The following is a 72089-nucleotide window of genomic DNA, read 5'->3' on the forward strand; positions in this document are numbered from 1 at the left end:
GGCTCTGGAGGGGGCGAGCTGTCTAGTGGGAACTAACTTTTTACAACATTCCCAACAGTTTAAGATGACTGGAAGGTCTTGGAGAATTTCCAATTGGTGTTAAGACAGGCTGGCAATAGGTGGCAGGCAAGATGGCATCAAGATATGGCATTAAATGTCACAGAGATGGGGGTTTCCTACTGTCCAGACGATGCTATTGAATCCTGGCTGCCGTGTACTCTGAGCAGTGACCCATAGTGGCACAGAGACAGTTTCTAAAGCCCCCAGTCAAGCATAGGGAGATGCTTCTGTGTGAACGCACAAGAGTTCAGATGCCAACTGGTGTGGGGGAGCAGGGAGGTGAAAACCTGCTGAAAATCATGCCAAGTGCCAAAAAGGCCTTTAGGCAGAGCTTACTGTGCATTAAAGTAGCAATCAGTGGGGCGGGGCAACCCTACCTTGAGGGTCAAACTGCCTAAGGGGGGCGTTGCCTTGTGTCTTTGTTTCAGGTCTGCCAATGGTGTTTATTAGCAAGCCAAACCCCCATCAGCAGTCAGTGACCGGGAGATGGGCTGCCTAAGTGCACAGCCTTCTTCCATTATGCTGAATTATTTAATTAAATCACTATTGTTTGGGGCTGGGGAGAATTAAGAACTGGGATTTACTGTGCTAAAGTACTGTTGGCCCAGGGCATGACTATTAGATAAGGAAGACTGGGAATGAAGAAGGGACTGGCTGTGGAAATTTCACCTAGCTCCCTCGCTCCCTGCTTTCGGGAAGCTGTTGGGGAGGCTGTGTAACCCCAGCAGACCTGGGGGATGGTCTTGCCCCAGAAGCACATAGACCAAAGAGAACAGATGGGGTGGCCAGACCCCCTAACCACTGCAGGCTGCAGGCCACAGGACCCTGGACCAGCAAGGACCAGCTTCAAAAGCAGAGGTGAGGTGCTGTCTGGGGTCACCTGTGGCATCTGGGTCTTGCTTCCCGGGGTTTGTTTCTAGGAAGTTTCTCCCACTGCCCTTCCAGGGATTGGTTGGAAGGGGGCATATGTCTGATCCGGGAGTCTGGTGGCCATGTTTGGCTTTTAACATGGAAACTGCAGTTCTGTAAGTACAGTGAAATTCAAAGGTCGGCTAAATAGAGGGGCAGGAAAAGAAAGTAGGCCTTTGTTGCTGGAGAGCCTTGCACAGAGGTGGCTTACTGCCACCTTCCACCCAGGTCACCTAAAAGGAAGAGGAGAGAAAAAGCCTGGAAGAGACTTCCCACCTTCTTGCATTTTCTGTATTTGGATATCAAACTTAAAGCAGACTTCATTCCTGCTTTTGGTTCTGGGAATACCTAATAGTGTTGGCCAGCCAAGTTCAGTCAATAGACAGTGGCAGAAGACGGATTGGGCTACATGTCCATTCTGAAACTGAAGAAGCATATCTGATTTCTTGGCCCAGCCCACTCTGGATCTGGTGGTAGCATCTGCCTTCTTTATTTTGAGAATTCAGTGGCTTTTTTTTTTTATTATTATCAGAGACGACTTTCTCTTCATCAACAGGGCACCATCCCCATTCTGTGCTTTAGAGGAGATTATCAGTGTTGAGCTATGCCTCCCTCTTTCCTTGGGAGTTTTTTGGTATACAACTTCCTGAGTTTTTTGGTATGCACCAGTTATTCTGATGATGGAACTCTGACAAAGTTCTGCCAGTAATCCAGAAAGTCAGTGAGATTGTTTGAGAAGTAACCTATGTTGGGGCCTGGGGTGGGGGAGAGGATTTCAATTAAACAGTGACTAAAACTTGACTGAACCTACTATAAATGATACAAACAGGGATGGAAATGGGGATAACCAAGGCATCAAGACAAAATGTGGTGTTTTATTCAAATTTAAGTGTGACTTTCATAACCAGGTCAGGGATTCTTTCAGTGGGGAGAGCAGCTCCTGCATCCTGGGTATGAGAGCCCAGGAAGTGGAAATAGCTGGCCAAGGCAAGCAGCATGTTATTGTTACATGTCTCTGGTGGTGCTGTTCTAACAGAGATGATGGAAAAAATCAACCTTTTCATCAGTCACCAAACACAAGACCAGGTTTCAAAGCTGATACTAAGTAATCCTTACTATCTGGAGTCCTAGGACATTTTTTGAATTTTCTTCTGAATTTTTTGAACATCATTTTTTTTGTCATTTACTTATCTAAGTCCAGTTGTCCAGAAAACTTTCTAATAATCTGATCTTTTCATATTTCTCTCCGATGGCCTGGTCAGGGGCAGTCAGGCTAAATCTAAGGGTGCTGAGGCTGCAGGAAAGGGGTGTTGAGTGACCAACCAAGCAGTGAATACTCAGAACCTCAGACCCACAGGCCTTCACAGTGTCTTTCAGATGAATCCTGAAGTTCAGTTTTCATCCTCAACATACAATATGTCCATCTTTTCAAAGCCTAGTATTGTCCCTGACAAATCTAGTTCGTTACCTAACCCCGAACATCTAGGATATTTGCCCAAAGGGCCTCGGGAATCCCAGGTTATCGGAGGTCTGTTTACCCAGGGGCATGAAGTGAGGAGAGAGGTCTCCAAGTAATTCACTGTGTTCATTGTTACTGGGAATCTTGGGTCAGAAGACCTGAAGGTCCCACAGAGCTGCTGTGTGTCAGAGCAAGGTGGGGCTTGAGATTAGAAATCAAGAATTCCCTAGCCTTACTGTGGCCCAGAAACAATGAGGAGCTGGGTGTGTGGGCCACTGTTTGCTGTCAAATTAAAAATTCTCTTTGTCTGTGAGTTCTGGTATCTTTCCTATTACCTCCTTCTTTTCCTTTCTCTAAAAGGGGAGGGGGGGAACTGGTTTTACTGAGAGGTGTCAAGTAATTATGCTAGGAAGTTGTGATGGGATTAAATATTGTCTGCATTTCAAATTGCAACATCAAATCCAGATATTATTTCAAATAGACATATTGAAATATTTTTGAAGATCTCAACTCTAGCTATATAATATACATATATAATATATATGTCTACATGAAGTGTAAATGTTGCTTTTGGAATATTTTATGATAAACTTGTAAGAGCATTAAATTGGACAAAACTGAAAACATTAGAATAAGCTGTCAGGAGACTTCAGTAACTCCTTCATTGAAGTTTGTTAAAGTAATATGCAAGTCTTTTGTAGAGGGATATGCTTGCCTAAAATTAGTTTATGTTTTGAGGTTAGCTCCAGCAATCAACAGTAAAATTAATCAATCACCTATAGCACCACCAGCCAAAAATAAGGTATTAAAATGGAAAAGAATTTAAAAAGACCTAGCTGTCCCTCTAGTGGACAGTTTTCAGTGTGGCATCCAGAAATTCACTGGTATTTTTGCTGGTGCTCAAATAACTTAGGTAGATCCAGATATTCCAACAGCAGACATAGTGTTTTCTTAAATCCAAGTAGGATTTTTTTTGCTATAGGTTCCAATCTACTTAATGTACTACATTAATTATCAAGGAAAATACCATAAATATGAATAGACATTATTTTTAAAAGGAAAGAGAAGTGAATATTATAGACTACCTAAATGTAAGATATTTACACAAGGTCATCACATATTTGCTGCTCTTAGGAACTTTAATATATACAGTGTTATCATTTGTTTCCAGTTTCTCTCATGTTGGAAAAATAAAAATCTCCAGAGCTCCACTGTCTTTTGAAATAGTCACCAAATTAAACCCAAGTTAATTACCATTCCTTCAGTTTCTTTTAAAGATTTATTTATTTATGCATACAAGAGCTGGGGTGTAGGCCAGAGGAGCAGATGGGTGAGAAGATTCACCAGAGACAGAATAAGAAGCAGAACAGGTGGATCCACCAATATACACTGCAAAAGGGACCCTTAGGTGAGACAGGAGAGGTCTGCTGCACCATGTGGGTTAGCTTGCTGGCTTGGGTTCCAAGTAGGGATTCCAATTCATGCTGCAGTTGCTGTAGATTGCTTCATAGTGCTGAGACTTAACTACTTGCACCACCAGAGAGGCCCCCTCCAGTTTTTTAAAGAACAAACTTTCATAACTTTAAGAATGCATATCTTAAATATACCCTTTAATTTACAATAGTCAAGATGCAGAAACATCTTGTGCCCATGGATGGATGAATGAATAAAGAGGTTGTATACAGTCATGTGACACTTAGCGATGGAGATACATTCTGAGAGGTATGCTAAACAATTTTGTCTTTGAGCAATCTTCATAGGATGTAATTACACAAACCTAGATGGATAGCCTAATACTAAGTTAGGTTATATAATTTAGACTATTGATCTAGTCTGTTGGGACTACCCTCTTACATGTCACCGATCACTGATACTTGATAGAACCCTACTTACATATAAAAGTAGATAAATTATTGCCATTTATGATGTATGGATGGAACTAGAGAGTATTATGTTAAGTGAAGTAAGTCAGATGGTGAAAGACAAATACAGCATGATTTCACTCATGTGTGGAAGATAAAAAAAAAGTAAACAAAATAAAAAAAAACTATAAAGAAACAAAATGGTGGCTACCAGAGAGGAAGGGGATCAATTGTATGGTGCAGGATGGAAACTAGACTTTTGGTGGTGATCTTGATATACCTAAAATATACAGTGATTGAATAATAACACTATACACTTGAAACTTAAAGTTATAAATCAATTTACTTTAAAAAACAGATAAAAGTTTATATCTTAAAATATTGCTTGGTAAAATAATATTCAAGATGCAGTAAATAGAAAAGTAGAAATACAGAAAAATATGTGCTAAAAATAAAAGTGCTTTAAGGTATGTATGTATAAAACATCTCTAGAAGGACACACACAAACAAAATAGTGAAGTTGGTTGCCTTCCCATCCCCTCCCCAGCTTTATTGATATATAAATTCATATATGACATTAAGTTTAATATGTACAATTGGAAGATTTGATAAATATTACAAAATGATTACTACAGTAAATTGATACCTCTATTGCTTCTTGTGTGTGTGTGTGTATGTTGCAAACATTTAAGAATTACTCTCTTACCAATTTTCAATACTGTTAACTATAGTGACTAGATTTTCTAGGCCTGAGTGGAAGTCCATACCCTTAGACAAACATCTTCTATGGCCCCTTATTCTGCCCCTCCCACCCCTTGGAAACTACCATCCTATAGTCTGTTATAGATGTTAGATTCCACTTGTAAGTGATATCATACAGTGATAACACATATCATTTTGTCTTATTCCACTTAGCATAATGCTCTAAAGGTCCATTCACTTTGTCACAAGTGGCAGATCTCTTTTCCCATGACTAATATTCCATAGTGTGTATGTATGTGTGTGTATATGTATGTTCTGTGTGTATTTGTGTATAATATCAGATAAAAAAGATACACATAAATATATGTATGATGTGTATGAGTATATAGATGAATATATGCGATATATATATGTGTATGTGTATATAGATATATCATCTTTATCTAATCATCTCCTGGTGGCACTTAATTTCTTTCTGTATCTTGACTATTGTAAATAATGCTTCAGTGAGTGAACATGGTGGTACAGGTAGCTCATTGACATTTTCTTTTTATTTTCTTTAGCTACTGGCCATAATTGATGCTTCAGCCAGTGACAAAGCAATATAATCCCCAAACCCCTATTGCCCTGAAACATCGTGGCTGTTGCAATATTGTAGATGTTTGCAGTCGCAGCAGCCTCATACCTTTCATTTTACCACATTTCTTGATCGCATCATTTTCCCACATGCTTTTATTAATCTCACCTTGTTTTGTTTACCATGACCCCTAAGAAGATAAAATCCACCTCCACTGTTGCCAGTAAGAAACCACATCAAATTAAGTAGAAAAATCAATGATGGTTATTACAAGGTAGGCATGTGACATTCCACCATAAACTTGGAGAACATTACACCTACCACCTAAGCACCCAGTCTTCCACCATCGCCCTTGGGTCCCCTCCATGCTCTGATCCCCGTATGCTACTGAGACCTCTCATAATGTCAGTTCTGCAGTTAGATTTCAAAGCTTTGTTTTAGTTTAGTCCACTCCTTTGTTTTTCTTCTTTATATTCTATATATGAGTAAAATCATAAGACTTTCTCTTATTTATTATAATCCCCTACAGTTTCAGTCATGTTGCCATAAATGGCAAGAGTTCTGTTTTGTTAATAACTGGCTGGTATTCTTGTATGTATATATACCAAATCTTAATCCACTTATCTACCATTGGTACTTAAACTCTTTCCATAACTTGGCTATTTTAAGTAGTACTGCAACAAACACAGCAGTGCACATAGCCCTTCAAATATATGCTCTTGCATTCTTTGGATAGATACTGACGTGTTTTGTTGGATCATATTTTTAATCTTTTGTGAAATCTCCATACTGTTTTCCATAAAAAAGAGGTTTATTTTTCTTCACACCATTATCAATATTTGTTGTTTCTAGTCTTTTTGATATATGCTATTTCTCATAAGTATAAAGTGGTGTCAGTTGTGACTTTGATTTTCATCTCCCTGATAAGGAATAAGCATACTTTTATGTTCCTCCTGAACATATGTACCTCTTCTTGTTGAAGTGTCTATTTAGTACTTTTGCCAATTTTATGATTGTTTTCTTGTTGAGTTGTATGTGTTCTTTGTAGATCATAGATATTAACCACTTGTTGGATATGTGATGTGTAAATATTTTCTCACACTCAGTAGGATGTAATCCTCGTAAAATTTATCACCACCATGTCACCTGTAAATCATCACCATTAATTCTTTGTGTTATTCATTCCTGTTTTGATCCCTCTCCCTCCCCTGCTCTATGTCTCAGATTTACAGTTTGCATAATAGTTTTTGTCTTTTTTTCCTGATCCTTTGTTCAGTTTCTCTATATGACTTGTATAAGTTGGAAACTGGTACAAACCTGGACTCCCACAAAGGCTCTCTTGTCCAAGGGTGATTATGTGTTTTCCAAGGTTCGATGGACTGAGGCTGAGAGGGGATCGAGTCAGTCATGGGCTACTGCAAAGTCCAAGCTGTTACCTAGTTCTGTATGGCTATTCCATGATGCCTGGGTGGGCCAGACTCTCCCTGGGTCCCTTCACATGAGATGCTAGATCCCAAAGTTTCACAAAAACACTTTTGTCTATCAATGTCAGTCAAATCGTGATGGAAAGAGTTGAATGAGGGGTACTTAATTTGGTCATGTTGCTAGCATCTTTCTGATGTTGGTTGTCTTTAATTAGGATAACTGGGTGGCTGGAAAGAAACAAATGCTAAGTAATCCCTTCCCTGTGTTCAAATTTCTACTCTTTCTCTGCTTTGTCCTCCTTTTCCCAGGTCTAATTTCTTATAGTTTTTAAGGCCAGAAATCCAAGATCTAGGTGTTGGCAGGCGTGATTTCTCCTGAGGGACAGAAGTAGAGGATCTATTCCAGGCCTCTCCCTGGCTTGCAAATGGCCACCCTTGTTTCCTCTTCACAGGCTCTCCCTCTGTATTCGTGAAATTATACATAGTCCTAATGTTGTTCCATCACTGGATGACAAACATTAGTTTTCCACATCCTGGCATTAATTTCTTTAGCTATTGGAATCAGAGTGAACAAAAAAGAATGAAATCCTAACTTGTTGACATGGCTTTCACAGTTCAGCAAAACTCTGAATTCAAAGACCAAGACCTTTACAAAGTGGTGACTTATTTGAACATCTATCTGCTCCCTCCAGGCTTCTGACAATCTAAGCAGCTGCATTCATGGACTACTCCTGTTCCTGACTAAAGCTGCTCAGTTTTCAGATAAGCCTCACAAAGAATGGTAATAAAATATTGTGAAGCTCACCACATTGCATCTGATCTCCCTCCCTCTACTCAACTATATGGGCCTATTTGAATGAGTTTACTTGGTAGCACTCTCTAGGTATGGGACCTGACCTGGTTCTGTGACACTCTTTCCCACAAGATTGTGACTTCAGTTCTTGTCTTCCTCATCAGAGGACTGCTGGTGTTCAGCATAGATCCTCCTCTTCAATGGATCCAGATTAAGTATGTGCTGAATGACCAAAATGATATTTTAAAAGAAAATCATCTCTCTCTATTCTGTTCATCCTATTTATGATAGTATAAGCTGAACTTCTTAGAGGAAAGGTGGAGTGTGGAAAATGTAGGTATTTCTCTATATTTATGTATACTAGAGGAAGAATGTAACTAATGGTCCTTTCAATAATTACCACACAATAAAAAGCAGCACCACAATAAAAATATAATTAGTTTTTCAAAGAATAGAATTTTGCATGCATTCATATCTACATATTTCATTTGAGAACTTCAGTACTATTTACTTCTGTTATAGCTAGACACAAAATGCCCCAATATATACAAAACAGTACAAATTTTAAATACTTTTACAAAGGCGAAAATATAAAGAAATAGACTATGGATTTATGTTTACAAATGTTAATTTTAACTCCTCTCACATGTGAAAACCTAACAGAATTTTTATTAACAATCATGTTAAAATTACAAAACTTATGAAATTCTAATCCATCCTCAATATCCTATATAGCATGTAATTATAACAATGAAAATTAATATGATCTCCAACTATTCTCTCTCCTAAGTACTGTTATTATAATTTTCTACTTATTAGAACTTTTAGAGAACAAAATTGACTTTAATGCTATTGCAAGAGACCTAATAATAAACATTGCTGATCTTCAATACCAACTTTTAAAGATTAGAGCTCTAAGTATTTATGCTAATCTGAAATAATTTTTGGTTCATTGCTAACTTTTAAAGTAGCTTAAGAAAATCAATGTGATTTAAGTTCATTTTTTGTCTAGGTAGTGCTTGTTTTTGTCTTTATATCAAAGAAATAAGGCAAGAATTATTTTCCTTTCCCAAATCAGATAGATTATCTATCCATGTTTAAATTCAGGGACTAGAACCACTGCAAATAACCCTTCTAGTAGGAAATTAAGGCTGTTGCGATTTTCCTTTATATTTAAACTATAATGTAAAGATGAATGGTGTTATTGACTACAATGTAATTTACAATTATTTGCACTTAAATTACAAGACATAAAGTTTGCTATCTGTCTATATTTTAGTTCTAGTTACTAGGACACTATTTTCATAATCACCTCTGATAAGTTTAAAGATGAAGTCAGAAAACACTACACAAAGCTGAAACTGCATGACTCTGCCACAAAGAAATAATGTTTGAGGAGTGAAGGTGTTTTTCCCATGTCTTGTTAACACCGGCACAGAGGGCCCCCAGCCCTGCAGAAAGCTTGCAGGCCAAACTCCAACTGGTCACACACATTATGTGGGCACCTTCAATGCTGCAAAAGGTCTGACTTGCTATAGCCAAAGATGAGACAGAACTAGTTCTAGAAGCAAGAGCTACCAAGCTTCTAATTGTATATCCTGTTTATTGCAACATTCTTAAGGCAAGCCCTTCTAGATATTTGAAAGAGAAGAATTACATAACTTGCAAAAGATTTTTCAAATAACTTTCTAGTATGAATGTGGACCAGGCTTTGTAGTATACATCTAACAGTGTTAGCACCATATTTAAGTCTGAATTGAGGTAAACAAAGTTTCAGATAGCTTTAGATAGAAATCACAGTAGCATTTTAAATGGGTATTTACTACACCCACATTTTTTCTGATCATTCAAATTAGTTGTCTGAGGAACCATTTGATCCCAAGTATGTATGTATGTATGTATGTATGTATGTATGTTTGTGTGTGTGTAAATATATGTGTGTAAATATATATATAATCTCCAAGGATATATCATAATTGATACATTACAGAGCTAGATATATTACTTTTAGCAAGAGAAATATAATTTCAAATAATATCATTATTAGGTTGATGAAATTTTGATAACTACTAAGGCAGCATCATAAAACCAATTTATCAAATTGCAACACTCAGAAATTCCATTTTTCAGACCATGTTCAAATTTACCATAGATACTGCCCAGTCAACATCTAGCTTCTAGATGATCAATCTATTTTTCTCTTACTAGTTGCTTTACTTAATAAAAAGGGAGTGCCTTCTCTCTTACTCAGCTATTTTTATTTCTGTAGACAAACCTCTCTGAAACTTGAATTTAATATTTATATAAAAGAATGGAGTGGGTAAGACTCTAAGAAAATTTGGTTCAATTTTGAAGATGTATAATAACTTTCAGCATATGAAAACAGATAATTCTCTAATTTTAGCTCTTAGAAGCTGAGTAGGTGAAGTGGCAATATGTAAAATAAAGGACTAATGAAAACTTTTCAAAGTACTTATCCCATCTTTAGCATTACTTAACAGAAAGTAAAAATTTTACTTAGTGCTAGTTGTTTGGGACATAAGAATAATAGCTTTGCAAAGGAGGATAATTGCTACTATCAGATAAAAATATAGCCCTGGAGTGTGAACAATACTGGATTCAATCTCTACTCACACCTGTTCTTGGTGCTGAAGCAGAAGCACTAAGATCAGCACTTACTGCTCAGGTAGAAATTTATTGCTCATTTTGACCACTCACTAATCAGTAGTATTTTCATCTGGCAGTTGAGATTCAGATAAAAATAAGACTAACTTTCCCTTGCATTGTACAGAAACATTTTTAAATTTAAAATCTAAAAATTCAATAATATATTGCAGACCATTTTGAGAAACTCAAGTAAACTAAGTCATTTTTCTTTTATAAATTTGCTGATGCAAACTGCACCTGATTGGTAATACACATAGAAGAATAACTCAGCTATGTTTGAATAACTCAGCTATGTTTGCAAGAATGCTAATTAACATATAAGATCTTTCAGTTCCCTATCTGTTAGTTCATTCACTTCCATAATCTTCTCCAAATGTTCCATGTATCGGTCATGGTCCTGCAAGAAGTGGGGGACCCTCATGTTTTCAATAACTGCCAATCCCTTTAGACGATCCACATCTTCATAAGAAACCTGAAAAAAGGAAGAGGGTTCATCTAATAAAGTATAACTACAAGTCACATTTTTTTTTAAGGTTTATTTATTTATTTATACAGAACCAGGGTACAGACCAGAGATGCGAGGGTGAGAGGATTCACCAGAGACAGAGTGGGGAGCAGAACAGACAGATCGATGAAGTACACTGCTGAGGGGAGCAGCAGGTGGGTCAGGAGAGGTCTGCCTCGCCATGTGGTCACTTCCGGGGCAGAACTCATGCAGAAGTGGCTCCTGTTGTGCCACCAGGGAGGGCCCCACAAATCGCATTTTAAAGAGCCGTTTCTTCCCTGAAATCTTAAGTGAAACTTCATGTAGCTGTTTTTGAATTTTATAACAAAATCAGTGGCTGTATAAAATAAGAATGAACTTACCTACTCCTCCTTATAAAGACCAAAATAAGGTAAAAAGTCAATATTTGACTTAATACTACCTTTGTACTACAAATAATGCAATTCAGTGTCTAGAAATTACACACCTAAGCAATATATTTGTGTGAGAGACTCTAAACCTAAACAAACCTACTGACTAAATCTACATAAAAGAATCAAGAAAACAACCAGGAAATAAATGCCATCCATTATTACACCAGAAAAATCAGCACAACTGTATACTGGATTCCTGTTTATATTTAATGTAGAAAGATAACAATTTGTGTTTTCTATTACATTCTTTTGTTTTTATTTTGAATTTTCATAGAAAAATTTCATATCTCTTTCATTTTTGTTAGAATTTAATCTTTTACTTGTACCCATATTAGTTTCAAGGGCAAACTTTTTTAAGTTCTATAAAATATCTTTGTAATTTTAAATTTCAAAACATGGCTGACTTTAAATGCCATTAACTTTTGATCTGCATTCAAAAGTTGATCCTTGTTTAATAGGAAGACTTTAAATAAATCATGTTCAATGTTCTATTTTCATTTTATTAAAATTTATTTATTACATATTTATGCCACTAAGTACAATAAAAATAGATTTGCTGTTGACATGGGTGAGGTTTAGCAATTTTTAAAGCATTATATGATTATAATAGAACAGAGTGAATAAATATACTGACATTGGGAAACAAGGTATCACTTTAAGAGAAGGAGGTACAAATACAGAATGGGACAGGAGGTCTGAAAGTGTCTTGTGGTGTCTAATTTAAATTATAATTTAAAACAAATATATATGATGTGATCATTCAAAAGGTCTAGAAGCAATAGCACCCAGTAGAAATGAGCACACCTAATATTTAGATCTATTTCTCTAAATACCATTTCCTCTTAAGAGTAGTCAAAATTTTTTGGTTCTCCCTGGTGGTGCAAGGGGTTAAATTTCAGGGCTATCAAGCTATCCCCACCACTGTGAGAAGAGTTCCATTCCCTGCCAGGGAGCTATCCAACCTGGCACACTGCAGACTTCTGTCTTGCCCATTACTCCCCTCAGCAGTGTATTCTGTCGGTCTGCCTGTTTTGTTTCCCACTCTGTCTCTTACGAATCCTCTCACTCATGCACCTCTGGCCTGTACCCCAATTCTTAATAGAGGAATCAAGGTTTTCTTGGAGAAATAGCTGATCTCAGATTTGGGTAGCAAAGTATGAAACCAAAATATTTTACTTTGCCAGAAAACATGAAGATATATTTTAGAAAAGGGATGTGTTATACCTATAGTCTACTTTAAAATACTTTACAAAACAATGCATTTGAAAATAAAGTTATGCACATGCATACTATATATATATATATGTATGTATGTATGTATGTATGTATATTTCCAAAATTCCTATTTTCTTCTTTATTTCTTTTTACCTACAAAGAAATATTGCACATTGGTTTTATGATAGGACCATTTTTCTTCCCTCTTATTGTCACATAAAGGAAACTTACTTCAATAGTAAACACATTTTGAACCTAAGTCTTACTAATCATAAAGTCAAGCTGGGTAAATACTGACTGATGTGCCAGGGGTCTGTGTGTCTATGGTTTCACTTACCTTCCCCAGGGCAGTCAATAGAGGAAAGTCAATACTCTCTCTGTATCGGAGGATTTGCAGGATGCCATCCAAGTATACCTGGTCTTTACTGAAACACCCTGGAGAGACCAGAATAATTTTTACCCCCTGATGCTTTAAAAAAATTACCAAGTAATTAGATACTAACCCATTACCTTTACTACAAGAATCAGTCTTGTATATTAAAAAAAATTTTTGTTGAACTTTGCCTCATTTAGTTTAACTATTTTTATAACATAATATGCAAGGTCTTAGGAAATACCAGGACAGTGTGCAGACTAACTCCTTTAATAATTCCTCCAGAGGCCCTACTCTGTTGTTACGTAGCATTGCACCCTAGTTATAAAGAAATACCAGTAATTTAAAATATATGTTTCATAAATAATATTTTTTCCCCTTCTCCTCACCCTCAACAACAACAAATCAAAACCTTAACTTCCATAGTAAGATGAAGGTATCTGGACAGAGAAGCCTGGGGCAGGATAGCTATAGACCATTTAAGTCTCAAAGGATGCAGTGTGGAAACAATGGATTTTAGAAACTCCTAATTTAAAAAAAAAATGTGACTTGCCCCCTTAAAAATAGCTATACGTGGGCCCTCCCTGGTGGCCCAATCTGTTAAAGTGCAGAACTGTGAAGGTAGCCACAGACACTTCAGCACAAATTCAATCCTGCTAGGGAGGTGTCCCACTTGGCGCAACAGACTTCTGTCTTGCCTGCTGCTCCCCTCAGCATGTACTTCATTGATCTGCCTGTTCTGCTCCCCACTCTTCTGTGGTGAATCCTCTCACTGCTCCTGCCCCTCTGTCCTGTAACCCAGTTTTATATGCATAAATAAATCTAAAAAAAAAAAGCTTACGTGATTTTTATACTATCCCTTCCTATGAAAACAACTAGAGCCAGATTTTCTATATAGGTTCAGAAATAAAAACATGTATGAAGACATGAATAGCAGGAGCAACTCGTGAGATCTGAGGTTAAGTTAAAAAAGAAAACCTGGCCCCTGCCTGGTGGTGCAGCGGGTTAAAGCACAGCACTAAGAAGCTAAAGCCACTTCAGCAAGAGTTCGATCCCTGCCCCGGGAGATGACCACATGGCATGGCAGACCTCTCCTGACCTGCCCGCTGCTCCCCTCAGCAATGTACTTTTCAATCGGCCTGTTCTGCTCCCACTCTGTCTCTGATGAAGCCTCTTACCGCCCTTGCGCTCTGGCCTGTACCCCAGTTCTGTATGCATAAACAAGTAAATCTTCAAAAAAAAAAAAAACCTTTCTCCCACTGTAAAAATTTTTTAAGTATAGCTCTATCAAATAGATGGAAATTCTACATGAAGTAACATATATTAAATTGTTCATTTTGTCAGGTATGCTAAAAGCATGGGGGTTGTAAAAAAAAAATTGTTACCAATTGATGCACATGGTAAAAAGAACATCATGCCTAGAATTGGCTTTAAAATACTATGGACACTTGAGAGACTAGATAAACAATAGTTAGAAAATACTGACAATGACTAAGATTGAGTAAAGCATTGAGATTTTAGCATGTTAACAGCTCTTCTTTCACTTGAAAATTTCAATTTTTTTTTAAGTAAGTGAAAGGAAAAAAGACAATTCTAAAAATGATGTACCCCTATGGGGTGTCAAGGGCAACATGAAAAGTGCGCATTTGGGTAGAGAACTGAAATGTAGGAAAGTGGACCTAAAAGGAGGTGGGAAGTGGTAGACACACTTTCTGAAAATGAGCCTGGAGATAGCTTTTGCATTACATCTAAGGAGAGAAAGATAGATGTCTTCTTTGCTTTCTGTCTTGTCTGGTCCTCGCACTTAAGAACACAATATCAAACAACTACATCACAGGTTGAGGAAATGTAAATGTAGGTGGGGCTGCTGACATGACCATTTCAGGTTTAGGTTATCTCCAAATAATAGTTTAAAATAATTTTAGAAGAAAATGTGTTAGTATATTGAACTAATCTGAAAGTGAAAATGATTTTTAAGTGAACAGTTCCTGTTTTTTTCAAAGTGAAATGAAAATAAATAATGCCAATAATTGTGGTTACTTGGACCAACCTCAAGGAACAAAGACTAATTTTTCATAGATGAGAGAATTCTGATAAACAAATTAAAATATAACAACAAACATTGCCTAGTAAGTCAGGAAAACTACAGTATGGGACACACCTGCCTGGGAAGTGTCAGTCCATCCCCTCTTGGCTCGCACACAATAATCCCATCTTGTATTAGGATCCTTTACAAATTTTCCAATATCTTTGAAGAGTTCGCAAAAAGACATTTGACTGGCTTGATAAACAGTGTAGTAGAGGAGGGCAGCCCTCCACAAAAAGGGGTCTTTTCTAAACAGGACACTGTGAATACTTGCCAGTCCTTCCTCTGTGGGATTGTTTGGCTTTAGGTCATGTTTTTTACGGCCAGTCCAATTGTTCCATGGCTGTTGGAGATTGTTAATACCTCGAAAATAATGTGTGCCTGTGGAAAAGAAAAGAAACATGGAAAATAAGAAATGCTACTCTTATTCTTCTCCAAAAGAAGCTTCTATCAACAGCTCTAAAACCAAACTGTGTGCCTACAAATCACAATAAAGTAGAGAAAATACCTAACCCTAAAACTATTAGACTGCTATCAAAAGGACCACCTCTCATTAAGAAGTATAACTTCTATATACTAATTTATTTTTTAGGGAAGAATCATAGACCTGATTTTCAGTGATATCTGAAAAAAAAAAAATCTCAGTAGGGGAACTGCAATCCAAAGGCATTAAGTGGCTTTCCAAACTTTATACAGCTCTATAATGCCCTAACAAAATCTAATTTGAAATGGGATATTATCTTACCTTTAGTTCAAATGGATGTTAACAATTTAATAACTTTTTGCCAAGTAAAACTAAAAGAAAGACCCATTATAGGAGACCATTTCTTTGAAGCTAGTATCTGGTGTTACAGTTGAGCAAATAGAGATGGTTGCCCCTACCTATTTCATGCCTCAGCATTCCCTCCAGCCAGTGCTCACGTGCAGTGGAAATATTGATGGTCAGCGTTGGGCACCCATTTACTACTGTCATTGAAGCTCGGGAAAGTAGGTCCTCAGTGAGATGTACCACAATCTCAAGAACAATAGGAAGAATACATACAGACTCACATACATATACAGAGAGATATATATGTGTATATATATATATATATATATAACAAAATGTAAACATAAGAAACAGCTTTCCCAGGAAACAACAGGCCCATAAATTAATACATTTTCTGTTGCTTACCACAACCTTGACATTCCCAAAAACTAAGATAAAGAGCAGACCCAATCATTTTTGACCCATCTAATTTTGAACCTTTGCGAAGCGAAGGACCTCTTATGGGATTGAAAGGAATATATATGTACTTTGCTGCGGAAGACACAAAGCATTTATGTTCCTCTACTGTGCTTTCACATAGAGTGCCTTGCTAAAATGATACAAAGGAAGGTGCAAGAGCCAGCATCCTGTTCATTGATAGGCCAAATTTTGTTTTGTAACTGAACCCTAGGTACTAGCTACTAAAGAGGCCATTGGGACAAATCTCTTCATTAATAATTTTCACAAAAAATTCACTTAATCCCATAAACTACATAGTGTGGCAGGCAGTAAGAAAAGAAAACAAACAGGAAGAAATTGAATACAACTCAATATAAATTTAAACGTAATATTATTTTGTGGGCAGTCCAGATGACTAAATTAGTAAAAGGAGGTTAGGAGAAAAAAACCTGCTAAAATGTGGCAGTTGAGAGTTAAAATGTTAGCATTCAAATCCCCATGTTTGTCATGGTTCATACCTCACCCATGCAGCCTTCTTTCATCATGTACTTCCTAACATGACTCCAGATTCGAGTTTTAGATAGCAGACTACCACCAGTAGCCTGTTCAAATTTTTCATAACTTCCATATTTCTGTAAAGTTAGTTCCATAATATTGATGGACTGTAAAGGAAACAGAAATAATTAACCTATTACTTTGAAAAGAGCAATAAACCAAATATGTTCTTATCTATCAGGTCCTGGTTTGTATTTATTGATTTTCAAATTAAACTGCAACTGAGGTACCGTATCTTTCTCAGCCTTCACAGATTTCATTTATTTTCATAAAAATTTATTAAGTGCTGGTATAGTTTACAAATACTCTCTTTCCATGTGTTTGTTTCTCTTTGATATGATGAAGTTATGATAAAGGGGCTCAAGTACTGCAACTATTCTCAACAGTTGACAAGCTGAGAAGCTAAGGCACAGGAGGTCCTTGATTGCGCTAAGATCATTCGACAGTATTTTTTGGAGAAAATTGTCTCCAGAAGAGTCACTACATATAATTTCCACTTAAATAAGGGGGGAAAATGTCCCATTTATAAAGACCACACAAACCAATGAAATTTTTTTCTGTAAAAATTCTCTAAAATTAGGAGCCTCCCTGGTGGCACAGGGATTAAAGTCTCTGTGTTATCTAGCTGTCACCAGCCACTGTGACAAGAGTTCTGTCCCTTCCCAGGGAGCTAACTCACATGGTACAGCAGACCTGTTTCACCCACTGCTCCCCTCAGCAGTGTACTTCAGTAGATTCAACTGTTCTGTTCCCCACTCTGCTCTGGTGAATCTTCTCACCTCCACATCTCTGGCCTACACCCCAATTCTTGTATGCATAAATAAATAACAATGTCTTTTTTTTAAATCCTCTAAAACTGGAAGCACTCCTCACCTGCTCTGGCAGAAAGCAGTTTCAACATTACTAAAACTACTTTTATGTTCAACCCTAGTGAAGCATATTGCTAGGACATAAGTACCCAATACCAAGCTAGATATATGTATCATACACTTATGATAAGAAATGGCTGCAATAGGCTTTTCTGTTCACCAAAATGTTACAAAAAACTTGACTATAAAAGTAGGATCAAAAGGCAGGCAGTACTGGAATAGCATGGGAGTTGGTTTCCAGTGCAAACTTTTACATCCTTCATGCCTACGGAATCAGAACCTTCAGCTCAGCAAGATCCTCTGATGATTACTATGTACAGTAAAAAAATGAGACAGATTCTAAGAGAATGCAAAAATAGCACAAATATACTGGGCTGATTTATTTGTTAAAACTACAATGATTAAAAGAACAAGTGCCTCATTAAAAACCTATTTAAGTAGACTAGCAAAGACATGAACACATCAGTTTAATGATCACTAGTCATTTATTTATATATCAAACAGAATGAGAAGAATGTAAAGAAAATGATCTTAAAAACTCCAGAGGAGATATTTATAGTAGACTGATATTTAGACCTAAAAAAATGTTACTCGTTTTATTGTAGTTATCCTTATAGGTGTTTAGAAGTATGTACTTAATTTTGAATGAAAAAAAATTTCTAAAGCATATACAAATTGAGTAGGCATATGCTGTTATCTGGCTACTACTTACTATAACAGATATGTTAAGAACTTAAAATCAAAAATATAAGAAATTTAGAATTTAGAAAAATTAAGTATAGATGTTTCTTGTTTTCACAAAAAAATGTACTAAGACAAGGTTATTCATATTCATAATAAGTTTCATTCATATTCATAATAGAGAAAAAAGATTTGATTGGAAATTTAGACTGAAAAATTTTCCTAGGAAAGCTAAATAAAATTTGTCTTGGCAGTTTATTTAGGCAACTTTTATATCTATAAGCTAATTATTAGAGCCATCAAAGAATGAATATAAATAGCGGGGGTTTGGGGGAAGCTAGTGTAATTTTCCCATCAAAATTATATATAATAGCATTACATCCTTCATTTCATTTTAACTTATGTGGCACCATTATGGCGGCCACATGACGTGGAAGCATCATCCATGTTTCCAAAGGCTTATCTTATTATGTCATGTCAGCCATTATTCTTTGAATCACTGCTAGTGGGTGCAGGGTTTCTTCCTGAGGTGATGAAATATACCAGAATTTAATAGTGGCTATGGTTGAAAATTTCTAAACATAATGAAAATTACCAAAAAATTTAAAAAATCACTGAACTGTACATTTTAGATGGGTGAATTATATGGCTTGTGAAATATCTTAATAAAACGATTTATTTTAAAAGGCCCAATGTAACATTTTAACCACTAATCCAGAAAATAAAAAATCTTTACATGAACTTTTCTTCATTATCTTGAATTATATCATAAACTTTCTGAAAAATCTCAACACTTTGTCCAATGATCTTTGGTTTACTTGTAGATCCTATTTACTGTTAAATTGGAAATCTGACCATCAACCACGAGTCACTTCAACAGTCATGTGTTGGAAAACTATCTACTTTCTTTTTAAGTTTTATTTATTTATGCATACACAACTGGGGTACAGGCCAGAGGTGCAGTGGTGGTGAGAGGATTCACTACAAACAGAGTGGGGAGCAGGACGGGCAGATCAACGAAGTACACTGCTGAGGGGAGCAGCGTGCGGGTCAGGAGAGGTCCGCTGCACCATGAGGATCTCCTTTGGGGCGGGATTGAACTCATGCTGCAGTGGCCTTAGCTTCTTAGTGCTGTGTTTTAACTAGCTGCACCACCAAGGAGGGCCCTATCTACTTCCTTATTGCAGTTTTCACTTAATGAAAAACTATATACAACAGGGACACCAACATGGTAACAGTCTGGGCGGTGTTGTGGAAAGACTTGCAATCAGAAGATCTTTTTGCATTGGTCATCCACCACCTCCTATGGGATCCTGGGCATGTCATTTTAACTTACTTAGGTTTAGTTTCTTCACTGACAAGTGGAGATGAAAATCTTTACCCTACTTATTTCACTGGGTTGTTAGGAAAACAAAATTAGAGATACATATAAAAAGAGAGATAAGTAGAGAAAAGGGGAACATGAGAGGAACTGTGTACATGTTTGGTAATCTGTTCCTTATATGAGTGTAACAGTATTTAAGTTTCAGCAAAAAAAATGCTGATTTAGTGTTAGATTGTAAGGAAATTAGTTTGACCTTCATCTAATCCCAATCTCCCTTCATTCCTTCCCTTTTAAGAAAATTCTAACATCTAGAACTATGCTACCAGCCCCCACTCCATACCAAATAACCTCTAAGCAATCAATTTCTTTTTTTTTTAAATATCTATATATCTATGCATAGAAGAACTGGGGTACAGGCCAGAGTTGGATGGAGTTGAGAGGATTCACCAGAGACAGAGCAGGGAGCAGAATAGTTGATATACTGAAATACACTGCTGAAGGAAACAGCGGGCAAGACAGGAGAGGTCTGCTATGCCATGTGGGTCACCTTCATGGCCAGACAGGGATCTAACTTATGCTACAGTGGCTGGCAATAACTTGATAGCACTGTCTTTAACCCCTGCACCACCAGGGAGGCCCACAGATTTGTCTTTGTATAGTGGTATTTTTTTTTTTTTGAGTGCTGACAGTGTTAAAATATGGCTGGATTGGGGGGGTGGGAGATGGGGAGAGGTCGTCCTGAATAAACTCCACAAATACAGCTTTTATGGACTCCCGCCTGCTTGCCAGGACAGAAAGATCCAAGACACCAAGGACTACAAATCCCATAATGTCATCACCACTGAAGACAGGATTGCTGGGAACTGAGGGTGGAGTTAAGCAGCCAGGTTTGGTATATAACCAGATATGTGGGCTTTGGAGGCCTCTTGGTTTTTTTTTTTTTTTTTTTTTTTTTATTACAAAGTTTATTTTTACATCATTTTGCACATTTTTTTTTTCCATCTCGATTGTAATCCCCACGGGTTTCCCATGACCAGATCACCCCTGTGCCACCACCCTAGTCCCATGCATTTCCCTCCCTTCCCTCCCCCCACCCCCCGTTTTTGATCCCATTCCCCACTCCACCCCCACAGAATGTCTCTGGTATATGGTTGTTCATTATTTTTGTTATTTTCTCGCCTGGTCCATTTGTATAGTGGTATTTTCTAAACTGTTTCTTATGAAATAGTGGGGTCAATGAGATATGAATTTGGAAAGTCCTGGATTAAACAAAGTTAATAAAGACTCGTCCAAGTTTTTATCATGATACTATTGATATGTGTTATGAGCTTCTGGGATGAAGCTCATAATTTAAGAAAATTATGAGCTAACTTTATGGCCATCTTTCACATAGTGTTGCTCAAATCAGTTTGAAAGTACTTAGATAGGCATGAGGTACACACTAGTATTGGTAGTTTGAGATTCTCAGAATAAAAAGTAAAATTTCAAATACTGAACTACTTTTTCAGAAGTGGCTATTGACCTCTGATAACAAATTAGGTATATTAAGAATTGGATTAGATTATCAGGCCTCCATTTAACATACTAGAGCCACAAACTGATGGGTCACTCTAGCACTAAGTAGTCACAAACTCAAGCACTGTATGCTGCAAACAGTAACACTGTGTATAAGACAACTGGAAGGGGCAATAGAAGAGTGTATTCATATGTCAATGTTTTCAGAAACACTGATGACCCAAAATAACCTATAAGCAGGCTGAATTTGACTGTTAGGTCACAGGCTTAGACCCATGGATTGTAGAAGGCTTTGTTAAATTTCTAGCATATCATCAGCAAAGAGTCATTCATTCATCTAATTATTCATTTATTCATCATTATGTGTATATTTTTGTGCCAAATCATTGTTATTTTTGTTCATTTTCATATCTTAGAATCAATGTCTCTGACCATTAGTCTTGCAAAGATGACATATAAACATAATTTAGCAAGGTAAATTATAGTGAAGGTAAGAATAAAATACTGTAAGATAACAGAGAAAAGGAATTAGAAGTAAAGGATCTGAGGAAATAAAGGATATTCCAAGCAAAAGGGAATAGTGTCAAAAGTAGGCACAAAGCAAAAATGAAATATATCTTGGTTTGGGCAATTATAAAGTTTCCGGGCAGAACAGGTACCAGAAGATTATTTAGTGCCAGGAACTGTATATCTGTATATTTTAAGGATAGCTGAAATAAATACAGTGAACTGTTTTATATATATATATAGTCACTTTAGTGGTAAAAACAAACAAAAAAAGTAAGGATTATAACAATGGTAAATACTGTGATAAACGTTTGCATAGATCTGGGGATAGAGTTGACTTTGGGAAATGGACGTATGAACAAGATCATGTAAGATGAAAAGCCTGTAGACCTTGCCAAAGGATTTGGACTTTATCCTGAATAATGAAGTAATCTAAAGTTTTTCAGAAATAGAAGTGACATGATTACATTTGTAGCTTAAAAAGAGTGCAATAGTGCACTCCTAGAAAGAGTATTAATAGTGTGGGTAGCAGGGAAGACTGAAAAAAGCAAAAATAGTTTTGTGAACAATTCAGTTTTCTATAAAATATACTGCGGCCTATGTCCATAGTATAATTTTTAATTGTTTGCAAAAATTGCATCCTACATATGCAAAACCCAGGAAATAAATAGATGTGAGACACTGAGTCCTTTCAGTAAAGGAACAAGTAAAAGAACAGTACAAAAGAAAAATGTCACTACCCCCCTTTTCTTCTAATACCCGGGTAGTTTAGGTGTACATAATAGGAAGAAGGGAAACAAAAGGGTAGTTACTATCAGAGTAAGACATTTATAAGTAGCTTAATAATGCAGATTCTTCTCTCCCCACCACCAAGGAAAAAAGCAGATATTCAAGCTATTTTGTTAAGAACAGAGATTGTTCATGTTAGGCAACTTTTCAAAGGCAAATCAACAGTTCTGTCTCAAGAGTCATCAAGGCCTTGTTCCTGCAATCTATCTTCTTCCAAGCACACACAATCTTTGTTTGGTGTATTTCTAGCTCTGACTGTAAGAAAATCTTCCTTCTATTAGTCTAAGAAATGATCTCATGTCTCCAATCTAATAAAAATTGCAATCTAATAGAAAACAGCTATTAAATGTACAAAATTCAAAATAATCTTTAAAAAATCTTATATTTGGTGATGGAAAGCCCATGGGCATTACAACTGAGATGGGAAAAGGCACAAAATGATGTAAAAATAAACTATTGTATTATTTTCAAAAAATCTTATACCTTAAATCTTATACCTTATACCTTAAGCTACCTGTGAAAGGTTTTATGATGTGCTAATAAACACAAACCTGTCTTATCTAGGAAAACTATAATTTAAAGAGCTTGCTTTTCCCTCACCTCTGTTGTTTAGACAATTTGAATTCTACAAATATAAAATACTTCCTTTAAGGCTAGTACAATTAAAACTTAAGTCCCCCAAAATAAAATGTCACCTAAAAGAAAGTTTATGTCAAGATATTCTAGTGTCAATGAAAGTATCTGATTTTCAACGAATTGTTTCTCTCAGAAAAGGAGAATGAACACTTGCCTTGCTTTAGGTCATGATTTTATGTATTTATCTATTATGCATGTGTTGTAATATAATGAACATGATATAATTTAGCAATGAATTTAGTGGTGTAGAATATACACATATTTTCAATAATGAACACCTGAAATATTGTAATTCAATGCTATGTTAATAAAAAATTTTAATTATTTTTTAAAAATTACTTCCTTAGTTCATTTATATTATAAACTCTAAAAGACAGCCCTTAAAGGACTACATTCAAAGTCTTTGGCTTATGCTGATTACTGGTGCCAATAAATAAATAACCACATAAACTAACGCTTATATTTAAGATAGAGCTGGTGAATCACAGAGGGCAAACTGACAACCTAAGAGATGAATATGACCCGCAGGCAGTTTTTCATGGGCCTGGACAGTCTTTAACTGAATTAGCTGATAAAATTTACAAATTGTAAAGCTCCAGCATAAAATTCAGTTTTCCACTGCTTATAAAATTTTTGATGATATGGTAATACTAGACCCAAATGGTAGCTCAGATTAAATAACTGCTATCTAGTTTCTAGTTTGCTACTATGACAGTCAGTTCCCTACAATCATTTATGATCTCTATGCAGATACTATAGACAACTGAGTTTGTAACTCCATAGTTTGCTAACTAGCAAGATGAAATAAGAATTTCTTAACATAATGAAACTGGTCCATTTGGGTACTTAATGCCTCTGCAAGTTTACAAAACCTCTTCCAAGACATGCTTGGTAACTTGGAACTATTAACTTCCATTAACTTTAATGCCACATGACGGTCACTTTTGCAAGCAGGCCTGTCAAAGGATAGCAGTCTCAGATCAGCTAAGTTAACTTCTTTTGTAAAAACTCTTTAGCTTTTCCTTCTTGACAACCATTCCTTCTTGACAACCAGCCTCAGCTCTGGGTCTCTATTCATAAAGAATTTTTTTCTCACATAAAAATTTCCCATTTCCAACCACTAATGATCCCTACTGCTCCAGTTTTATTAATAAAATAATTAGGCCTTCAGTTTATATAATGAAACAAAAATTAACTTATTTTCTCCCAATGATTTTAAATATCACTATACCAATCAGTTACTAGTTAGCATGGGAAAGCCAGAATCTAAAGTGAGTATTATTCCAGCCAGAGGTGGAAAACCAGTCATTTAAGCTGTTAGCCTCCATCATTTCTATTTGACTGATGGAAATACTGAAAATAATTCAGTGATTCCTAATACCACCCTACTTAAACTGCTTCTCATCTCTTACTTTCATATGGTTCAACAATATGCTATCCCTAAGGCCATTATATTTTTGATATCTAGAACAGCAAGGGATAATCAGCCGCCGAAAGAAATGGTGAAAGTGGACTGACTGCTAGTTTACTGTTCAGGAACACTGCTGTGTTCAAGGATCATGCTGCATAGGTCTTGTAATTTACTGTACATCAATGGAGCAATCAACTGGGAACTACCCGAATCTGCACACTTGGTTCTACTATGAAGTCTTATTTGTGGCTGGCAAGTCTAGCATCATTTTACCAATCTGTGCACTGAAGAAGCGTATGGTCACTTTTGAGACAATAAAGATTGCCTGCTATGGAAGGATCCAGGTCATGAAACTTGTAGACAGGTGCAAATTCTCCATCTCGAGGCCAGATACTAGTAGACTATTTGGACATTCCGGCCCCTTTGTACAACAAGTTTGAGTCATGAGACTGGACCTGTAGCTGTGACTTTAGCTTTATAGCTGCAGAAAAGAAGGAATTCGTGTCATAATCACTGAGATGCTGAATAAGAATTTAAGTATATTTTTATGGAGGACTTGTTCTGATGACTTTATTTGATAATAGTGATTTAAACAGCACATTTGGTATTTATTGTTTAAGGCATTCAATCTCCCAAATGGTAACATTTGAAGTACAAGTTATCTAGAATTACTGGTGTATTTTAAAGTCTCAAGCAATCCAGTCCAATGTAGGATTTATTTGTAAGCTGATATTGGTTTAAAATAAAAAATAAATAAATAAATAGGGTTTATTCTTAAACAAAAATTGGATGAAAATAAATACTATCAAGCTACAGGTGAAACAGTGTCAATTTTTTATCTATGGAATTACTGATGCTCCCTAACTGTTTTCAAGAGAAATGAAAAAGCATTTATTTCATCTAAAGCTGGGAAATCAGGGCGCTCCTTCCTAGCACAATGGGTTAAAGTCCAGTGCTTTTAAATATTCATGGCCACTACAGCACCAGTTCCATCCCTGGCTAGGGAGGTGACCCACATGATACAGCTCTCCTCCCATCTGCTGCTCCTCTTAGTAGTGTATTTCAATAGATCTGCCTGTTCTGTTCCCCACTTTGTCTCTGGTGAATCCTCTCAACATCCCCCCTCCTCTGACCTGTACCCCAGTTCTCCTACGTATAGATACATAAATCTTTTTTTTAAAATAATAAGGTTGGAAAATCACTTTCTCAACTGGCAGGACCTGGGTACAACTTCAAATTAAAGAATATTGGTAAATAATTCTGTCATCTCCTCTAGCATTAAGGGGGGGGGAATAGCAAATAGCATTTTAATATTTAACAAAAATTTTAAATATGAGATTTCCTTGTGCCTGAATTTCTTATCACATATTCACATCTTAGGTTGAAGTTAGCCATAACATTAATAATTGGTATAGTCATGAAATTCTTTTTAAATTGTAACACTGAAGATACTTGTTTTTGTTCCTGAAAAATGAAATCGCACCGGCAAGTGTCATTTTACCTGCTTAAGAAATCGGTTAGAAGCGTTGCTGTGTTTGGCTAACACACTTGGCAGAGAAGGATTAGCATACTCAAACTGAGGATTGTAGGTATAGTCAGACTTGAAAAACCTCAGTTTTTCTTTCTCTAAGTTGGTGGGCTTTATAGCAGTCAGTATACAAAATTTCTTTCCAGAAAAGTCATCTCCTTTTTCAAAACTTCTAGACAGCTGAGGTTGTGGCTTTGGTTTTTGAAGAGTGGACAAATGACGCTGCTTGACCTTGCTTTTGGGTTTAGGTGGGATAACTATGCTGTTCCCTGTAACAGAGATATCATGTGTGAACTTTGCAGGACTCAACACTGAACTCGTGACAAAAACAGCAGACTGCCTTTCTAGGCAGTACCAGCTAGCACTGCTCATCACGGGCATGGGGGCTTTTATCTTGCGAGGATCTTTACTATGAGAAGAGGAAGGAGTTTTGTTGGGGTTTCTACATCTTTTGGAGTAGGTGGAGGAAGACTGCTTTTGTGAAAGATGTTTTTTTTCCTCTTTGCTCTGTAGGAGGACATTGTAACTACTGGTTCCAGTTGTGAAAATGTCCTTAAGTATCCCAGGAGGTAAATGTGAAATGCTTCTTTTGTTGTCAGTGATCAATGACTCTTCAACATTTAGAACAGACTTCTTGGCAAGTTCTTGCTCAGGCCAGTGAAGCTTCTCTGTGTTAATAAACAAAATCAGAACAAAAGAAATAACAAAGATACCAGATGAAGAAAATCACTTTATATATAACTATATTGAATGTATTCTGAGGTTTTGTAAATTTAATAATTTTGCAACAATCTTTAGAAAGAAATCTTGAACATTAAAAGGGATATTTGATTAAACTTTGGTCATGCTGGACACTACCACTTCTAAATAAGTGCACACATGCTAATTTAGCTGTGCAAATATGCTATTTTAAATCTTCTAGATGGTCAAAATCTGATATAGATGTGAGATAATACATGTAAGTAATCTGAATGTTCAACTCCAGCAAAAAAGATTGATTTTGTTAAAAGGATAGAGTTTTTAATATACTACTGTCAAAGTATTATTAAAGCAATACCAAGACACTTTCAAAACCAATACAATCTTTTAAACTGGCACTAAATATAAAGGTAGCCGTCAGTAAAAGTACAATACTGCCTTATCTGTCTTAAAACCACTGTAAAATTAAATAGATAGTGTATATCACATATTTTTAGTAATGTCACTCAGTTAATTTTCTTAGCCCTAGGCTATAGTAAGATTAAAGAAAAACAAGGTTTTTTCCTTAATAAGCTTGAAAAATTATTACCACTGTGTAGATATTAGAATGGCAAATGTCAAATTAAAGAGGGGTCCACTCTACTTTTATATCTCACAGTGCTTTAAACAAGTTAGAATCACTTTATATAATATTGCTCATGCACTGCTTTAAAACTGCTGATTTACATTCTTTCTTTAACATACATGAATACTTACCAATTAGTACATGATTGTGATAAACAATCTATAAATACATTGTTTCTGCCTTCAACAAACTTTTAGTCTGGCTACAAAGGTAAGGCATGCCTATATTTGGATAGTGATACAAAGTACTATAAGATTATGTGTGGAAAACAAAAGACATATACAATAATCTAGAGTTTGGAAAAGGAAAAGAGTAATGTGAAAAGAAACAAAGGAGGATATTGCATATCCTTTGAGAGTTTTAAGATTCACTTCTAAATTTATGAAGTGTTTGTCTTAAATCCTGCTTATTTGAACTAAACTCCAATTTAAATTCCATCTACAAATCTGTGCTTGGTGTCTATATGCTTATAAACCTTTTGGATATCCTTTCTGCAGATATGACCTTTTATGATTCTACCCACTTGCTCTCTTATCCAAGTTTCATGGACACTTATGCCTCTAGTGCTAAACCTTTGGCTCCTACTACAAAGCAATATCAATGCTGGCTGGCGTGGACAGTTGCCTATCTTTCCAAGAAGGGATATTTCATTTTTTAAAAAAATCTATAGCCACAAAAATCTGTCATTCACTCATTCAAAATTAGCTATACTAGGATTCTTCTATGATAAGTAGTAATTAATAATAACTGTAGTTGAAATCACTATTTGTTGACATGTTTATGTGAGTTTGGGATTTCGTTCATATTCATTTATTTAATACCTTAAGTCTTTGATATATTAGATAATTTGCTCAAGGCTATATGACAAAAATTAATAAACAGTAAACTGACTTGAATTCAGGTATCTGTTTACAGATCCTGTGCTCACTCTGTGATGTGTGGTCATTCATACAACTGTCAATAAACATTCACTATTAAGTCTGCTACACACATAGCACTGCACTTTTGCTTTTATATATAGATCATGCATAGCACTCCAGCAAGACCAGACATGATAGTCTGGATAACTAAGACAGGTACAAGGCCATGGTTTTGTATTTTAGCTTTTTTTTCCCCATCTCTTCCTTCTAATATCTAGTGCATCATCTGATAGACATTCAATAAATATAAAATCAATCAATAATTAATAAAACTAATTAATATAAAATTATTTCTCCAAATACCTAAATAAACAGGCATTTGTAATCCTGGTCCATCTGTATTTCAATGAGGAGATCACTGCAGAAGTAGAAATATAACAAAGAAGACCCTCCCTGAACCAGTGGTACTCAATCAGCAATTTTGCTCCCCTCTGAGGGACACTTGGCAATGTCTGGAGATGGTTTTGGTTTTCACAGCTGAGAGGTGCTATTGGTATCTTGTGGGTTAGAGGCCATGGATGTTGCTAAACACACCTTCAATTGAACAGGACAGCCTCCTACAATAAAAATATTAGTCCTAAAACAGTGATAATACTGAGAAGCTTTGTCCCTTACATGTAACTTTTAAAGTGCAAAAGGCATTTAAAGATTGGGGTGAAAAAAACAACACCATGTCAAAAGTGGATATTCCAAATAATGTAAAGTACTTAAAGTCCACTCAGTTACATCTTCCAGGCTAACATGTGAAACTTAAGTTTGGTGTCTAGTAGATAACACACTAGTGTGAACCTACAGGAGCTATATAAAATGTGTATTACACGGACAAATTGAGAGGAAGGAGTTAGATTGCACAGGGTCATATTGAAGGTGTGTAAGTACAAAGAAGGCATTCAGCAAATGTTAAATACTCAACCAGCCAAAAGTAAACAGGACAAGCAAAACTTTCATTACAGTTCCTTAGGGGTTTCATCTTAAGTGTTGCCAACTGATAGTTAAAACTGGGCAGGATAGGTGAACATAGGCTAAAGAACACCAGAAGACAAGGCTTAGTCCAAATGCCCACAAACAATGTCAGTCTCCCTAAAAAAGACACCACAAATCTAGGAGACAAGAGATTGTAATGAAAGGAAGACTGCAACAGATATGAAAAGGGAAAGAGCAAGAGAACTGCGATAAGAATAAGGGCATCACAAGCCTAGAAAAGTAGGTAAGGACTAGGTACAGCCAGGAAGGTAAAGGGAGGTAATCAGATTCTTTTCTCATTCAGTCTTCATATTAAAAAGAGCAAAGTCACAGTATATTAAAATCAGTAAATAAAAATTGCTCTGAAGAACTTCCAATTTTGATGATTTATATTATGTATTTGAACTTTTTTTTTTTTTAAGAGCATTTACTGTGCTCTATCTTTGGCTTTAGACTTAGTACTTCTATCACCAAAGAGCTGAGCTCTTAAGATCCCTTTTGTTTTCTTCATAAAGCATCAGTGACATCTAAGTTCATAATTTTGTCTCATCTCAAATCTACATACCTCAGGAGACAAAACAAAATTAGCCCTAAACCATTTGCCAAAACTTGTAAGAAGAAATGAGGGTAGGAGAAAGGTGGCAGCTTGTACCTGATGGAACACCTCTCCCCAAGAGATGCAGCATTACTCCTCCTCACTATTTACCTGAGAAGCTTAGCATCAGTTCTTTTTACACTTCATCTGCTAATGAGCAGTGTGGGAGTGCCAACAACAGTTATTTAATAAGTGTCTATCTAGACAAGTGCTGATATCCCATGAAGTGCTAACAAGTGAGGCAAATATTTCTTCACACAGTTCATACAAGATGGGTATAAATTAAATTCTCAGTTACACTAATCTTATTTCATTTAAAAAATTAGAGAAACTAAAATACTGCTTTGGTCATTTTAAATATCATTGTTTAATGAAAATGACTTCTAAATATGTATAAGAATATAATACAAGGCTACAAAGATTCCATTGTAGACGACCCTATTTTTTCTGACTCCTTTTTTAAAAATATATGAGTTATACTTCTTTGAGGGAAGTGTAAATCAGAGGAAAGTGTAACTCATCTTTTCTTAGAAAAATAATGAAATTAACATATTCTCATATTAAGACAATTTCTATATAATACTTAGTCATTCAACAGTCTGTTTCACTATACACTTGAAATAAATGAAAATAATTTGATGATCAAAAAATCATTCACCCCATCCTAATTACCTCTAGTGAGGTATAAAAAAGGAAAATATTAAAATTGATACTTAGTATATACACAAGTAGGTGAGTACACTGAAATTACCAACACAATAAAAGCTTAATTTATATCTAGAACAGGAGAAAAAGATACCAGGATTCCTGGCTTACCTTTCCAGCTCTTTCAATAACCTCTCTGTAATATTAACCTAATCACTAAGCCCATCAGTACCTCATGTTCCTCATCAAAAAGACTGAGAGAGGAGAATACTGCTCACTAAACTCTTCGTGTTTCAGAACTGTGAATAGGTGAAGCTTCATAGTAATTACGAGGCACTTGGATAAGTGAAAGATTAGATCATCAGAAACAAAGTTGGTGGAAAATGCCATTCAACCAATGCCTATCTGCAAAATAACAATTTTATATACTTCACAAATACTTAAGAAATCTGATAACCTAGGATAATATTATACTACAAAGTGATATATGGCTTGATTATAAACAGATGAAGAAACAAAATAATCCCCCAATAAGTAAACACTTTATTTTTTTCAAATCATTTATCATTATGTGCAAATCCAATGATATAATATTTATCAACAGTACAAAGGATAACTTGTGGTATATTCACATAATACTGTATTACAATGAAATAGAATAAACTGAGGCTGTGAGCAAAAACATAGATGAATCTCAAAAACAATATTGAGAAAACAAAACCACTTGTATGTAGATCAAAAATATGCAAAACTAATTTATGGTATTAGTAGCTGGAATAGTGATTACCTTTGAGGAAAGGATTAAGACCTGGGAGGAAATGAAGTGTTCTTTATCTTGTTCTAGATAGATGTAACATACACATGAATTGATATATCTTAATTTTTAAAACAGTATATAAAAATCAGAATATTTAAAACCATTTATTGCCCAATTTATCTGCATTATTGCAGATATGCTATAAATTATGTTTCTAAATTCAACATCACCCAATACAATTTCTCAACTGTAAGTAAAGTTTTAAAAAGATAAATTAAAAGGCATTGCTAATTTCATTCAGGAACTGAGAAACTCTGCTGTACTTCAGGATCCCTAAAAATGGCACACTCCCCAGGAGCTCTCCAGTGGTACTCTACTGATAACAATGATTCCTATGATGTGAACACTGATGGTTTTGGTCAGAAACTGGTTTTGGTCAGAAAGTGTGTGTGTGTCTTTTACAATTAGAAATATTCAGGGTATTCTGTAACGCCAGAAAATAATGATGCGTTTAAAAAAAAAAAAAGACAACACTAAACACCATCTAAAACAATAATGAACATGCCAGAAAACAAACTTTCTCATGGCTTTCCACTTCCAATGAAGCCAAAACTAAGTATGACATATCAGGTCACTCGTGGTCAGGTCACTCTGCCTCTTCCCTTGCACAATATTTCCCTATAATCTGTTCACCTAGTTTCCTTTCATTTTGTTATTCCCTCACTCATGCTCACCATTCTCTTTCTAGACACACTGCCTCGTTACATGATGCTCCTTATGTTTGGGGAACCCACTCCTCTCCCTCTTTATTAGATTAATTTCTGTTCACCCTTCAGTTTAAATACCATCCATACAGGAAACTTTCTCTGACCTCTTCATTTGAAATCTTCCTAACATCTCACACTTCTCTGAAGCACTTCCCATGGTTGCAATTTTACATATGTTTGTATAATCACCTATCCAACACTCATATAACCTCCATCATGGCATATGTCTAAACTTGGTTTTGCTTGCTTACTGCCTTTTTTAATCAAAGAATGGCCCAAACAGTAAACCAAGGGAGATAATATTTAAGAGCAAAGAAAAAATACAGGGTTTAGGTGCCTGAAGACTAAGGAAGAAGCCATGTCAGGTGGCATTTAATACAAAATAATTTGTGATATTAAAGACACATTTTAATGACAGGTGTTGCAGGCAAACAGGAGCTGTTTGGCCTTAAGTAAACTTTTGTTTCCAGTATCTTTAAACATTTACTGTTGTTACAAAGGTGCTACAGTTCCAGATAATTTATTAGCCACTTCTTATATCATATACAAAAAAAAAAAAAACAGTCAGAAATCATGTGAACATAATCTACATGGCTTCTGTTAGCATTCTGTTACTTAATGAGTTAGATGTTTCCTATTTAGAAAACAATAATTTGTACTTAAGTAAAATATGAACTTTTAGGCAAAACTTATTTATAAACCTGCCTGTGATTACAATGTGAAAGCCAACACCTTGTGTAAACAATCAAATATGTCACTGCTATTAAATTATATCTTCATGTTGAATTTTGGTGCTTACATGTGCCTATAGGCTTTTTTGAAGTGTTCTGACTTTCCTAATGGTTGAGAACTTGGGTTTTGTAATGGAGCATCTCCAATTTGAATCTGAGCTATTTATTAGTAGCTGTGATCTTGAACAAGTTACTTAACTCCTTTGTGTTGTGGTTTCCTTATCTGTAAAATGGGATTATAGTAATAAATATCTCACAGAATTGGCATGAGAATTTAAAAAACTTATCTAAAGTGCCTAGAATAGTAATCAGGCTAAGTTAACTATCATTATTATATTCAGTATTTTATTAAGCTCCTATAGAAACACTTCATGGAATGATGGGAAAATAGTAATTAATTGGATTTCCAAGACATATTTAATAGCAAGAAGTTGATTCCACATTCTAGAATCAGCTTTTTAATGATTTTAGTACAATAAACTATCTTCTCTACAAAGCTATGAAAAGGCAGAGAAACCTCAGCACATATACTGTACACATCTTATTTTACTCCTCCAATCATAGTTCTACCAGGACATTATATTGAGATGGATATTTAAATTTTTATTGAAAGCTATAGAAGCCCGGTGCCAAAGTATCTTTTAAGGAGTGGACCATTGCTTCGATTGATTAATAAATGACCCCCACTAAATTAAGAGACAGACAAGAGGAAACATATTTGTAACATACCTCCCAAACATCCAACTTGACATATTGAAATATCAGAAGATCCACTCTGTATTTCTGACTAGTTGAGCAGAATATCCATTTTCTATAAATATTACTATAATTGGATTCTTCCTTTACAAAGACTGTTATGCTTTGGGGAAATTAATTGGTCTCTAAATCTTCATATAATAATGTGCATTTGGATTCGAGCTATATCTTTATAACAGAGGTTCTCAAATGGGTGGATGTTTTGTCCTCCAGAATGCACTGATACTGTGTGGAGACATTTTTGGTTGTCACATACATAAACCTACAGTTAAGTACTGGTAGAGACTGTTGTGAACATTCTAGAAAATTAGACCCTAGTACTCTGTAGTGCCTAACTGCACACCAAATATGATTTTAAATAGAAGGTAACAAGATTAGATAATACATTTGGGGAACCGGTAACCCACTACAGTTAACTTTACTGTATTTCCCACCACGTGCTTAATAACGGGACAAAATGAAAAGGGGTCGTTTTCTCTGCCCTCTGCACATTTTTCTTGAGTGCCTCTGGCGCCAACTGTTCGGGCTTGGGGTTGAGCGTCAGTAGCTCGCTACTGCCCTTGTCTTGGCCAACGGCAGTCTGTACCCTGACCCGCCCCCCATCCGCCTAGAGCGGCCGGCCGAGGGGACGTTGGCCGCCGCCACAAGCACCGGGGCCAGTCCCTCTTCGCACTCACCCGTCACCCGAATGGACTCCAGCATCGTCCCGCCGAGGCCGCGGGCGAACGGCTCCGCGGGCGCGGGGGGCGAGGGCCGAGCGAGAGCCTGAGGGGTCGCCCCTAGCCTCCAGCCGGGACTTCGGAGGAGGGGTAGCGGTGGGAGGTTGCTCTCGGCAACCTGGGGCAGGATAAGGTGGGTGAAGACGAAAGAATTCGTACGGACACCGGGCTGTGAGCGGCGATCCCTCCAGTTCTCAGGTGCGGGAAGGTACACAAGGCGGCCCCACACTGGGTAGCTGCGTTTATAACCCGCCACCGTGACGTTAGCCTCCCCCGTTGCTAGGAAACGCTCCTAGCTATAGCTAAGCTCCTGAGAGTCTGCGCGTTGCTTGGGGGCGCTCCAGCTACCGCCGCGGGATTCGCACCAAGAAGGAGAAATGCGGAACTACAGCTCCCGGCGTGCACTGCGCAAGCTAACGTCTCTGGGGCTTGTGGGCTGGACCCTGAACTGACGCAAACCCGTGGGTTAAAGGCATTTTGACAGATTATCCCCCAAAGGCGTTTGTCCGCGTAACTACGCTGTAGCTTCACCAGCACTCTGTCCATGCTGTGAATTGCAAAGTCAGTTTTCCCATTAGTTAACTTAGTAGATGCGGACAAGCTAAAACAAATTTAGTTGAGCTGCAAATAACGTAGGGAAAATTCAAATAGGTCCTTTATGACATAGGTCCTATCATCTCTTTGATCTCATTTCCCACTCCCCTTTCCCTTTGATCCTCTAGATACATTGATTTTCTTGATATTACTGAAAAATCACTCCAGGCGGGTTGCAATTTGGAATTGCTCCTGCCCGAAATGCTCTTCTCCAGACATCCGCAAGACAGCCTTCACTTCAATACTTAAACATCACTTCTCAGTAAGGCCTTTCATAGTTACTCATTTAAAAACCGCATTCTTTATTGGACTGTGACTGGGCATTTGGTAGCAGGCAAAGTGAGAGTACAATCTTGGAACCTATGCACTGTTATAATGCTACCACAATAAAAATGTTTAAAAGTAAAATAAAATTCCATTTTGTTTTCAGATATCCTATGCCCCTTTTCCGCCTTTTTTCTTAATAATTAATTTTATCTAATTTATTATATATTTTGCTGATTCGTCTTTATCATTATGTCTTCATCCCTAGAATAAAATTTTCACACGTGCAGTGATGTTTGTTCACTGCTATTGTCCTATCATCTAGAATTATACCTGTCACATAGTGGCCATTTGATAAATATTTGTAAATTAACTAATAAGTAGAAAGCATGCATTTTTAATGATAAAGAAAACAGAATGATATGAAATGGACATCATTTTTAAAAATTACTTTTATGTTCATCCTACCAGCATTTTCTTTTCTTCTGAACCACTTAGATTTCTAAATATCCTTAATGATAAGTACCACAGTACTTATATCAGTGCATGATATAGGAGCATTTGAATTTATCAAAGGATTTGAAAAGAAAGTCTTCATGTGTTATTGAACACTGAAATACTCTTGCTAACAAATTTGTGAATGCAGAGTTTAATTTCTTACAAACTAGTATTGTTATCAGCTCCTTTACCATTCTCCCATATTCAATTATTCATCCTCATCAAGCTCTGTGCATCTGCTTTGTTAATTATTGATTTGCACTGTGACTGCTTAGTATTTCCAGTGGGTACAGCCTTTGCAGCTGTCAGCTTGGCTGCTATTGAGTCAGCATTGTTTTTACATATCCACCAGAACAATGAACAATTCCATCTTCTGAGAAACTTTCCTTTATACCTGTTTCTAAATAAATCTTTAATATTGAGACAAAAGAATTGATGTGATTATCAGTTGCTACTCAAAGTACTCATGCAAAATGAAGTTAGGAATTTATTAAAACTTAAAGGTGTACCTCCTCTTTTCTAAAGTTGAAATTAAACTTAGGTTTTCCAATAATAGACAAAAATATTATAGTTCCTCTGCTTCAGTATTATACTGGGCTTTACTTTCATTTTTACATACACTAATAGCATTACATTGTGGACCGCTTTTATACAAAATCTTTAAAGACTTCGTTCAATTTTGGATACAAAAACAATAAGATATTTTAATAGAAATATTGTTCTTTTATATAGATGGGGTTTTTACATTACAAATAAAGACCTTATATTATCTTGTCAGTAATTTTTGTTTAATTAACTAGCTGTATGTTTATCTGTATATTCACAAAAAAGAATATACAAATATTCATACAGGATAAAAAATATTGGTCAACACTTAGATAGCATTTGATATTTACCTTGATTGGGGGAGTTTGGGTAGTAAAGGCTAAGGAAGAGGGACAATAGTGAAGACTAGAAAAGGCTGTTAATTATTATTGACTAACTAGTGTTAGTGGAGAGACAAACAACTATATGTCACATTCTATAGCAAAAGTTCAGTATATATTATGCTTGAAACAGAGAAACTTAATTTCTTTAGTTCTTAGTAACTAAAAAATGAGACTTGATGAGAGTTTAAAAGAATGGGAGAAGTTTCTGGAAAATATTTTTGACTTTTCTTCCTGTTATAATGGAAGTAATTTATGTCACTGAAAATATGTCACTGAAAATACATACATTGAGGAACATTCATCTGCAGCCTGCCCTAATAGAACGGAGCAAACATAGTGCCCAGATTCTGACAATCAGTAACAAAAGCCTCACGGCAAGCAATAAACAATGCTTCTTGAATCACAGAAGAAAAAATTCAGGGACTAGTTGGTAGAATTAGTTTTCATGACTTTTTAAATTTTCAGGTAAGTTTGAATGCTTTCAGAATGCCTATACTGAGAGAATGGAATGTTTTCAGTATGTCTATATTCAGAAGAATGGAAAACATTAAGTGGAAGCCAAATGAAAGAATGCATTGTGAAACAGTCTCTGCCTTTACAATTCAGAGAAAAAGAACACCACAAAAAATCCTGGGAAACAGTGACTTTTTTTTTTATAAGATAGTGATTGGGGTAGGAAAGAAGTTTTTAAACAAAAACATTGTCCATCTTATTTATATTTTTTAAGAAACCAAAATGTGTCTTAATTTACTCCTTCCACAGATACTGACAAGTGCCTGCTGTATACAAGAAAAGACTTGATAAAAATACATGATTCATACCTTTAGAAAATTTACTGAGAGTGCCTAAAATATATGTGAAAACATACACACACATCAGCTAATCCTTAGCTCCAACATCAGGGATGCTATGGTGAGTAAATTAGTATCCCAGTTCCCTTGAAGCTTATATTATACTGGTAGAAACAAACAAGTTAAAAATTATGCCATTTCAGATACAGATGAATGCTAGGAAATCCTGTCAATCAGAGAAGTATGCTAGATGGTGACTTGGAATAAGGATGGGTGAGTCAAAGAAAGGCCTCTTGGAGGAAGTTACTTTTGAGCTGAGACATTGAAGGATGAAAGAGTCAGGCATAGTAAATTTAGGTAAGGGGAATTGCAAAGGCAAATGTCCTGAGTTGGGAATCATCTATCTTTACATGATTATGGTGCTATGTGTGAAGGTCAGCATGGTTGGAGTTCAGTGAACCCTTGCAAAGTGATAGGAAAAATTATTTCAAAGTAGGTGGGGCCAGAACAGGAGTTTGGACTTTGTTCTAAGTGCTGTGAGAGTCACAGGTGGATTTTAAACAGGGCTGTGACATTATTTGGCTTATGTTTTTAAAACATCCCATTGGCAGCTCTGAGGGTAAAGATAAGAGGGTGAGAATGAAAGCAGGGAAACAAGAGGGGGAAATTCTTGCTTTTTGCTAAGTCATGTTGATGATGGCTTAGAGTGACAAGGAAGCTGTAGAGTGGGAGAAGTAGAAGACCATGTATTTTGGAGGCAGAGTTGATCTGTGAGTGGAGGAGAGAAAGAGGAAATTGGGTTTCTTTTTTGGTTTGAACAATTAGGTGGATAGTGAATCATTTAGAAAAATGGAAAAGACTAGGGAAGAATACACATAATATTTTTTTTCTTGCCTTCCTTTTTGGAATAGATTTAGTTAATATGTGGCCTCATAGAAAAGGGTAAGGTGGACAGTCAGGTCCACTATGTGGGCATGGCTACAAGGCACATTTTAAATCTGACCAAATAGAGAATGGATTGAAGGTAAGGGCTAGGGGGTATTAGTCTCAGTACAGAGAGAAAGAGGGAAAAATATAAATATTCAAGATCAGAATCAGGAGACCAGTTTTGGGGTCTGAAATTTTGGACATGGCACACTTTCAAGTATTGATTAGAGTTCAAGTGCAGCCATATATAAGGCAGATGAATAGAAAAGAGGAGGGGTCAGTATAGTATATCCTGAATGGTGATGTCAGAATATAGAAGACGACAGACACTAATGATTCATCAGTAAACATTTTTAGAGACTTATTACATGCCAGACAAAAATGAGCCTGAGAAAGTCTGTGATGGTATTAGAATGTGAAACAGAGGAATGTGAGAGTAGACATCACAAATGCCAAAATTTGGGAAGGTTAATGAGTGAAAACACTATGGTATGAAAGTAGTATGACAGGAAAAATATCAGAAATGTTTGAAAGTTGAAGTTCATGAAATTTGTGACAGATATCAGAGAAGTACAATGATCTAGTACAATCTCATAACAAAGTTAAGGAGACTTTATTTTTGATGTTCAACAGAGGTTGATGCTTAAAAAAATACTGACTTTTGCTATTTTGTAATATTTCAGAGCTATTTTCTTTAATATAGGATCATTACAAAATTGGGATCTATGAATATACCTTTCAGAAATTTAGGTGTGGAAAAGTAAAGTTGCTAATATATAAATTTTAGTATGAAAAACACCTAAAAGAGTTCTTTCTCTTTATGAATGATTTTACTGTTGTCTTTAAATATGAATTGCCTTAAAACCCTTGTTAATCACTAGTAAAAATAAGAACATTAAAGCTGAATATATTTTGAGAATGGTCTAACAAAGGAAATATGTCTGTTTGGTTTTTGGAAACAATTTAAATATGTTCAGAGAGTACTATCTGTTTTCTCTCACACTGGACTATGGAACATTTTCATTGACTAAATGACAAAAGAATAAAAATCTGTGAAGCTAAGGACTTTTAATAACAAAGACTGTAACAAATAAAAATAGCCCTTTTCAGTAAAATGTATATAACATTCTTTGATGGCTCTTACTTCTTCATTGTAATAAATGTAAAAGAAATGGCCTTTCAGCCAGATAACCTGATGTAGAGAAGTTGACTTTAGTTCGTGCCCCTTCCTTATGGTTAGATCTCGACTTTTTCACTCCCTGTAAAAATAAGAATATTTATCATATATCATTTTGTGTCCTTATTTAAATCAACAAAAATTCCTGGTCTCACTTTCCAATGTTGTTTCAAACAATCTCCCACCTATCCCTTTCTTGTCTAGCACTAGATAAAAATTCAAGCATCTATTCCCTTTTGTTCTTAAGTAGCATATTTTGAGTTAAATACCAACAATTTGATATACTAGACACTTGCATATTTTTACTACAGGCTACTTTGGAATCTCTATTTTCATGTGATCCACCTAACAACTCCAAGAATGGCTAGGTAGTTGATTATTTAGATAACCTGAACTTCCAAAGGCTAAGTCAGATGTTCTTAACCTGGTGACCACAAATTTCATGAAAGTCTATTAGTGTATTATTGAATGAGCACTTTTCTAGATAGAGGATCATCATTAAGTGTATTTTCAAAGAAGTCCATGACTCCCCCAAAAGGTTAAAAAAAGGTGTTCAATGATTTGCCTGAAGGCTAAGGTTATATAGCCTTGGTGGAGCCAAGTAACTTCTAACCCACACTAAGAATTCTTATTTATAATCCATGACATCAAAATTCAAATTACAGATATTACTAGTGAAATACCTTTTGTAATGCTTATGGATCGTTAGAATTGAAACATCAATATGCTGAAACCAACCCTGAAAAAAAATACTCATTATAATACTCTCTCACTATAAATTATTGAGTCTATATAGGAAAGATTGTCTTAAAATGTCAGTAATCTAAAATAACGGTCTATTTACCTTATCTGGAATAGTTTTGGTATGTTCGGCCGTTGATCTACAAGGTGTTATTTTCAAACCAACAAGTGAGGAAGAAGCCTCGTTACAAGTCCCAACAGAGACTTGCTAAAGGAAAAATGCATCTAAAGGTAACTAGGTAACGTTTAGCAATCAGAATAACACGAGACACAGCCTAATCTACTGATGGAAAGCATACCACGAACTGAGAATGGGACTTTTATTTTTCTTGGACCAGTTAATGTCTCAGTGTCTCCTTCCTCTAAACTGCAAAAAGGAAGGATTAAAGTATATGGCTTCTCAGCATCTTCCCAGTTCTAACATTTTATGTAATTGAGTGCATGTGCACATATGGAATAGTAAAAATGCACAAAATGAGGAATGATGAAAAAAAACCAAGGGCTATCAAAAATTAAATTTTACTGCATGAGGACTAAAATGTATTAATAATGGCTTAAACACATGAAAAATCTGGAGATTGAAAGCTCTGACAATTTGTCAGGGACAGAAAAAAAAATGTAACCACAGTTATGTAGGATGTAAGCTACTGAAATTAACAAAAAGTAAAATAGAAAGCATGAAGGAGCTTTGTGTGTAAGCTTTGCATATAGTCTATGTTAAGGCTCATCTTTCCAGTAGGAAAAGTTTCCAGCGCGCAAGATGGGTCACAAGCCATTAGCCTACGTGACCAGTAAACACTAGCTTTGCCCCTCACGAGGACCAAGACCGCAGAAGCCTTCGGGTAAAATTAAGCAAGGCGAAAAGCTACCGACGGCCCTAGGGCCAGTGGGATTTCAAAACACTAGAGGTCTTAATCTTACATTTAGGAATGTGGGAAGGCGGGAACGCCCACGCACAGCGGCTGCAAATCTACCGGTTTAAAATGGGTGGGGAGAATAAGCGTCGCGGGGTGGGGCTTCGGCAGGCAGGCGGTTAAAACGCTTGGAGAACCGAACCTACCGCCGCTACCAAAGCCAGAGCTAGGCTGAGTACCGAAACCAGGAAACTCCCAGCGCGCAGCGGGCGGGAGAATCCACGTGATCGTGCGTGGGGGCGGAGAGAGGCGCACCCGGCCCCAAACGCATGCGCGCGGCTCCAGGCGCTGAAATTCAAATTTGAACGGCCTCCGCCGAGACTGACACTGGAGACTGGGGGAAAGAGGAGAGTAGTTTGGGAGAGCACTGCCGCCCCCGACTCCTTTTTTCTCCAGGTGACAGTAAACCGGGACTCACTTCTTTTCTTTTTTTGAATTTGAGCCATCGTTTCCGCAATCTTGCTATCGACACAGGAAGCCTGGGGCGATGGACCCGTTTACCGAGGTGAGAAAACTTGCGGGCGCAGCCTGTCATAATCTCTCTCGGACCCCACTTCCTCCCCACCTTCTGTCAACCTCTGGGCCCACCGGCGGAGAACGCGAGTGTGCGCGTGCGCAGAATGCGTGAGGGAGGCGTCACGGCGGGGTGGGGGTGGTGGTGGTGGTGGTGGTCTCGGTCTCCGTCTTGGTTGCGCTGCCTTCGGCTGCTGTGTTTGCGGTTTTCTTGTGGTCCTTGTCCTATTGAAGACTTTTGAGTCTGGCCGAAAAGGCGGTAGGGAAAAGCGCCTGTGAGCCACGGTTATTATGCCCCTTGGCAGTGGAGCCCTGTTCTCGGTGAGAGTGAGCTTGGGACCAGGCAGAACTGGTCCGGTTAAGAGTAGTAACAGCCGGCATAACTTGTAGGGTGGAGTCGGGTGCTGAATGAGTCAGTGCTGTGTTTGCAGCCGCCTCTTGGGAACAGAATGGAATGTGATTTTGCGGGATTCATGCGGCACGCAGAGAAGCTGTATTTGGGGATACTGCTAATTAAATGTCTGCAAAACGTTCAAATAAATCATTGCTTAAACCTTTGCATCCCTGCCTGTAAAGTTCCTTCGGATTCTGTCGCTCAGCTACCTGGCGAAGTTTCGGGTTTGACACTCTTAATGGGAAAGAACTGACGCCAACAGATTTAGGTATTAAGCAGAAGTATTAACCTACGACTTAAATAAGCAGAGTAAAGAAACAGACCTTGTTTGTGTACGGAGCAGAATAGTATTAGTAATACTTTATTTTTTTTGAAATTGAATGCGGGTTGATTAATTAATTACGCCGTTATTATATCAGTTATTTATCTAGCTTGGCTTGTTGAGAATGCACATTGACATACTCAACTGTCCACTCCCTTGACTTCCAGGACAGTTCCTCTTTCTTTAATTGTGCAAGTTTAAAACTTTTTTTGAATTGTTGTAAAGCGCGCTAAAAGATGACTGTACACTAGATTTTAAAATTTAAAGGCTATATAGAATAATATTACTTTTTGGGAGATACGGTTACAATTCCATAACTACCTAAGAGATTAAAAGTTACAGAAATGAGAATTTACTTGCATTCAAACAAAACAGTATTTTTTGTTTCAAATACTCAGTCATCTTGGGGAAATCACCTTAATTTGTTCACCATAAAGATATTAATAGAAAAATCCAGAACACGTTCTTATATTAACTTTAAAGAATAGCACTGGTTAACACATCAGTTTTTTATTGAAGTTTTAAAAGTATGTATTGTTTTGTTATTAGAATAGGAAACAAAACCATTTCTTCTGTGTGATCTGAATTTTTTTTTCTATTTCAAGTACCTGGAAAGAACAAAGCATTTGAGAGAGGACTGTAAATTGTATTTCATTTTATTTAGAAACACCCTTCTGAAGTTAGCAAAAATCTCAATGAAATAATTTTCCTTTGAAAGGAATTTTCATTTTAGAGTGTGCTCAACGTATGCATGGTTTAATATATATAGTTTATATTATGAAATGGTAGACAGTTACAGTTGAAATAAACAGCTTTGACATCTTTTCCTTAATTGGTAATCAGTGGACTATTTGTTTTTGTTCCAGTGATCAGTGCATGATGTTAGGGCTCATAACATTTTATTATTAAAAAACAGGGCTAGACAAGGAACTGTCCTCAGAAAATTAGTTAAAATGACTTTCTCAACCAGAGTTTCTTATCAAAACCATAGAACACAAAAATTTTTTGAGGGGCTCTTTCCTCAATTTTCCCAAGGCAGCTCATACCTAGTAGAGCATTCCTACAACCATAGGAGAGATGTGAATTCATTGTATTAATGCTAGGGCATTAGGGCTAATTCTCTTGGAAACAATGATTGAGAAAGGCAACAACCATCCTAAATTCTCTTTTCCTCCAACAATTCAGTGGTTCATTGATTGTCCTCCCCGCGTGGTATGGTGTGCCACTTTCTTCAACTCCTTGTCTCTTCCACTTGTCATACTGTTTAATCTCCATCTGGGAAGTTTATATCTCCCATTTTTAGAGGATACCTTATCTTTCATAATGCTGATCTCACTTGTGTTTATCTGTCAAAGATGCTTCCTGCCAGAATAGGAAGGACTGCTTTCCTATTCAGAGAAGTTTCCCTGACAACTAGTACCCTATGTCATTCTATTGATGGCATAGAAAAGTCATTCAGTCCAACTTACTTTACAAAGGAAAAATTATATATAACAGTAACTATCAGAATATTTTAGCAACTTTTCTTTTATTTATGGTAGAAAATTTCAAAGTACACATGTATAATAACAGGCACCCATTACCCAGCAACTTACGGCCACGTTGTTTCACTGTATCCTGGTGGACTGCCTCCCTTTGCATTATTTGGAAGCATATCCTATACATAATATAATTTTAAATACGTCAGTATTTATCACAATAGATAACAAATTTTTTTAAACATAAGAATAATGCCATTATCACCCTAAGAAATTAACACTTCCTCAGTAGCAACTATTTTCTCAGTGTACGATTATCCCAAGTGTCTTAAATGTGTTTGCAGTTGTTTGAATCAGGATCTACATAGGGTCCACAGGGGAATGTCTTGAATGATGATCTTGAATCAAATAGAAATATAGAATTCATCTTGACGCCTGTCCAAGCAGTTGAGGAAGATGATTATTAAGATCAGCTGATTGCATTAAAAATATATCTGCTATTGTTACAGAGCAGATTGAGAGGCATCCCAGAGCCTCCAAACCTGCCCACTTGATCTGCCATCTACCACATCAAGACAAAACATAACTTAGTGCACAAGGCCTTTAATGGAAAGGAATTTTAATACAGTTAGTATGCAAAAAGAGAAGGGAAGGAATATAGCTTCCAAATCAAGTACCTGAAGTTACCCATCCCCTTGTGGATTAATGTTGGACCAAATAGGGTTGGTCCACTGAGCAGGACCACTGAGGCCCAAAAGTTTGCCTCAAGTCTAAAGCACCTTCTAGTGGGTTCCCATTAGAAGGGGCAGAAGGGGCAAAAATCAAAATCGAGGTTAAAATCTGCCATTGTTAACCTCTCTATGGATCTCTCACATCAGTTTCAACCAGCACAAGACCAAGAATTTTATTTACATGTCTCTCTGTTCCATGTTCCTCCTTCAGGCTCTCTCGCTTCTCTCTGCTCAGCTCCACCCTTCGTTGAGTGAGTCAGAGAACCTGTAACCTCTGTTCTTCTTTGGACAACCCTGTCGTGATATGAAGTTACAATCTGTTGAAAATAATTCTGTTAAAAGAGCATTTGGACATAGTGAAGAGACACTTTAGCGCATAGTGATTAAAAGACCATATTGCATTTGCCATTTCTTTACCTGCTATTTCTTAGCTCTGTGATACTATGTGGTATTTTGTAACATGAGCCTGAGTTTCTTCAGCTGCAAAACAGTGGTAGAAATAGAATCTACCAAATACAGTTTAGAAAATAAAGGAGTTAGTATGTGCACACTGAAAGTATATTGAATCCTATATAAGCCTTACTGATATACTTGTTAGGTGGTTTTAAACCACCAACTTAATAACATATCAGTGTGAACTTCTTAATTTGAAGAACTGCTCTCATCCCAGTCTAAGATTAGCACAGGAAAACCCAGAGCTTAGGTGTGCCAAATTAGAGTTTTCTCTGTAGCAAACTTAAAGAGAAAAATAAACAAAAACAAAACTGCAATCCATTACCTTATTAGGCATTTTTTTTATTGTGAGATACCTTAAATTCTTTTATGCATGCCGGCTGAACATAAATCAGTCTGCTGTTACTATGTTGAATAAAGTTATTTTATAGAATTAAAATCTCTATAGTGACTGGGAAAGAGAGCTGCTAGAGCATAATAGAAGTAAGTCAATTTATGTTGCGTCTTTTCAAAGAAGACAGGGAAATCAATAGTACTATCAAGAAAAATTTCTGTAGAAATGATCTGGGATATATGTGGCAGAAATTGCTTAGGGTCCATGAGCTTTGATTATCAATGTGGAATATCTTTTCCCCCATTATGTTAGTTATAGAAGTGTTTTTTTTTATGCTTCTATATTGTGAAGGAGGTCTGATTTTTGAAGAAATGTGCCTTAAATTTAAAAGAACTCAAGTTCTTTATACACAATTATAAGGAAAGATAACATTTATTAAACTTTTGAGTTTATGTTCTTTGGATACATCATTTCTTTTAATCCTTGGTGCTTATTAGTTTTACTTTACAGGTATTTTGTCTTATCTACTTTAACTTTTTTAATCTTGAAATTTTTTAGTCCAATTTGGACAATAGCATACTTGTGTTTGTTTGAATGGCAGAACCACATTCTTTTGTTGTGATGCATAGCTCATGGTAACTGAAGATATACTGACTCACAAGACTCTTAACTGACCAGAATGGAATGTGGGCATGTCTATGAATAAACATAATTAGGCGAGGTTTGAATTTGGGGAGTGATAGATATGATAGATTTCTGGTAGGGGTGGGGACAATCAGAAATATATGAATTTGTATAACAAAATAACTTTGAGTTTGACTGAAGATCTTTGTTTTAGAAGGTTTTATTTCACAAATTGCTCTTTCAGTGATAGAGATTCCATATTAGTTATTTCATTGAACTTTAAGTTAGAAATTGTTCCTAGGAAAAATAGCTTGCTTTCTTCCAAATTTAGCTCAGATATCTTTCACATACTCAAGGAAATTTTAAAAAATTATATTATTTTAAATTAAGAAGGTCAAATGGACATTAATTTCTTAGTCGGCACTATGATAGCTGTATTTTTACCTCTAGTCAATAAGGTGCATTGGACAGAAAATTAGTTCTTTACAGTGTCTTGTGTTTGTTTTACCACACTAATTCAAGTAAGAATGTTGGTTGGTTCCAAGTAAGAACAAAGGAATATTCATGATTTAATGGAATGACTAAGATTTTAACTTAGTTATTTTATTATGTTTATGTTTAAAATGTTAGATTTTTAGTTTCTCTTATGCAGTACTATATTTTTAAAGGGCCAAATATGCTCTTTACCACCACCTCATATTTTAGGGACAGCTATAACAAATTACTACAAATCTAGTGGTGTTTTATTGATCAAAGCAAATCATAAAACCCACCTAATGTAAGGGTATGGAAATCAATTCTTTTGATTGAAGCAGAAAAGTCTATGACTATTTAAAATCTTCTGCATCTAGCTTTATATATTTTATTCCTCATTTAATTTTCATGTTATATCAATCTTTTTGTCATTGGGCTGTTTGGTGAATCTTAATTATTAGAGTTTCTCTTTTGACATGTTACTTAACTGCTATCTTATGTGGCAACTGGTGATTTTAGAAGTTTTGTGAACCTTTAACTAAACTTGTGTCCTAACACTGACATATATGTAGAAACTGCTTGAACGAACCCGTGCCAGGCGAGAGAATCTTCAGAGAAAAATGGCTGAGAGGCCCAAGGCAGCACCAAGGTCTGGGGCTCACATTAAGCGAGCCAGAGAACCGCTATCCGAAGCAAGTAACCAGCAACCCCTCCCTGGTAGCGAAGGTAAAAGACTTGTGTGTGTGGGGGGGGGGGGGCGGGAGGGGGGCAAAGCTTGCACCTTTTAAAGGTGATAAGCCCTAAGTATTTCATTATGCAAGGTAAGAGTCTTTGAAAGACAAATGTAATGGTCTCTGAGGGAAAGATTAGCCTTATCTTTTATAACTGTTATATTAGGTCCAGAATCTATCAGGCCGGAGCAGAGGAGCAAATAAATTCAAATTAATTGTTTGAACTTTTTATTTTCTTCAGTCCAAACTTATCTTGAAAAACACAGGAGCAGGGGAACACTTACACTGGCAGTAGTATGAGATATGTTTATGTATACCCCAATAATGCAGAGCATCTGACCACCAAGTTTAGATGGTGCCACCTTTCTGGCATAAACACAGGAACAAAAGGCAGTCCTGCACAAATACTTGCCATTTAATGAGTCTTTTCATCCTTGTCTGTTGAACCATTTTTTTAAAAGAAGGTTGGCATACAATATAGGTTGTTGGTCTATTATAGAGTAGGTAAAATTGAAAAAAAACAAAACTCACCTGGAAACTATTGTATTCTTTCCTAAATTCTGGCATCAATCAGCCAGGATCAAGAGCCAGGATCAATCAGTTGCCTTAGTCTTTTTCTAGAATGATGAATAGCCTGGAGAGAATAATTTTCCTTAGTATAATGTTAATACATATAAAAAAGAGCAGTATGGTATTTTGTATTACAATATTACAGTAAAGCACAGTTAAGGCCTGGGACTAGCGCACAGTTATTTTGGAAGCTAGGCATTGAATGAGAATTTATTTTCAACTGTTTATACATTTTGAATGTAGGGAGGGAAATATATTACATGGTATGGAATTTAGAGGGAAAATAGGGGCCAGGCCCCAGTCCAGGATTTGTTACTGTTTCTATGATGATATAGGTTTCTACAATCAAATATTGAGTACAGCCTACTTGAAAACCATTGGATAGAACTACATTTTAATGCTTAAATGGAAGTATCTACTGTTTTGTAAGAGAATTATAAATTTGAAGAATTCTGTACTTCCAGGTGGTGTTGCATGTTAAAATTGGAACATTTTTAAAAATATTATTTCATGTATTTATGGAGAATAGATCCATAAAGGGGTCCAGAAGATTAGAATGAATCCTGACGTATGCATATTTAGGTTGATGTCGGGTAGAGCAATCATGACTTTATACTATTCTGGTAAAACTGCCAGAATAAGAACACTTGTTTAGACAGCCATTGAAACTGGTCTCATATGAGATTTTCTTTTTTGCTTTTAAGTTGTTAACTTTTTAGGAGAAATATTGTTAATCATTCCTGATTAGACATAATATTGTGTAGGTATTTTGGGACTTTAACATTTATTTTGTAGGTGTTCATAGACATTTAAATTGTGAAATATAGTTAAACACTTGTGTTGATGGATCTGTTTGGTACTGATCAGATAATTCAGTTATTGTTTTGTTTCCCTGCCTCTCTCCTAAACCTCAAATCAGGTACCCTTCTACCATTGCTTACTGTCCATGAAAGATAATTTTAAAAGCAGATAACTTTCTTCCTATTCTTAGTTCACTTGAGTGCCAATTTAAGAAGGGAGCTTAACTTCTCTTTGCTTGATAATTATATAAGAATGATATAATTGAACTAAATGACCTTTAAACTCTTTAGAACATTTTTTACTCTGTGTATGCATGTGTAATTTCCTATTGTCTTAAGACTACATGAAGTATTATACATGTAATTAAAGGAATAGCGAAACACATATTAATTTGCTGAGTACCCTGCTGCAAGTTTTTCATACTATGAGAAATTACAAAATTTTGAAGATTTTTTTCCTTTTTTTTTTTTTTTTAATCTAGAGAAATCTTGTACAAAGCCATCACCATCAAAAAAGCGCTTTGCTGAGTACCCTGCTGCAAGTTTTTCATACTATGAGAAATTACAAAATTTTGAAGATTTTTTTCCTTTTTTTTTTCTTTTTAATCTAGAGAAATCTTGTACAAAGCCATCACCATCAAAAAAGCGCTGTTCTGACAACACTGAAGTAGAAGTGTGTAATTTGGAAAATAAACAACCGGTTGAATCAGTTTCTGCAAAATCCTCTTCTCCCAGTCTTAAGTCTCAGGGGCAGCCACAAGAACCATCAGTTCCTATCAGCGATCCAGCATCACAGCTGGAAGGGAGGAGAGGGCTGAACTCAGCACAGGAAACAACTTCAGCCTCCTCAGTTAAAACTCGAATGCAAAAACTGGCAGAGCAACGGCGTCATTGGGATAATGATGACATTACAGGTATAAATTATATAGATGGATTGGTCCGAAAATTGTTAAAGTAAAACTCAATTTGGGACGTTGAAAATTTTTATTCCTCCATTAATACATGAAAGGTAATACTTTTGTGTAACCCAAGTATCTTTTGGTTGAAGATGGTTTGTATATCAATAGTATATGCATTGGTTGTGTTCTCATTGAAGTAGATAATGATGTAATTCTTAGACTAGTTTACAAACACCTGATCTTATATTATCTTGTATTTGCAATTAAAAAAAATCATAAACTCTGGCATTATTAGCTTTGCTTACCTTCAGATCTATACTCAAGAAATCGTACTTTGTGTATTCAGTAATTAAATAATCCTCAGTGACTGAGGTTTATGGTGCTGTTTATTAAGGGAGAAAGAAAACATCAAAAGGTACTTATTGAGCAACTGCAAAGTATATTATTATGCTAAGATGCTGTAAGGCTCGCTGCCTTTAAATCAGATGTAGAACCTGAAAAGTGAATCAATAATCATACAATAAGACTATGATTACTTTTGTATTTTTATTTTTGTATTTTTGTTTTATACCTTGTTACACAAAAAGCCTTAATATGGTGTATAAAAATATATGTATTATAAAAACACGACAATGAGGAAATCAAGGTGAAGAGAAAATGGACAAGGAAAGAAATGAAGAAGAAAAGTTAGTTTATTAAATATAAGTCTTAAGTTCTTCCTCACTTAGCCAAAGGTGGTTCTGAACTTGCTGGCACCAATGGTACCAGGTAGAACACTATCACTTACATGACTAATGTTTATAAGATAAAAGCACACCATCATTGGCACTAAGAGAGAACTTTCTTCTCATGTCCTCAAAAATGACTCTGTGGGCACTGTTAAACATACAAGGTTTTCTAGGTAGACAGATGGCCTGAGTCAAACCTTGTTCAGTTAAAGCAGTTCCAAAAATCAGCCAGCACAGTGCAGGTGGGCAGCTCAGTGGTGGCTGGTCCTTACCCAAGACAGTATTCCTTAAGCTTTGGCTTTTAGCCAGGCTCCTGTATCAAAATCATTCAGACCATTGATCTGGTATCTCATGAATATCCAAGAGTTCTGGGATATTTAGTCAAAAATCAAATCAAATGACCTGGAAAAATGGATGGATTATATATTTTTCAGGCAATTTTCTATAAATGTAAATTCTTTTAACCAAAACTTTGATAAGTATTGGATAACAAAGAATTTAAGCTTATACTACACCATCTTTGTTGAGATAACATTGGTTTATAACACTTTTTAATGGTTCAGGGGAATAGACTCACATCTCTTCAGATGTATGTTACGGTCCCACTCCCACCATCCAAGTAGCCACAGCCGGTTACATAGACCGCTGGTTTTCTTCCCACCTTTGTTTCAACTCCCTTCTACCCCTAGCCTCAATTCTTCAGTTATATTTATAGGGTTTATTTTGGTTTGGTTTTGTTCCTTTGTGGGTTTTTGTTGTTTGTTTTCACTATATTCCATATCTAAGTGAAATCATCTAATATTTTTTTCTCTCCTTATAACTTATTTCACTTAGCATTTCCTTTCTAGTTCCATCTATCTTGTCACAAATGGCATGAGATAATCTTTTATCTATAACTGAGTAGTATTCCATTGTATATATCACAATTTTTAAAAGATTTATTTATTTATGCATAAATAAATAAACTGGGGTACAGGCCAGAGGTGCAGGGGTGGTAAAAAGGTTCACAAGAGACAGAGTGGGAGCAGAACAGGTAGACTGAAATACAAGGCTGAGGGAGCAATGGGTGGGACAGGAGAGGTCTGCCGTGACGTGGGTCAGCTCCCTGACCAGGGATTGAACTTGTGCTGCTGTGGCTATGACAGCTTCATAGTGCAGTGCTTTAACTGCTGTGCCACCAGTGAGGGCCTTATATCACATTTTTTAGATTATTTTTTTTTATTTTCTTACATCATAATTATCACATCTTAATCCACTGCTCTGTGGGCAAGATTATACTCTGGATGTGATGGTAATGTTAAGAACAAATACTATATAAAGTGCTAGGCATTCTAGTTATTTTTTGTTCTAATATTGCATAACATTTAATTGTTAATTTTATAAGATACATAACACTTTTATCTTCATGATCTACAAGAGGAAACTAGATTTAGAGAAGCTAAGAAACCTTTCCACAGTCAGCAACTAAAATTCAAACCCCAGCAATCTGATTGTAGAGCTCAGTTCTTGTCCAACCTGCCTTTTTTTTTTTTTTTTGCATGTAACAGGTGCAGATATTCCATGTCATCAGTTTTTTGTTTTTTTTTTTTAAGATTTATTTATTTATTCATACAGAACTGGGGTACAGGCCAGAGGCTCAGGGGCAGTGAGAAGATTCACCAGAGACAGAGTGGGGAACAGAACAGGCAGATGGATGAAGTACACTGCTGAGGGGAGCAGTGGGCAGGTCAGGAGAGGTCTGCCACACCATGTGGTCACCTCTGGGGCAGGCGGGAATCGAACTCATGCTGAAGTGGCTTTAGCTTCTCAGTGCTGTGCCTTAACCCGCTGTGCCACCAGGGAGGGCCTCCATGTCATCAGTTTTACCTATATTTCAATAGTATCTGGGGACTCTCTGTACCTTGTTGTTATTCCTGAGAAGGCCAACTAGTAAATATGCCTAAGAGAAAAATGTTCCTTTTCTATTTTGTAGAATAGAGGAATGCAGTTTTTCCTAAAAAACTTTTAAAAAGACTTGATTTAATGTATGGTTAAAAGAACAACAATGGCTTGGTACATTCTAGAGCATGAAGCATTGCAGCAATGATTTTGAAAATTCCTCAAAGCAAAGTTAACAGATGCCTACCTTGGCCTTGAAAATCTCATTAAGGCATAATCTAATTTGTTGAAATTTATGAGTAAAGTATAACTAATAGTTTGATGAATGTGAAACAGGATGGTGGGTGTAAGTTAGTTAAAATTTTGAGGACTTATTCCAATCTATAAAAACTTTCTTTCTGATGGAACAGTTACAAAAGTTAGAGGTCTATTAAGCCTATTCCTGAAACAAAAATAACCGTCATCTGCTTAGAGGACAGTGCTTATTTTAAGGAAAGTTATAGAGGTAAGTAAAAGGATATTGGATTGAATATCATGTAATTTGAAAAGAGTTTGTCTAGTTTCAGCAGCTTGCACATGGGAGCTTTTTACTAGTTCTTAGATTAATTTACCTCTTTTTAATTTCTGAATGGAGTGATCCAGGTATTACCCATAAGTATAACTCTTAAACATGGATTTTTCTGAAAATGTTTTCAGATGATAAATCAGACAACACAGTCAATTCACCAGTACCATCAGAGGGAAAGACTTCCTCCCCTCCCAGACCACCCCTTTCAGAAGCTTCAGCAACTCCAGTTGGGAGAAGAGGCCGTCTGGCCAACCTTGCTGCTACTATTTGCTCGTGGGAAGATGATGTAAATTACTCATCTGCAAAGCAAAACAGTGTACAAGAACAGCCTGGTACCACTTGTTTGTCCAAATTTTCCTCTGCAAGTGTAGCATCTGCTGGGATCAATAGCAGCAGTGTTAAGCAGGAAGCTACATGCTGTTCCCAAAAGGATGGTGATGCTTCTTTGAATAAAGCCCCATCCTCTAGTGTTGTGGGAGCAGCTTTGACTAATGTTGTAGCTTCCAGCTCTGCGGTAAGTAAATGTAATTTGGACTTTGGAACCTTTTCTTTTGCTGTTATAAGTGATAATGTATGATGTATTTATATATGCAGTCATTGTATATTAGTTTATATTTATTTTTAGAATACTGATTTATGGAAAGTAAAAATCAATTTATTTTCCTATTTTGATACCTAACCCCAAGATAAGTTAGCCATTGACAACTGAGTTACATTAATTTAATGTAATTCCAAAATATGTAAATGTAACATGGAATAGGGAATGATGAGCTTCTTCTTACTCATCAGGGACAGCACTGACTATTACTTTCTCTATTCGAATTTGTTGTATCTGTGTGGCAATAGAAGATGACTGATATCTTTGAAAACTTGTAGCTATAATTTCTTCCAAAAGGCAAATTGCTGACTGATTGACCTGCCAAAGGTGGTTGGGTATATTTTTACTATATATGCTTTTAATGTTTGAAAGGTTACCTTGCACACATGTACTACCTCCATAGTTTTTAAAAACAATAAAGAAAAAGGATATTGTGTTTCTGTGCATTGTCTTTAAGTATAGAGCCAGGTTTTACAATTAAACCTATATTCAGTCCCAGCCCTGCAACATAGTTGGAATTGTCACTTTGAATAAGTTACTTGAATTTGCAAAACTTTATTTTCCTATTTGTAAAATGGGAAAGAAATAAATGTAAATGAGGCAATATACATAAATTACTTAATGTGATGCTGTGCATGTTGGTACTTAATTATAATTAGTCATTAAATAATAGGTTTTGTTAATACTGCTGTAAGAAAGAAATATCATTTGGTCTAGTACAGTTAAAATGTATAAAGTTATTAATATGATAATATGGATTTTTTAAAGAATTGGGAGTATCTTGGCATGAAATTACTCATCATTTTTTATGAGTAACTTAAATAATGGTGTTTTACAAGTTGTCTTTTTTCCATACCTTTCACATTGATTTGATTAGAGAGCAAGAATACTTTTCTCCATAGTTTATATAAAGACTTCCAAGCAAATAGGATTTGATTTTTTTTTTATAGATGTTCTGCATATTGTTACTTACCTTAACTGTTATCATGTTTTAGAAAACAACTTCCCCGGTGAAATCTTCTACCCCATCCATCACCAAAGCTAAAAGTTGTGACGTGCAAAATCCTGAGCTACTTCAAAAAGTTCCTGTTAGTCCTCTGAAAACAGAGATATCGAAACCAGTTGAGAAATCAGCTGTGTCCCAGACAGTTCAGCCCAAAAAAGAATTAAAGAGAGACATTTGTTTGCAGTCTCAACCTAAGGACAAATCTACAGCATCAGGTTATGTATTTTTTAAAACTCTAAGATAACAGCTGACTATTTTCAGGGTGTTGGTTGTCAGAATTTTTAATATCCAGTTGCAAATGGTATAAGGTTGAGTTGCTGAAGCTTGACTGTATCAAGTGACACTTTTCATATTTAAGTTTAATTGATTGAATATTCTTCAGTGTATATTTGCTCAGTTATTGGTCAAAGTATTTTTTTTTAAAAAGATTTATTTATTTATGCATACAGAATGGGGGTTCAGGCCAGAGGTGCAGGGACAGTGAGAGGATTTACCAGAGACAAAGTGGGGAGTAAAACAGGCAGATCCACTAGATACACTGCTGAGGCAAGCAGTGGGAGAGACAGGAGAGGTCTGCTGTGCCATGTGGGTCTGCTCCCTGGCCAGAAATAAAACTCATGCTGCAGTGGCTGGCAATAACTTGATAGTGCTAAGATTTAACCCTTGTGCCACCAGGAGGGGGGATCTGGAAAAGACATTTTTAGTTCTAAATTTTAGCTTCTTGAAAGTCAACTTACCTAACAACTATAATACATCATAAAAGAGATGTAGACAAATGAGAGTGAGGAAATTAATTAGTTAATAGGATAAGTATAAACCAGCAGTCATTTTCCAGAAGTAGGAAAGGAGGGAAGAAAGGCTTTCATTCCCAAAATGAGAATTGGAAATGATAGCAAAATTTCCATATGAAATAGGATTAGTTACTTCTAATTTTCTAAAGATTTGTGGCATAATTGGTATTATTATATTAGTCTTAGCTACTGGATATGCCCAGAATAGATAGCCAAGTCTCTTTTAATATTTATTTTGCATGTATCTTTACATTCTTAATATACTCTTAATTTGAGATATGTGATGAAGTGGTAATGTGGAATCTTCAAGTTATGGCCAAAGATCAATTCTTCCCTTCACCTGTTTTTGCAAATATAGTCTATGGGAACACATTTGCATACAGTCTATGGCTGCTTTCATGCTTCAGTTTTGAGTTGAGTAATTGCTGCAGTCACCACATGGCCTACAAAGCCTAAGAAATTATTTTCTGACTCTTTAAAAGAAAATGTTTGCCAATTATGATATATAATAAATCTCCTCTTATGTCATGTAACACTAACATTCTTGTAGTGAAGTAAAAGATCTTCCACTTGTTCTACTTTACATATACCTAATAATAATTCAGATATATTCTTTTAAGACTTGGTAAATCAAGACATAAAGCGTATAATCCCTAATTTTACTTCTGAAAAGAGAAGGATTTAATACATGGCTTTTCATATGTTAGACTTCCTAAAAGCAAGAAAAAATAAATTGGGTGCAGAGGTATAAATCATGACCAGGATACTTGTTGGTTATGGTATATAATTGATATAGATCAATTTCCAATCATTTAGGTTTTTTTTAATGATTTTGAGAGTTTTTTAAGCCTCACCATCCTATATTACAAAAATTATTACTTTTTGTTAAAAACTAAATTCTTTAGTTCAGAATATGGAATTAAATAGAATGGTATGATGAAAAAAATTTTTTGGATTTTCATCTGTTTACATTCTGAATGAATATTCCTAGTAGAGTCAAAGCATTTTGGGGCTATACTTAATTTTAGAAGTTTTTCCGTGGAAATCATAATTGTTACTTATTTTGAATAGCTTACAAAAATGTGTGTATGTTCTGTAGGAGGAGCAGGAATTAAGCCTTTCCTGGAACGCTTTGGAGAGCGTTGTCAAGAACACAAAGAAAGCCCAGCTCGTAGTACACCCCATAAAACCCCCATTATCACTCCAAATACAAAGGCCATACAAGAAAGATTATTCAAGCAAAATGCATCTTCATCTACTACCCATTTAGCAAAACAGCTTAAACAGGTATGACTTACAGCTTTTAACATTATTCATTATATGTTTTCAGCATAGGACCTGGAAATCAAATAGTGAACTCTGATACCAGCCTTTTTGACTGAAATAATTGTATCTTGATTTTCTTTATCAATTGTTTGAAATTAGGCATATTGTCCTGTATTCTATCTGTACTATAAATTTTTTAACCTTAAAACTGAAGAAAAAGTTTATTAGTGTTGGATTTTTTCTTAAAAATATTGTTTGGCTTTGGTGTAAACTAGAGTTTTTGATGGTTTTAGGAACGTGAAAAAGAACTAGCATGTCTTCGTGGACGATTTGATAAAGGCAACTTATGGAGTGCAGAAAAGGGTGAATACTCAAGAAGCAAACAGCTAGAAACCAAACAGGTAAAATCTTTGTTCACCTTAAAGATAGATAAAGTAGAAAAGTGAACTTAAAACAAAAGTATTTCCTTATTCCAATAAACTATGCCACTTGACATTCATAAATTCTTTAAATTCATACCAAATTATTCTCTTGTAATAATTTCTCACTCAGTGGAACATTTTACCATATTCATTGGTGACCTGTTTCAGATCATTTTTTAAAAAATATTCTTGTCACTCATTTGATTTCAGATTCCTTTTAACATTCTCCTTAGATGCAGCTTCTGAAATGCTTCTCAGAATCTACTTTTCTCATTTTTGATTGTATACTTTTCCTCAAATACCTGTCTTGACACCTAAGCAGATCTCTTACTCGCCATTCCTCCACATGTGTGCTTCAGTCCCATCATGCAGACTGTTTGCAGTTTCTCAGTGTTGCCATATTTTCATATATCTTTGTGTTAACTTGCCATTCTCATAATCTCATATCTATAGTGATGTCAGTCACCTCCCAGATCTCTTTACTCCTTATATTATTTTCTGCTGAATTCATCAGTAAACCTTCAATATAAACCCGACTTGTAAACTATATTTTTGTTTTTATATGCCTATTATACAAAATAATGAGTTACGGTATAGTTGTAAGATGAAAATAATAAAATTGTATTTCTAGTAGGTGCCAGTAGAAATAGAACAACATATTTAACCAGTATTTTTTGAGAAAGACTGGTTTTATTTTTTATCAGTTCTTTTGTTTACAACCATTTTTTGGTAAATTCTGATCTCAGCTCTTCCCTCACTTGCCTTTGGATGGATGTGAAATACCAATGCAACTCCGCTCTGTGCACTCCCCTTTCTTTAGAACTCTGTGTCCAAGTGGCTAATAAGAGTTTCTTCACTTGGCTCTAGTATCTTCCCCATGCAGTCACTGTCTTCATTTAAGGTTCTACTCTATACCCTATCATCTAAAACAATCTGAGATTTGGCTCCTTCTTCCCAACTCCTGACCCCTAGCATACACACACATAAACACCTAACACCTTTAGTGGTATATTTTCTAAAACTGTTACCAATTTGCCTTATCTGTATTTTTTTCCATTATTACCGTAATCACCACCATAACTTTGTATTGAACATCCTACTCCTAGTCTAGCTACCCCAGTTCATCTTATTCATCTTATTCATTGCTGCCAAAGAAACATGGCACAACGAGTTGAAGTGCAGCACTGTTGGGCTGTCCGCAGCCTCTGTGGCACATGCTCGAGCCCTGGCCAGGGAGGTCACCCACATGGCATGACAGACCTCTCCTGGCTTACCTGCTGCTCCCCTCAGCATTGCATTTTGGTTAATCTGACTGTTCTGGTCCCTCTTTCTCTGGTCAGTTGTCCGTCCTCCTCCTTACCTCCCAACCCCCAGGTCCATGCCCCAGGTCTTGTAATGTATAAATAGGTCTTTAAAAACAACAACAACAAAAATTTTTAAGGCATATATTAATTATATTCATATAGTCACTTAAGTTCTTGGAGAACCTCCCAAAGTCACCGTTAGAAATCTGTCTAAAGTTGGGCCCTCCCTGGTGGCGCACCGGGTTAAAGCACAGCACTGAGAATCTAAAGCCGCTTCCGCATGAGTTCGATTCCTGCCTGCCCCGGAGGTGACCACATGGTGTGGCAGACCTCTCCTGACCCACCCGCTGCTCCCCTCAGCAGTGTAGTTCGTCAATCTGCCTGTTCTGTTCCCCGCTCTGTCTCTGGTGAAGCCTCTCACCGCTCCTGAGCCTCTGGCCTGTACCCCAGTTCTGTATACACAAATAAATAAATCTTTAAAAAAAAAAAAAAAAAGAAATCTGTCTAAAGCACTTAACTTGATATCTAACAGGATCTGATTCCTCCCTACTATTCCTCTACATGTGTGCTTCTGTCCTGTCATGTAGACTATTTGCATATTCTCAAATGCCATGTTTTCAGTTTTTATTGCCTCTGCTGTTCTTATCTTCATGATGAACTCCTATCCATTAAAAATAGATCAAATTTTAATCCCCTCTAGAATGTTTTATTTGACTTTTCTTTTTTAGGAACCCCTCATCTTTGTTAATCATGTCATCCTGTATTTACCTCAGTTGAAAGATTCTTCTTCCTGTAATTGTTCTGCCACTGTGATAACCTAGTCCATGTTTGTGCTTTTAGTGTTTGACTCATGGAAGGAGCTCAATAAATTTGTATTTCAAGGAAGGAATGAATGTGCTAATCCTCTGTATCAGCATAGAACAAACTATTATTTTATCATAACAAAGTCAACTCTTGCTACCCCCTCACACACATATGTTATGAATTTTCATTCTATCTTCCCCCTCACACACATTTTTTTTTTCACCATCCCAACTCTTCTAGAAGGGCTGTCTTTTCTTGCTTCTTCCAATTTTTCTTCTCCCCTCTTGATCTCTTTATTCAGGCTCTCACCACTACCCACTCATGGGTCACTATGCTTACAGAATTCACCCGTGATCTTCAGTAATCAGTGTTCAGGCCTTTAACTTGACCTCTTAGTAGCATTTGACATTGCTGATCATGTTTCTGTCTGGAGCATCTTCTTCCCTTGATTGCCAGTGTGTCATATTCTCATGATTTTCCTTCTACAATTATGGAAGGTATAGAGCAACATTTCTTAAATTCTTTTGTGGGTCAGTAATTTCTGATAAACTTGTCAAATTCCTCTCCAGTTTACATATGCTTGTATAGAAAATTCTAACATGGTAGCAGGGACTTTGCCAGTTACTAGCTTGTATGTACATTTTACTTAACTCTTCTGAGTCTTGGTTTTCTAATCTATAAAATAGAGATTATAATATACTTAACTCATAGGGTTACTGGGAGGATTAAGTGCAGCAGTAATTAGCAAACTATTTAGAAAGATGACTGGTACATGTTAAAATTTATGTAAGTATTAGTTACTACTATTATTCTTGTTTGGTTATTTCTACTATTGCTTTAATCAGAGTCTTTTCAGAAAGAAGCAATGAATGTTTCTCTTCTATAGTCTTGTAAATGATTGAGAAAAGACTCAGATAAGGGAATTGCTTCTCTTTATTCCTTTCCTTCCAATCTGTTTTTGTTCTTTGGTTTCTTAGCATTTTACCCATTGAATTAACAGGTAAATAAAGTCCTGATATAAGAACTGCCACTAGATTTTATAGATGTGGGATAAAGTAAGTCACATAGAGGGAATTTCCTCCCACCCCCTCCGTGTGTGCTTGTACTTTAATTGGTTTATGTAAAACTGATATGTTATGAATTTTCATTCTGTCTTGCCTTTTAGTTACTATAAGGGAATTACCAAAGATATCAAACTAGGCCCTCCCTGGTGGCGCAGCGGTTAAAGCACAGCACTAAGAAGCTAAAGCCACTTCCACAAAGATATCAAATTAATTCTGAGGGCTTGTGCATGGCTGGCTCTTTCACATACATTATCTGCAATCTGAAGAGGCTTATATAGAATAATGGCTCTTTGTTGTTTCATTTAATAACATGTAAAAAAATAATTTGAGATATAAAATATTTTTTTATTTGCTTTTTGCAGGAAATTCACTGTCAGAACACTCCCCTCAAAAAGCATCAAGTTGTTTCAAATACCCAATCGCTTCCCAAAACAGAAAAGGTGACAGGAAGTCAAACACCAACAAAACCTTCTAGTACAGAGCCTACAGGTCAGCATTTTCTGTTTATGCTTCACTTAAGATGCAGCTTTCAGTCTACTCTACTTTTGGAAATTGGATTGGAAAGCAGAAATGCTGCTTTATTGTAAAATATTTCTCATTTCCACACACTATTTCATTTCTAGCCATGCAATATATTTTTTTCTTCATTTTCTTCCTAGAATGAGAACTCATACTCTTGATAAGAGTACATTACTACAACTTTTTTTTTTTGGAAGGAAAAATCAGTGATATCTATTAAATTATATATGTTCTATAAATTATAAAGTATATATGTTTTGATTGAACTTCTCTGCAAGTTTCTCTGTAAGTTGAATTCTTAGAACTAGTATGCAAAGATGGATGAAGAGCACCATTTGTAATAGTGATAAGATTTACATGACCTAAATGCAAGTATCAGTAGACTTTTAAATAAGTTATGCTAAATCTATGTGCTCAAATATTATATAGCTGCTTAAAAGACTAGGCTTTGTATGTAATAACATTTAATGTGTTTAGAATCTTAAGTTTTTTTTTAATTGCAGTAAAAACACATCACTAAATGCACACTTCAGTAGCGAAGTATATTCACATTGTTGTAGCATAGATGTACAAAATTTTTCATCTTGTAAAACTGAAACTATATCCATTAAACAATGACTCCCCATTAACTTTTCACGTCAGCTTCTGGTAATCACCATTCTGTTTCTATGTATTTGACTACTTTAGATACTTCATGTAAGTACAGTCATAAGGTATGACTAGCTTATTTAATTTGGCATAACATTCTCAAGATCTATCTGGGTTGTAGAAGGTGACTAGATGGCCTTACTTTGAAAGGCTGAATTATATTCCATTGTGTATATACATATATATTCCTTTTGTTTATTCATTATCCTTCAATGGATTTGTGAGTTGTTTTCATCTTTTGACTATTGTGAATAGTGTGCATGGATGTGCAACTACCTTCAAGGTCCTACTTTCAATTCTTTTGAAAATATATCCGGCAATAGGATTTCTAGATCATACAATAGTTCTATTTTTATTTTGAGTAACCATACTATTTTCTACACATAGCAGTCACATTATTTTATAATCTTACCAACTGTGCACAAGGGTTCCAGTTTTTCCATGTCTTTGCTAACACTTGTTAATTTCTGTGTTTTTGATAGCAGTCCTTCTAATGGGTGTGACGTGTTAGCTCATATGATTTATATTTGCATTTCTCTTAGGAGTAGTGCTATCTATGCTAATTGGCCATTTTTCTTCGAGAAATGTTTACTCACCACCTTTGCCCATTTTTATTTGATTTTTGGTTATTGAGTTGTAGACTTTTTAGTAATTTTGAATATTAATCCCTTATCAGGTATATGATTTGCAAGTACTGTGTCTCATTCCATAGGTTCTGTTTTCACTTGTTAATTGTGTCTTTTAAGATGTATTAGTTTGATGTCCCATTTGTCTATTTTGCTTTTGTTACTTGTGCTTTGGTGTCTTCCCCAAGAAGTCACCAATTCAAATGTCATGAAATTTTGTTCTGTTTTCTTCTATGAATTTTACAGTTTTGAGGTTTGCATTTAGATCTTTAATCCCTCTTCAGTCAAGTTTATATATGATGTCAGCATTCAACTTCATTCTTTTGTATGTGAATATCTAGTTTTTCCTACATCATTTATTGAAGAGAATGTTCCTTGGCACCCTTGTCAAAGATCATTTGATCATATATGTGAGGCTTTATTTCTAGGATGTTTATTCTAATCTATTTACATATGTCCTTATATTAGTACCATACTGTTTTAATATGGTTTTGTAATACATTTTGAAATCGGGAAATGACAGTCTTCTGTGTTCTTCAGAATTATTTTGGATGTTAAGCATCCCTTGACATCTCACATGAATTTCAGGATGCACTTTTCTATTCCTCAAAAAACTGTTGGGATTTATAAGGAACTATGTTGAATTCATACATGGCTTTGGATATCATTGCTATCTTAATAATATCATTTATTTCAATCCAGGATTTTTTCAGTCTGTAGAATCTTTTAGCAATGTTTTGTTAATGTACAAGTCTATCACCTATTTGATTAGTTTTATTCCTGGTAGTTTTCTTAATATCCATTTCAGATTGTTCTTCATTAGTTCTTAAGTCTTGAATTTTGTATCCTGCATCATTGCTGAATTTTTTTATTAGATATATATGAACAGAGATAATTTTACTCCTTTTTAAATTTGGATGCTTTTAATTACTTTTCCTAATCTGTGATTCTAGCTAGGATTTCCAAAGCTATGTTGAATAGAGATAATTAGAGTGGGTATCCTTGTTTGTCTATAGAAAAAGCTTTTAGTCTTCTACTTTTGAGTATAAATTAGCTGTGGGCTTTTTATAGCTGGCTTTTATTGTGTTGAAGTAGTTTTCTTCTATTAATAGTTTAGTGTTTTTATCTATGCTTTTTTAAAAAGTGAAAACTAATTTGAGATGATTATATAATATGATCACTTTCTGATAAAACAAAGGCATATACACATCCATACATATATACTTAGGAGAGACAACACTGGGAAAGTAAACAATAACCTGATGATATTTTTGTTTCCTTTCTCACTTGGTGGGAGGCAGAATGGGAAATAAAGAAGGACAGGTGTTTGGGGAGATTGTTTATATATTTCCAGATTTGCATATATTTTTTAAAATGCAGTTTTATATTAATAGTTAGAAAAAAGTCATAAAACTTCTTACTTGAAAATTTCTAGTTTCTTACATGTATTCATATTGTCTTTCTTAAAATTTTTTAGGCCTCACTGAATGTGAAATGACAAAGTCTAGCCCTTTGAAAATAACACTGTTTTTAGAAGAAAAGAAGTCCTTAAATGTAACCTCAGACCCAAAGGTTGAACAGCAGACTGGTTGGTTTTTTGGGTTTTTTTTCTATTTTTTCATATTCACTCTGGAAACATTATAAGAAATAATACATTGCTAGAGGCACATATTCAATTTTATCTTGTGTACTTCAAAATACCTTGTGATTTTATGATACAAAAATTAGCGAGGGAATGTTTTTGTTTCTACAAGGATATAGGACTGTTAATATTGATCTTTAGGTCACAGAACACTATGAGAATCTGACTAAGGCCATCACTCACTTTCATAGGGAGAGAGAATTAGTACTGAAGTCCCTTCCTTACCCTGCAGATACTGTTAGAGCTTATTTATAAGTGTTGCCCTAAGTGATGTTAATAATTATTATTGTTTACCATGTTAAAGGGCAGCTCTAAACAATAGAAAAAGTTACTTGAAAGAAACTTTTTTGTGAGTGTGACGTTTCCAGCCGTCATCTTGCTGTTTGAGTTTTTCCTTAGTATTTTTTCTTACAGCTTTGAATCAGCTTTTGATATTGTCAGATTTCATTGTTTGGAAATGTTATGAACTTTAGAAATCATTTTAGTCTCAGACATCAGTAGTATTTTATGTTTTTATCTCTTCGCTTTTTTTGGGAGGTGCATTTTCTTAGTGTTTTTTTCCTGTTAATTCAGTAAGCATATGAATGTTAGGTCTCTTCTGCTATCCTTTTAATTTTTAAAAATCTGAATTATAGCATCCACCTATTGAAATATTTTTCAGAAGTGGTACGTGAAATTGAAATGAGTGTGGATGATGATGATGATATCAATAGTTCCAAAGTAATCAATGACATCTTCAGTGATGTCCTAGAGGAAGGTGAACTGGATGTGGAAAAGAACCAAGAGGAGATGGATCAAGTGGAAGCAGAAAGCAGTGAGGACCAAGAAGATGGACTGAATATCTCCTCAATGTCTCTGCTTGCTCCATTAGCACAGACAGTTGGTGTGGTAAGTCCAGAGGTAAGAAAAAATTAAATTATAGGCATGGGGCATAGAGAAACTAAGGAGCAGTGGAATTTCTTTCTGTTTTAGTTGGTACGTGGAGATTTAGCCCTCTGTACCAGGGGTACTATGCAAACCTGATGTCAGTTGTCTTAAAAGAGAATTTTATACTCTAAAGTAGTTTTCTTGTGCTCTTAGGTAGAATCTCAAGTATAACATGGCTTAAAAGGCCAGCCATTTGGACCTAAATCTTCACTCTTGTGTGCTGACTATTAATTGGCCAAGTTATTTAATATCTTTACACAGTTCCCTTATTAGTTAAGTTAGTTTAAAAGTGTCTACATCATGGGATTCGTGTGACTTTTAAAATATATTAGTATACTAATATTTAGCACCTGACAGATAACTAACATTTATTTAGAGCTATTAATGTTAGTATCACCTTAAACTAAGTAAATGCAGTGGCTTGAAAACTGACTCAATTAGAAATGGTTTTTTTAAGTGTTACAAGTCCAGCTATCTGTGAACTTTTATTTATTCATTTACTTCTTAGGAATTTATTTTGTCTTATTTTTATGATAAGCCAATTGACTTTTTTGATATTTGTTTCCTAAGAGAAGAATTAATTCAGTTCCTCAGAATGATCAGAATCAGTGTCACCCATAAAATCTACTAATATCTGATGTATTTTCCTGCAGAGCTTCATTTCCTCTCCTCGACTGGAACTGAAAGACAGCAGCATAAGTGATGAAAGTCCAAAACCAGGAAAATTCCAAAGAACCCGTGTCCCTCGAGCTGAGTCTGGTGATAGTATCAGTTCAGAAGATCCTGATCTTCTTTATAGGTAAAATCATTTTTGGAAGGCATTTACTCAATAGGTTACAGTTTAAATTGACATAATCAAGTTGTATGATAGTTTATGACCATGTTATTTATAATTTATCTGTGTTAAACTTTGGAATAACTTTTGTCACCCTCTTTCACCAAATGGCATTTTCCATTTTGGTGAAGTCTTTTACAATGTCAGTATCAAATATTATTGATATATTCAATAAAGATCATTGTATTGCTGGATTTTTAATAGAGTATAACTTATTTCCTGAAGCATTGATGCATATAGATCTCAACGATTCAAAGAAACAGAACGCCCTTCCATAAAGCAGGTGATTGTTCGGAAGGAAGACATTGCTTCAAAATTGGATGAAAAAAGGAGTGCCTTTTCTTCTCAAGTTAATATCAAACAGAAAATGCAGGTATGTGCTTCTGTACAAATCTGTGGAAAGGAGATTTGAAATGTTTCCTACACAAGATTGTGAGCTTTTAGAGGACAAGTGCTTTATTCATCTTTGTACCCTGAGTGACTAGAACAGTGTTTGATGCTCAGTAGCTCAGTAAATCACTCTTGAGTTCAGTTTAAATGAGAAAGTTCTTTTTTTATGAATTAGGTGTTTTTGTAAGGAGGAATGTTTATGGCTTATTTTTACCTCTTAAATTTTTTTTTTAAAGATAAATTTATGTATGCATACAAGAGCTGGGGTGTAGGCAGAGGTGCAAGGGTTGAGAGGAGTCACCAGAGACAGAGTGGGGTGCAAAACAGGCAGATTGACAGAAATACACTGCTGAGAAGAGCAGTGGGTGAGACAGGACAGGTCTGCTGCACCATGTGGGTTAGCTCCCTGGCCAGGGATTGAATGCATGCTTCAGTGGCTGGGGATAGTTCATAGTGCTTGTGCCACCAGGGAGGTCCCTTTAATGTTTTTGGTACATAGTTTAGAACTTGAAAAGTATATCTGTAACATTTTTATTTTATTCTCTGTAAATTTTAAGTTACCCAATCAGATTAGGTAGAATTAAAGTTTAAATAAATTATAATATTAATGATTTAAAATTTGTTTTTTTTCCCTCCTTTCATTTGTTTTCACTAGGAACTCAATAATGAGATAAATTTGCAGCAGACAGTGATCTATCAAGCTAGCCAAGCTCTTAACTGTTGCATTGATGAAGAGCATGGGAAAGGGTCACTAGAAGAAGCTGAAGCAGAAAGGCTTCTTCTAATTGCAAGTATGTGTGTTACACCTGAAACAGTTCCTTCAACTCAGGAAAAATTCATTTTGTTCAGTATATTTAGAAACCTCCACTTTTAGAGAAATGCCATTTTTGAAAATCTGTTTCAGTTGATTAGCTTTTTGTTTTATATACCATAAGATTTGTGGTACATGTAAAATTAAATGTGGTTTGCATGAGAGATGAAGCAGTTGGAATGCTTTTGCAGACCCGCAACTGTGAAGAATATGTCAAAGATGAATATATGGATATTCATATATGAATATATGGATATAGGTGTATACATGCTTGTATGTATATACATATACTCTCATTATACTTTTTTGTATATAGTTTAAAAATGTATGTGGATTTGTTGTGTTTGTATGAGTGGTGATAGAATGAAAGAGCATATTGAGGTGAAGAAATTATATATCACATGAGAAAACGGACCAAAAATCAAAGTATTAAGGATTTGGAAACAGAAGTAATGATTTATCGACCTCTCTACTACTTGTTTGTGTAAAAATAATTAATTGATTTTTGTTGCTGGTTTTATGTGCACTTGCCACATCAGTCCTTTTTCTTGAATTAGAATTGTTTCTCATTTAGAACAGTCTTAATTTTAACACTTGGAATATTGATTTGTTTATTTCTACATAGCTGAGAAGAGAACACTTTTGATTGATGAATTGAATAAATTGAAGAATGAAGGGCCTCAGAGGAAGAATAAGATCAGTCCTATATCCCAAAGTGAATTTGCCCCATCCAAAGGATCGATAACATTGTCAGAAATCCGCTTACCTCTAAAAGCAGATTTTGTCTGCAGTACAGTTCAGAAACCAGGTATAATGATGTTTATTTGCATAAGTGGTAAATCATGTATTTAATTATGAACCTCAGCTACATTGAAATTGTGCAAATGGAAGATCACACATAAAGATGCAAAGCTTATTATTGGGCCTTTATGAATATATGTGTGTAGTAATAACTAAGGGAAATTTTCATACAAGGTGTTACTGATCTATACAATAAAAGGCATGGGACTAACTAAAAGTAGGCTATTTAAACATAATTTTAAACAAAATATATTTTCATAAGATGAGGTTTGCTGACATAGTAGGTCATTCAACTTTCATTAGTTAACTTTTATTGTGAGCATTGGGACATCTTAAAAGAACTTATCTTCCTTAGTCAGTTTTATTTAAAATTCACCCCATTTTAGAAATTTGTTCTTTAAATTCTAACTTACTGTTTATGGGAGTGAAGAGTGAAGTTGATGATTCTTCTATTGAAATTTTATTTCCTTTCCCCTTCTAGGTTGAATAAGTAAACTTTTCTAAACTGTGTAACCTAAAATTCACATATAAGCAGAGAGATTAAGGTGAACATGTTCTCAGAATCTGAAAGTTGGGCGGGGTAATTATAGCAAGGGTAATACAATTCAAATTTGGGCACGTTTTTCCTCTAACATTTATTTAAATTTTTATTTATGTGAAACATCCTCTTTGAGGAAAAAAAAGGGCTATGAGGAGGTTAAAAAGGGATTTTCAAGGAATAGGGAAAGTACAGAATAGAGATCTTTAGAGTTTGAGCATCAATATAGAAATGAGGTAATAGGTTCTAATTCTTGCTGTGGATTTTGGTGGTGTAGGCAGATATCTACTGCTAATTTAGTATGTACTTAATAACAGTGAAAAAATAGTTTGTTTTTATTAACATTTATCACTGAGTTACATTCATAGAAATGTGGATTTTAATCTCACTTTTGAAATAACCAGTTTACCTTTTTGAGGTACGTGTTATTTGCTATAGAAGTGTGTAGGGTCAAAAATTGAAAACAAAGGAGCAGAAATTGAGGCATGGAGGTGAAGTTATTTCAGTTCACAAAACTGAAAGAGAACTATTCCATGGCTTACAAACTAATTTATAATTCATTCTATGACTATTTGTCTTGTGGGTCTATAAAATGGGTTTTAGTAATACTAAAATAAATTTCATACAAATTTGCCCCATCCAAAGAATCAGTATTTTTGTCTACAGTACAGTTCAAAACCAGGTATGATCTTCCAGAATGCTGATTTAACTTGTACTTATTCTATGATGTGATTACTTCTTGCAGATGCAGCAAATTATTATTTCTTAATTATACTAAAAGCAGGAGCTGAAAATATGGTAGCCACACCTTTAGCAAGTACTGCAAACTCTCTTAATGGTGATGCTTTGACATTCACTACTATATTTACTCTGTAAGTGAATTGACTTTTGATGGTTTAGACACATATTTCTTTGAACTTAATGTATTTTTTTTATATAGACGATAATTCAGTTTTCAATTTGTTGACTTTATTATTTGTTTTTGATCTTTCCAGTAAGTAGCACATTTTTTTCTTGCAGCAATAGGTATTTAGTGTATTGAAGTACATTTATGTAAACACTTTATATGTAAATATAAAAATAAAATCTGGAGCATGAGTTTTAAATTTATGCTTTAAATCTCACGTACTACATAGTCAATCTCAGTGAAAAGATTCATGTAGTATTACAGATTTATTTTGGAATAAGAGAGTCAAAATCCAGTTTCAAAAGAAAACTTTAAGGTTCTTGAGTTGTAAGATACTAAAGAAAATATTTGAACTTTTATAATAGGAATAAGTAAACATTCCTTACCATTTTTTAAGTTATGTAGTGGCTTATAACTATTGTATTTAATTAAAAATACTGTAAATTCTTTTGCTCTCAGAGTCTTGTAACAGTATTTGTGGTATCTTTCATAATGGCATAACTTGATTATTTTTAAGTTATTTAATGCTTTATTTTTCCAGGCAAGATGTATCCAATGACTTTGAAATAAATATTGAAGTTTATAGCTTGGTAAGCAATTAGAATCTTCAAAAATAACTAGTTACCGTATTGTTTTTGCTAATTTCTGTTAATGGTTTTAGATTGCTTTTTGCTATTCTAAGGCCTATGCCTTCTCACATACATGTAAGATAAACTTAACTGTTTCTACAGAAATAACTAATAGTGTATTTTTCTTAAAGATAGCAGATTTTAAGCTGTGTTTTGGTTTTGTGTATAGGTACAAAAGAAAGATTCCTCAGGCCCTGATAAGAAGAAAAAAGCATACAAGTCAAAGGTGAAAAGAAAAGAAACCCAGTAAAAATATTATAATCAAAAAATATACAGATCATGTCACTTTAAATATATGTACAGTTTTTAGTGTTTATGAGGTTTTGGGATCATTTTTATATCTTAAATTTCTAGACACTGCATTTAATAGGTATGAATATTGAAAGTAAACTTACAGTGAAGTAATCATAATCCTAAGTATAAGCTACCAGTACATTACATTAGTTCATTATTTTCTCGACATTTACTTGAGGAATAAGTTTTAAACTTTTTAAATTTTTCTCAGACCTTTTCTCTGAACTCTTATCAAGTACTGTAAGCCAGTACAGAATGTTGTGATCAGGTGTAAGGAACGTCCTGTGTCGGAATAAGGAATAGAATGTCTAACTTTATTTCTAGCCTTCTGGATCTTTGCTTGTTTATGCTTTTTCTAAGTCATCATTTAAACTAATTTTATTTTAGCTCTAACAAAAAAGGTACAGTGGTGTGAGTAAAGTCTTAATAAAGAATTGAAGTATTATGTATTTATATTTAAGGATTATTTTTGTGTGGCAGTATTTTAGCATTGGTTAATTTTAAGTTTCCAATCATAATGATAAAGAAATATAATGTTAATCTTTTTTTTTTTTCTAGGCTATTACTCCAAAACGACTTCTCACATCTATAACTACAGTAAGTAAATTAAAAAAAAAAAAATTGAGCTCCCTTAGGTAATGTTTATCTTATTCATAAGATTGTAAGTTGATTAACCAATTTTAAGCACTACACATTATAGGAATCTGTAAAATATCCTGGTCATGAAGAGTAGGGAATCTGGTAATTATATAGCCAAAAAATTTTCTCATATGTTTTCTTGTATTATTGGAGTTATTTTCAATATTTAAATTTCTGTAGCAAATCAAGGAATAACATGTTTATTTTTCATACTTTTTTTTTTTAGAAAAGCAACCTTCATTCTTCAGGTGAGTGCATTTTGAACTATTAACAATACTATAATAAGGCAAAGAGCTAAGCAGTTGCATACTTTTATATATAAGCCATCTTGATTTATAAATGTTAACCTTAGTCCCCTTTGAATAATATTTTCTGTTTTTAATAACACATATGATTACTGGGCAGAATAACATGCTGTCTGGTTGTGCTTTGTCAGACATTACCATAAGTTTATACCACATTATTGAGGCAGCATTACTCATATAATACCTATTCACTTGGCAACTGCAGCAGGAGCTCTCCAACTTACGGATTTGTTTTGTGCTGTCCACATTTTGTAGTTTACTTCTACCTCTATTGAACATGACTGGCATTGTATCTTGTGAGAAAATCATCTCACTAGTTCACTGAGAACTGTGGTACCAGAAAGTCAGGAAAGGCCATCTCCTGAGTGGTTGTGGACCTATATTTTCCAGAAGGGATTAGAATGGAACTGATTTCTTTATCAACTTTGACTTTTGGTCTCTTCTTAGTGAAAGAGAATAGCTTGGAATAGATGAGAGTCTCTGCTGCTCATTGCGTCATCATAGGTCATAAATAGCAATGAAGTCTTTTCATATCTCTTATAGTATCTGATTCTGCATCCACTTCCTCCACTCCCTTCGTCCTAGCCTCCCCATACTTAGTGATGGAGGAAAATGAGATAATTTTTTGTGTGGCAGAAATTGCTAGTTTACTGAGACAGTACCAATTTCATTCTGTTAGGGTGGAGTAATGAATTATTATTTGCATTTATACAAGTTATTGTGCACTAAGCTTCATTTCCTTTTTCTTCAGTTATGGCCAGTCCAGGTGGTCTCAATGCTGTGCGTACCAGCAATTTCTCCCTGGTTGGATCTTACGTGCTGTCATTGTCTTCAGTAGGAAACACTAAGTTTGCACTGGACAAGGTAGTCCAAACTTATTTATTTACTTAATTTTAGCAAAATTAAGCGAATACCTCAGTACTTTCAAGTATTTGGAGTCTTTGGCTAAAAATATATGTTCTGAGAATTATACATTTTAACTAGGCATGGGTGTATATAAATGTTTTTTTTTTTTTTCACATAGAACTATTTATCCCTTGTATCTTGATAATTTAAATCTTCAAAGTAGTGTATGCTGTCACATCTGTCTAAAGAAGTATTACTTCTCACATATAGATATTAAGTGATTAGTCAAAAATCTTATCTGGCCCATTTGAAACACTATTTTGAAATGGGTAATATTTTACAGATTTCTTTTAAACAAACTAGGGAAAGAGACAATTTCTTAGAAAAGTACTTATAAAGCAAATAGATTTTCTTCTTAGCTTCCCCCACCAATTAAAAAGTTTTAGAATTCAGGTCTATGTGGTAATACTATTCAGCACCTTTTTTATCATAATGTGATATTATGATAAAAAAGGTGCTGAATAGTAGCACATCTAATTTAAAGAGTAAGAGAACTAGAGGCACACTATTCCATGGATTGACTCCTGCTATATAACACAATGGAATTTTAAAATATTATAAGATATTTTTGTGGGCAGAAAAGGGTCTTGATTTCTGATCTGCTAATAATTTCTTTTATCATTGAGCAGTGTCTTAATCTCTCTGCTATTTTATTTCTCAATATAAAATATTCAGTTAGAATACAAGTCTAATTTTAAAATTCTGTATATGTTTTTCTTTTAAATTGATAACAGAAAAGAGTCTGAAATTTTTATATTGTTAATGGCTAATGTGTATTTTAGTATGCTAAATTTTTTTAATTATGTGACTTTTTGTTTAGTAATTTAGGTAGCAAAACAAA

The 72089-nt window shown here is 35.3% G+C and overlaps 3 protein-coding genes across 3 annotated transcripts in view; 1 reads left to right on the forward strand and 2 right to left on the reverse strand.

Moving 5' to 3' along the window:
- Nucleotides 1-6394: 6394 nt before the first annotated feature.
- On the reverse strand, nucleotides 6395-34435 carry LOC101620912 (uncharacterized protein KIAA0895). The gene is made up of 6 exons (XM_012721023.1): nucleotides 34203-34435; nucleotides 16771-16914; nucleotides 15928-16060; nucleotides 15121-15426; nucleotides 12924-13021; nucleotides 6395-10925 (listed from the first exon to the last, which is right to left on the reverse strand). The coding sequence occupies exons 2-6, from the start codon at nucleotides 16900-16902 to the stop codon at nucleotides 10764-10766; spliced, it is 831 nt and encodes a 276-aa protein (XP_012576477.1). The 5' UTR covers nucleotides 16903-16914; nucleotides 34203-34435; the 3' UTR covers nucleotides 6395-10763.
- On the reverse strand, nucleotides 26032-34790 carry LOC105853220 (uncharacterized protein KIAA0895-like). The gene is made up of 3 exons (XM_012720758.1): nucleotides 34698-34790; nucleotides 34122-34362; nucleotides 26032-26735 (listed from the first exon to the last, which is right to left on the reverse strand). The coding sequence occupies exons 1-3, from the start codon at nucleotides 34788-34790 to the stop codon at nucleotides 26032-26034; spliced, it is 1038 nt and encodes a 345-aa protein (XP_012576212.1).
- A 6717-nt stretch (nucleotides 34791-41507) lies between these two features.
- ANLN (anillin, actin binding protein) overlaps nucleotides 41508-72089 on the forward strand; it is a 41382-nt gene continuing 10800 nt past the window's right edge. Inside the window, exons 1-20 of the mRNA XM_004676857.2 lie at nucleotides 41508-41584; nucleotides 46975-47128; nucleotides 49115-49417; nucleotides 52705-53090; nucleotides 54170-54395; nucleotides 56071-56258; nucleotides 56531-56638; nucleotides 60194-60320; nucleotides 63102-63212; nucleotides 63928-64166; nucleotides 64847-64992; nucleotides 65254-65401; nucleotides 66074-66209; nucleotides 66855-67037; nucleotides 68314-68440; nucleotides 69017-69065; nucleotides 69274-69330; nucleotides 69957-69995; nucleotides 70264-70285; nucleotides 71094-71206. Coding sequence (XP_004676914.1) covers nucleotides 41567-41584; nucleotides 46975-47128; nucleotides 49115-49417; nucleotides 52705-53090; nucleotides 54170-54395; nucleotides 56071-56258; nucleotides 56531-56638; nucleotides 60194-60320; nucleotides 63102-63212; nucleotides 63928-64166; nucleotides 64847-64992; nucleotides 65254-65401; nucleotides 66074-66209; nucleotides 66855-67037; nucleotides 68314-68440; nucleotides 69017-69065; nucleotides 69274-69330; nucleotides 69957-69995; nucleotides 70264-70285; nucleotides 71094-71206 — 2880 coding nt within the window. The 5' untranslated portion in view covers nucleotides 41508-41566. The remainder of the gene's footprint in view (nucleotides 41585-46974; nucleotides 47129-49114; nucleotides 49418-52704; nucleotides 53091-54169; nucleotides 54396-56070; nucleotides 56259-56530; nucleotides 56639-60193; nucleotides 60321-63101; nucleotides 63213-63927; nucleotides 64167-64846; nucleotides 64993-65253; nucleotides 65402-66073; nucleotides 66210-66854; nucleotides 67038-68313; nucleotides 68441-69016; nucleotides 69066-69273; nucleotides 69331-69956; nucleotides 69996-70263; nucleotides 70286-71093; nucleotides 71207-72089) is intronic.

Source organism: Condylura cristata, unplaced genomic scaffold (assembly GCF_000260355.1).
Source record: "Condylura cristata isolate star-nosed mole 26May11 unplaced genomic scaffold, ConCri1.0 scaffold00005, whole genome shotgun sequence".
NCBI classification, from domain to species: domain Eukaryota; kingdom Metazoa; phylum Chordata; class Mammalia; order Eulipotyphla; family Talpidae; genus Condylura; species Condylura cristata.

What these genes read in the sequence shown, in the direction of transcription:
- LOC101620912 (XM_012721023.1), bottom strand. Translation starts at nt 16,902, where the DNA reads ATGGAACTAACTTTACAGAAATATGGAAGTTATGAAAAATTTGAACAG. An exon ending in AAGAAGGCTGCATGGGTGAG is followed by an intron (nt 16,061 to 16,770) that starts GTATGAACCATG and finishes ATTGTTCTTGAG; the next exon opens with ATTGTGGTACATCTCACTGA. An exon ending in AATGCTGAGGCATGAAATAG is followed by an intron (nt 15,427 to 15,927) that starts GTAGGGGCAACC and finishes TCTTTTCCACAG; the next exon opens with GCACACATTATTTTCGAGGT.
- LOC105853220 (XM_012720758.1), bottom strand. Translation starts at nt 34,790, where the DNA reads ATGGACAGAGTGCTGGTGAAGCTACAGCGTAGTTACGCGGACAAACGC. An exon ending in CCTTTAACCCACGGGTTTGC is followed by an intron (nt 34,363 to 34,697) that starts GTCAGTTCAGGG and finishes ATCCTGCCCCAG; the next exon opens with GTTGCCGAGAGCAACCTCCC. An exon ending in CCGCTCTAGGCGGATGGGGG is followed by an intron (nt 26,736 to 34,121) that starts GCGGGTCAGGGT and finishes TTATTAACACAG; the next exon opens with AGAAGCTTCACTGGCCTGAG.